The sequence below is a fragment of the Rhipicephalus microplus genome, chromosome X (assembly GCF_043290135.1).
Source record: "Rhipicephalus microplus isolate Deutch F79 chromosome X, USDA_Rmic, whole genome shotgun sequence".
Taxonomy (NCBI): Eukaryota; Metazoa; Arthropoda; class Arachnida; order Ixodida; family Ixodidae; genus Rhipicephalus; species Rhipicephalus microplus.
Window position 1 is genome coordinate 295283550 of NC_134710.1, and position 72089 is coordinate 295355638.

Here is a 72089-nt window from a genome sequence, read left to right on the forward strand (position 1 = left end):
TGGCTCGACCAACCGAAGTTAAGGCGTGGCCACTAATTTATCGTGTGTAAGCGCTATCTCCTCGCCTACTGTAGTACAAAAAAAAATGCTGGAGGTATTGGCATACCCTCAAGGGATGTAGATTGGATGTGAGCTGTCGTACATGTGCTGAACAAAATGAAGCCAATGAGTATTCAACCCAAAGCATGAGATGTTGTATATGTAGAGGAACTCATGCAGCTGATAAAACTTGCCCCATGAAGACATATGCGTTGACACTACTAAAGATCATCGAACAACAACGATGTTCCCGGCGTGAGGCCCGATATACTCTCTCTGAGTATATCGGTGGCATATCCACTCATGTGGATATGTCACCGTTTTCGACCGGGCAAATCAGATGCTTGAGTCGTCGTTGCCCTATCTAATAACATCAACGGTGGAAAGGGTGATGACGAAGCTGATGGATTCTCTATTCGTTAACCTAATGAACTTATTTGCACAAATAGTGAGTACTGAGTTGACTCAAATCTTGAAGGGCGGCAACCGATCCACGGTGCCCCATTCTTTACCTTCACCAGGTGAGGTCACTGAGATTCCATCGGAACCAGGGCCTTCGAAGCCAAAGCCAGGCACGTCGAACTCTGGCCGTAGAATAATTGTACCTCTTGTGAAGGACTTATATTGGAGCTTGGACTCCGATTCCCATGTCTCACAACCAGAACAAATGGACTCTGACTCAAGAATTATGAAAAGACGCGATTCTCCTGAAGCACAATGCTGCTAAGTTAGTCCCGAATCAATTAAGGAATAAGAAATACCAAAAGAAAATTCCACCAAAAAACATTTTTTAAAGGATATCATCTTGAAGAAAGCAGCGAGTGCTGCTGGTACCTCATCAAAATGGAGGATATAAAAGTACTACAGTAAAATCACCGCTCTATAATTCAGCGGGTACCGACTTACTTTATCTTTGCTATCATTATTCTCCTGATGTTGTTGCTTTACAAGAAACTTGGCTTGTAGAGAATGGTGTTTTAGGATTAAAAATTACCTTTCATTTTATTTAGACCGCCCAACTGTGGGTGGTGGTTTGGAAATATTTATCTCATCTAAAGTCGCCCATAGAGCTAAAATAAATATCAGTCAATGAATTCAGAAACTGAGCATTTAGCATTGGGCAATACTATTTCTGGGTTTCCCCTATTGTCACTTAATAATGCATATTTTCCCATGGGTGTTCTAAATTCTTCTGTTCTAGATACTGCAGTTTTCTATTACCAAAAATATAATATTGGGTGGCTTCAATTCTCAGCATATTTCGGGCGCATTAGAAATGATTTGAAGGGCAAACGTTTGTGGGATTTGGTGAACAAGAATAACTTTATATGCATAAACACAGGAACTTCTCATTTTATGTGTAATCAGCGCTATTCGGTGCTTGACCTAACTTTTTCTTCATAGTCTGCGATTCTTTTCATAGTCTGCGATTAACTCAGGAACAAGTAGCGACCATATGCCTATATTGTTCGAGGTGGTATGTCCAGTAACCTCTAGGAATAGATCATCGGTTACGTATGTCGCCTTCAGTACATTTGAGAAATTATTTCGAGGCGCTTTATCTAACCAAACTAATGGTACGGAACTAAACCCTTCAGAATAAGCGACGTTCTAAAAGAGTCGTTGAATAATTCCAAACTCACCATTGAAAGCTCTAAACCTTCTACCAATCTTTGGTGGAATGCAGACAGTTCGCGGGCTTGCAGACTAAGAAAAGCTGCACGAAAAAACTAATTTTCAACGAGTGTCCCAGGAACTAGAGTGTTTATAGGTATGCGGCGGCTAATTCGAGGAGAACCATTGCTAATGCGAAGGACAAATTTAACAACGAACGATCTGAGTTCATTTTAAAGCCAGTCCATAGAAAAACACTTTCCCACTTTCTGAGAAATAAGAAAGTTGTTCCGGTACTGAAAAACCTAGAATCTGTAGTATCACTACCAGTCTAACTGAAGGCCTTTCTCGAAGATATAGCTCAGGGCGTAAAAAGCCGCTTTATTACCATTCTCTCATACCAAGCCGAGTCCCCCTGTAGAGATGAGGATTTTGAAGGGGTGACATCTGCTGAACTAGCAAACGTAGTAAGAGCACTACCCATTCTTCTCCTGGTCCCGATGCCATGACGACGTCAGTGATAAAATCAGTATAAAATATACCCACTTGGCCGACTCGAAATTCTTAATCACTCACTTAAGAGCTCTTGGATTCCACCCGATTGGAGAACGGCAAAAGTGGTTCCGTTAATGAAAAAGCAAAGTACTGGGTGTACCTCAGAAAACATCAGGCCCATTGCACTTACATCGAATTTGTGAAACTCGTTGAAAGAATTTTATACAGACGTATAGATCGCTGAATATCAGAAAAAAATGACACTGAGCCCATGGCAAATTAGATTCAGACGTGGTAGCTCCATTTGGTGGGCGCACGTTGATCCCGAAAGTAGAATTCAGCTTGCTTGATATCAGAAACAATATTCTACTTTAGATATCTTGAAAGCTAATGATAGCTTGGAGCATGTGAAACTGTTAGACTTGCTCCAGAAATTAGGACTGCTTCAATACATTATGACCTGGATACATGCTTTCGGAACTGATGGAGAGTTTTACTGCTCAAAGTCTGGTGTCAATTCTTCCAAATATGGGCAAAGGAGGGGTCTACCGCTAGGGTCCGTGCTATCACTTTTATTATTTAATGTACTACTATGTACCGTTTCCATACAGCAAGATGTACAGGTCCTTGTGTATTGCGATAATATCGCATTTTTTGCTGCGTCGGTGGACATTCACAAACTTTACATGACTCTGCAGACATACATGCATAGTCTGGAAACGTGGCTAGAGGATATTAACTTATCCCTCAATATTAACAAAAACACCATCATAGTTTTTGCACAAAATGCCCCAGTGAAAATTTCCGTAATGTTTCGACAAGATGTCATACATCATGTAGAGACAGTTAGTTATTTGGGGTAACCTACAACGAAACACTTAACTGGAGTCCCCACATAGAAAACATGGCTGCTAAAGGAGCACGTGCCGTAAGGATGCTGTGCAGGCTCAGTAACTACCGTGCCGGTTTGCGTAGAGACGTGCTCGTCATCATATATTGCATGTACATTCGACCTATATTAGAATTCGGCTGTGTATTTTGTCTGGCGCTTCGGCTTCATCCCCTAATTCTGTTAGAATGCGAATTGTTACACTTGTACCTGGGGCTGCCTAAATATTTTGCAAATAATATCCTGTATAAAGAATCCCACCTGCCTTCTCTGATGAAAATATTTCACATTATAACAGTACGAACATTCCTAAAAATTTAGCAACACCTCAGAGGAGATCACAGTATGAGTTCGATAAACCAGAAGGCCTCACTTTTCAAACACCAACGGTCTAAATTACGGTGCCTTAATGTTATTCTTACACAGGAACTTTTGGACCCCTTCGAAGTTAACCTTTGGGAAGTACTTGTACTCAACACTGTATATACAATTAGGATTTAATTTGATGACATATATCCCAAGAACGCTAAAAGTTTACCATATCAGTATCTAAATAGCATTTTGGAAGATCATTTCGCCAATCTAGAAACATTCAATGTGATAGTGACTGACGCTTCCGTTTGTCAAGAGAAGGCAAGCGTAGGAATTTATCATCCTCTCTAGATTCGGCTTTCTCAGTTTGATAACCTGACATTACCCCTATTTACCCAGCTGAGCTACTGGCAATAGTCCTAGCATTGTGTAAATTGTCCCAATGTGTTCAGCGGTCGTGTTTCTAACAGACTGTTTCTCGGTCTGTGCTGCCCTAAGCGCACTAACATTTTCGCGTACCTTAGAAACATTCTACTCGCTCATTTCTAAACTTAAGTGACTCGTTCGACTAGTTCGGGTGCCAAGCCATATAGGTATAGCTCTCAATGAGTATGCAGATGCACTAGCTGTATCTTCCCTTGATAGCCCTGTTGTGCCTATTTTGCCTACGTCTGCATCGATATATCACAACGGCACGTTTTAAAAAATGTACAATGGCCAATACCTTCGAAAAATCTTCATTATTTTCATCAGGCTATCCACAGCTAAAGTTCCCTTGGAATAACAAGTGGTGTTCATTAAGAAAGGAGATAGTGTTTACAAGGCTGCGTTGTCAAGTACCTTCAATGGACCTTTACCTTCACAGGTTGGGTCTGGCACAATCGCCGTTGTGCCCTCACTGTAATGAGAGTGAATATTTGGAGCACTTCATCTTGTCATGCCGAAGATTCAAAAGTCAAAAGAAAAGACTACTAGAAGAACCATTACGAAAGCTGGGCTTAAACTTTTCACTTTCAGTGATTCTCTCACTTGGCGCAATCGCATTTGGTTTTAGCCACAGGAGTGTTTTACCGCTGTTACAAATTTTTTACGACAGTCTAAAAGAATAGAATGCTAAACGTGGCTAAATTCAGTTGTTTTAGGCATAGACTTTCTTTTTCATTTTTTGTGTGGTATTATGTCCTACTTTTCAAAGTTTTTTTGTTGTTTTGAAATCCTACAACTTTAAATCATTACCTATAAAAAAGAAGTGAATTATATATTCGATTTATGGCCTGTCCCCCTGGGTGGGTTGCGCCAAGTTGTTGAGGAGCCAACCAACCAACACGTACTTTGCAGCAATATCGCTGAACTTTTCATTACCACGTACACATAGTACTTGGCTGGTCGTCTTTCAATTTTTTTAATTCACTAGCGTACTTATAGAGTCTTTACTGCTGACGCGTTCTTGCAAATGTTTTATCGTCCGTCAGTCGCGAACCACGTCACTAACGTCCATAACTATCACAATCTCTAGCGTTCGTGAGACAGGGCCAAGCTCTCTTAATTAATAGATCTGAAAGCCTCACGTTTGCGTGTGACAGCCGAGAAGGAAGATGAAGGGAAAGCTAGTTGAAGTAAGGAAGAAATGGGGCTGAGTGGAGAGGCGTTATTGGCATGAATGAGTGCGAAGGAAAAAGAGATAAGGGCCCAGAGAGAGAAAGGTTGAGAAGAGGCATACCTAGCAGTGCACGAAGATGATGAGCGTGAGTTAGCCCTTATGGAGGCTGAGAAACTCCTCCTCGAAGAGCGACGTCGTGTCGCAGAAGCGCTGCGTCCGAACACGGGTTCTGCGGACGATAGTATGGGAGATGGCTAGAGTGTCTGTAGCCCACACAAAAGGATTCCGCCCTATAATGAGAATAGAGAGGAACTCAATGCGTACATCCAGAGATTCGAGAGAGTTTCCACGAGCCAAAGCTAGCCAACCGACAAGTGGGCCTTGTCACTGAGCTTTTGCCTAATGGTAGAAGCCTTGACTGTGGTCGTACGGATGTCCGCGAAAACTCTTCGGACAACGCAAAGCACAAAAAATGCTTCTCTAGCGGTACTGTTACACAGAAGAAAGATACCGCATGAAGTTGACAGATGCCCAGCCCAAGAATGCTGAAGCAGGTCGACAGTTCACGGGATGTCTCTGTGAATACTTCGACCATTGGCCAAAGCTGGCGAAGACTCCCAAAGCTCATTACGCACTGCAAGACAATGTGGTGTACGAACAGTTCCTCTGGCGGTGCGACGAGAGGATCAAGAAACGAGGATGTAATAACCTTGACACGTTGGCAACAACGGCAGATCAAGATTTAGAAGCCCAGTGAATCGCCAATCTCGCTAGAGAAAAAGATAAAAGGGGAAAACTAATGGCTGTCTCTAAAGCTGACACTGCAAGGGAAAACAATGAAGGCCGCTCTATTTTCTGTGCAACAGTTCGGGTCATCGAGCTTCAGATAGCTGGGCACCTAAATCTCGAGCACCAAAACTGATGGCGTGCCAGATTTGTCAAAACTGAGAACAGACACGATAGTTAACTCTCGAACTCTCAACAGCCTGGTCAAGCATCATGCTCTCTCTTGGAATGACAGGAAGCGCAGCATGCTAAACCAATGGAAGGTGGGTCGGACAAGCAAGAGCAGAACCAATTACCACATATTCGAGAGGACTCAGAGCAGCGCAACTTGTAACAACGGGTCGAAGCATATGTCAAAAGTAAAGGGATACCACAAGGAAAGCTGCTGACTGTATTACGGGATACGGGATGCAACCCCGTCGTGGTGAAACGGTCACTGGCTTCTGAGTGCAACTTAAGTGGTAACACCCATACAATACGTTTATTGGAGCAGTCTGCGCAAGACTTGCCCGAAGCAAAGGTGTACATTGATTCTTCACTTTTCAAGAGTCAGGTACTTGTTGTTTGTATAGAGAATCCGTTGTATGAAGTTGTGCTTGGTAATATTGCAGGTGTATTGTCAGATACACACTAAGGGCCGAATTGAGTAACGACAAAAACGCGCAGGGATTCACCATGATCCAGTTGGCCCTGTACAACAACCTGAAGATGCAACTTCATAGGATAGAGGACGACAAGATGATGCGACGGTAGCTGCAGGTAAAGAAAGGTAAATGGACAAAGAACTGCTTGTTCATTGGATCCAACCCATGGATATCAGCCGGAAAAAGCTGCAGGAATCACAGCACACAGATTCCATGTTAGATACATGCAGCGTCGCATTTAAGACCTGCAGCAACTTGTAGTACCCAAAGATCTCCGGAACACCGCGATGACGATGGCTCACGAAAGCCTTCTGTAGGGTAACCACGCAGGGGCAGAGGAGAAAGAACCGCACTAAAACCTATGGCCCAAAGTGGCGTTCATTGTGTTGCGTGTGCTAACCTAAAAAAAAGAAACAGACAGCCACCCGTTTGTAACACGAAGCCACAATGATATCTGTATAGATTTCACAGAAAGAGAGGCCTCATTTTCCCTTTCTTAACTCTTCCACCACCTTGCGGGATTCCGCATAACTTATTTGCCTTACGTCTGTTCTTGTGTTGTGAGTCTGGAGTGATAGTGACCGGCTGACACCGTGTGTATGTTCAATCTTTTTCTGTGAACTTTAACCTCCATCTTTGTGCAGTGTATGGCACGCCGAATGAGACCTGTAGTCTATAGTTAGCCTCCACACGTTTCTAACACCATCGCTCATCTGTGAAAAAGGATTGAATGATCAGCCAGTATTGGTGTCATGTACGAAGTGTTTAGGTACATATATCTACTACAAAACAAGACGGGTCCAGACAGTATATAGGTGGTGTTCGTAAGCTCTGACATAGTCTGTAAGCCAAACACATGGTTGTTGTTATTATTCCAATATCGTTGTCACATTTCTATCAATTCATCATTATTACTCGGTAATAAGCATTTAGCTATTTTTATCGTCATAACTCTGGCAAAACATTCTGTCGTCAGAAAGTCATCACACGGCATGGCATGTCTAGTCTTCACTCCACTACCGTCATTCTATAAACATCATACAGTCTGCGCCACAACAAAGTCCTTATTCAATATCGCAATGAAGAAACGAAAAAAAAACTCAGGAGAGGCCTTCACGTATACTCCATGCTTTCTGAAAATTGTAAATACAATCAACACCAATAAAAAGACAACTTTGAATTTATAGGAGTATTAAGTCAATTCCCAGGAACCAGGTAACTTTTCTCGCACAACCCTTGGCTTATTCTGAAAGACAATTGCCACTAACCGAACGATCGCGCGCTTTTAAAACAAGCCCTCGAACATCGTCTTCATCTTTCTAGGTGGTCAGAAGACCAGTGGTGAATGACTTTGACAAGGCATGCAACCCTCACCGGTGCGCAAATTCAGCGCGCGTTTCCTGCTTTCTGCATCAATTTGTTTTTTTTTTCTTTTTCATTTGCCTAACGTGTGACAGCTAACCAGAAGCTTTTCCGTTGAGTTTTCCGGGGTTCTTCCTTTCTTCTTGTACTTACGTTATGAACATATTTCTATTTCGAACATATACACATTATTCCCTTGTAGCCCGACTTACAGAAGGCTTTAGCAGATTATTGTGCGGGAGTTCTACATCCCCCTGCCGACGATGGGATTCCACAGGGTGCTGTAAAACGACCACTTGCCTCCCTCAACCCTGACCAGCGCTTGGCCTCACCTAAGCCTCACTTGTGCTTTCCTTCTCCCCCAGCTGCACTGCAATACAGGTTGCATCCCCCAAGACAATATTTTCCGAGACTCATGAACACAACTTTTTTTATCCCAGAAAGGTGATTCAAAGGATGTTGCAGAGCTGGTATACAAATTCTCTGGCTTTCTGGGACTCTGCCTCCCGTTGGTGTGCACTGGGAAAGCAATCAGGGCCATTGGAGCTGGAGGTAGGTACTGGTTTAGTGACATGAAAAACAGAATACACGCAGAATTTCGTAATAGTGTAATATGGTCCTTAGAGAGAATCAATTTCAAAATCGCGTTTTACACAATCGTTGCAGTTGAGTTGAATTTGAGTTGAATAAACTTTATTTGCCAAACGGTTGTTGCTGCGCCCGGGGCTAGGCTGCCAGCAATCCGTCATTTGAGCAACACCTTCCCACATCCTCGGTGACGGCCCTGGCCCGCGGCAACATATTGCTTACTAGTCACAACTGGCCTCTAAAAAAGAAAACAAAGAATAGTTAACTCAAACAAAATCACTCTGAACATTTTTAACCATGGATATAAATGGGTGCAGAACAGTAAGATCAAAGGACGAGAATCATTTCATACCGAGCCGGAAGGCATTCTTCCGGGTTCACCTGGCATTCATAACATTCACAAAAGTGTGGATACGAAGAGTAAAGGACTAACGCCTACAAACAAGATTACGGACTGACTGCACGTTGTACCCGCAGGCATATTCTGAAGTATAACACGACGACAAACTGAGGGGGATACATACGCATGCACGCGGTGACAGATGTCGAATTATGGATGTTTTTCATCGCTGAGTATGTTATCAACGCTGCTATGACGTAGTGTTTATTTGTGTGTTATTATGCTTACAGCTTCCATTACCAGTGGGTGTCTTAGCATCACTGTCCTCTGATGTTTCACGCGTGCTCGTGTCTCATCAGTTTCGGTCCAACTCTCCAAACCCATTGAGTACGGAAATGTGTTAGTCCCGGGTGCAAACCCCGGACCATGACGCATTTTCGGCAACTAAGCCAAATTTCTTTCTGACTGATTCGTTCCCATTTTCTTCTGTCTCCATGCTACAGAATGGTAGTTTTCTTTCCATTTTTTGACACTTCCACCACTTTGCGGGTTTCCGCAGCACTCATTTGAAACACTAGCTCATAAATCAGTTTAAAATATTTTTCCCGGTTGTGTTTCATTCGCAATAACACGTGTGTATGTTCATTCTCTTTCTGTGGACTTTAACCTCCATCTTTGTGCAGTGTATGGCAAAACGTATCGCAAAACGTATCGCAAAACGTATCGCAAAACAAATCGCAAAACGTATTCGCAAAACGTATCTCTCTTCCTTTTAGTTCTGTTTTACGTTTCGCAACTGGGCATGAAAGCGCCAGATGTGAAGTTGGGCACTGAGTTATCAGGATGCGTGACGCATAAAAAGCTCAGAACACATCAGCAGTCGCCTACATTGGTCGCGGCATCGTAAGTTTTGTATGCTTCACACTCCCTCAATATTTGCATAGTGCGGACTTCTTTTCTTACACGCTCATAGGTTATAATATGCCACAATACGATATACCTGCAAAATGACTCCAAATATACTTCTCAAAACGGAATTGTTTAACAACTGCTCACATTTTTACAGCAAGCTTTGTACGTGAGTTCGTGCTAGGGACTCGTGCATTGACGTTATAACAATCGCACACATATTACGAGAAACCGGTTGATTTAGCCAGGCTCGAGCTAAATCACACATGATGTTTACAGATGAATAGATGTACTGGTGATTATATGTAAAGAGAGTGTAGAGTCATTCGCTTTGTCAATCTCATAATATTTCCCCCGCGCGGAAGAAGCGGCCTCCTGGTCACCTGAGAGTATTAAGAAATGCATCACGTATAAGGCTTTAAACGAGATATATGCACTATCTCGGTCGCTTGGGAACGATCATCACGATTATTAGTGCTTAAAGTAGAAACGTGGTAATGGAGAGGAGATGTCGGTTCAACCAGCATGTGCGGCTTAATAAAACGACTGATGAATTTGTTGTATAAGCCGGGGATGCTCAGTGGAGTCCATGGAAGAACTTCGTTACCAAGAGAAAAAAAATTGGCCCCGCATCTACATGTTACGCCGCAAATGTTGTCAAAAGACGATAGTCTTGCGTCTGCAGAAAGTGAACAAAACGTTTATTTGATGTTCTGCGCAATAAAATTGGTGAATGGTATTCTGGAGGCGCTGCGCTTGAGTTCCTCAAGCGTGCAGAGGAGGTGAACGAGGGCATCAAGTCACGCCACACGTGAGACATGAGCGCTATCTGGCAGTTATACTGGAAAACGGGGCGCGCGCCGTGCACGCCCGTCTCTGAGGTGATAAGGTGTAGAACACACGGCGACGGGTAGGTGCCACCGCCGTGTCGTCTTAGGAAAGCGTTGGAAACACTTGCCGTTTTGTGCAAGCGTTTCATGGCCAGCGCCGCGTTATAAAGGCTACGATCCTCAAAATTACTTATGTATGCCTTTTATAGTAAAAAATACACTTACATAATATTGACGTGTTGTTATTGTGCCTCAGTTATGCGCACTAATTGCTTTTTATTGGACAATCGCACAAGTATCAACACCGAACCTTAAGCAATATTGGTGGGCGCTGCGGTTGTGGTCGGCCGTTTGGAGTATCGTTAGCTAACTTTGGTGCCGTTTAGGGTACCGTTAAGAGTGGACAAACAGACAAATGTACAGAAAGACAGACCAAAATGTTTGCTTCGAAGGTCCCCAAGAAAGACTACCGTCTTTAAAAGTCACAACACGGAGAGACGAGTCGTAGCGAGACCTTCAAGTTTCTTGAGAAAGGCCGGTGTTAACGCGGGCCAGGGGAGGGCAGTGTGGGAGACGATATTAAAATTGTTCAGAGAAAGGAGCTGTCGTGGGTGCAGGGGCCGAAATAGACGTCCAGAGTGAAGCATGGGTCTTCTTCGCATTTCACTCTCATCGAATTGCGCCACTGTGTTGAGGAACTGAACTGACACCATCGGGCGTGGGTTGAAGAGAAGCGTTTGAAACTAGTCATTCCGCAACAGAACAGGGTGAAATCTTCACTACAAAAGCACTCTTTCCGTCTGTGTTGATAAGTAGCTCTTTTTTTTTCACTGGCAGGCTGCTGCCAGTGTACATGTTGCTATTACTAGTGATCAATGCCAAGTTCCCAACCCTGGGAAGAGGGCCGACGTGGTCGATCGAAAGCAAGAAGTACTTGGCACAGTGTGACAGGAGCTGGCAGTGGAACATGCTCTTCATCAACAACTTCTTCCCTACAAAAGATTATGTAAGCTGTCGTCAATTGGACGAAGTATCGACATGTAGTAAACATTGTGCTTCATAAGTAATTAAAAAAGAAACTATGCAATTCCCGCAATTGCGTATGTTGAGGAGCAATATAGATGGGATGACTGGGAGGGCTCGCAAGTGCTCTCACTGGCAGAGCCAATGTCGATTGCCTTCTCTTGGAACTCAAACCTTTTGCTTAACAACAACTTCGTTGTCGTTCAGGGAGGCAAGTACAGCTTCAATTAATTTACCTATTAAATCTGTGTGGACGATAATATCGATATGTATTGAACAAAAATAACTTTGCACATTCGATTCGACTTTTTCTTTTCACTTTTTAGTGCATGCTGCACACGTTGGTCCTGGCCTTTGTCTTTATAGCTTTAATCTTAAGCATCGCCACGGGATTCCTCCTGATACGATGAACAGTGCATGTGACGATACCTCGTTAGTTGAATTATGCGTCGCATATGTTTGATGGGCATTTCTGCACGACAGAGCAGAAAACTATAACATATCCAGGGCTCACGCACTGTTGACTTATAGAGTAATGCATTCCGTACCTTCGTGACAAAATGGTCCGTATTACACCAAAGTACGTATGTACAAAAGCGTTCAACTACTTGTAAGAGCTTATCCAACCGGTCGTGGTGTTGAACGAAGGCTGCTGGTATAAAAAATCAGAGCTTCATAATGAAAGGTTTCCAGGATCCGGCACTAATGTTTAGGTTCTAAAAAGCTGTTTTTGTTTTTTTTTTACTACGTGTTTAGTAATATGGCTAACTGGGCAATAGTCAGGCACAGGCAGCTGCTGTGACGAGTACTGCAAACGCAAGTTAGCTTTTTCAAGTTTTTTTTTAAGCGCACCGGTTTATAAGTGTGTTTGGTTATTGCTTGGTGTTTAGGTAACATTGATAAAACTTTAGCGTGATAACGTTACGATGTTGTCATGGCCGGTTTTCCTAGACCTCTAAGGCTGTTCGTGCTGCCAAGAACAACCAGCCAACTAGCCCCATCGCAGCCTTACTTTTCTAGCGCGCGTCTAAATGTGATGGCTGACGCATTTAGTTATAGACAAAGGTTTCCATTTTAGTTGTGGAAAAGGGAGGCAACCTGTATGCCGCACACCTCACACGAACGAAATTGTCGAAAATCCTTCCTCATTATGCTCAAATTACACAAAAATTTTAATGTTTAAAACGTGTAGCGCAACACAGTAGCTTGCCCATTGTTTCCTCACTTTTCATGGCAGTCAGATCAGTTCCTCAAGCCACAGTTCAAAGAAGTACGGATAATTTCCTTTACGCGTAATGTGCGATGATCAGCTTAACCAAGATTCAATAAAAGGGGGCGATACACAAAACTAAAATTTCAAGAGGATTGGTAAATATAATTCCTCTCTGCGTAAGGGCAGCGTAAACGCCACTCTACCCATGGTGCCCCAGCTAACTGCAGCCAGAGCTTAAAAACAAACTCATACACGCTATGATGACGCGAACAAAAGAGTATGTAATACTACTGATTAAGCTATTATTCTTTTATTATTAGGGTACCCTTAAATAAATTGAGAAGCAATGAAACTGGACAGTAATTCTAGCCATGAAAGTTTAGACTGGTTTGCAAAACGACCAATTCGATGGTTTTTAACCTGTTTTACAATCTATCAAGTTTTACTGCTTTTCTGCTTCTGGCAGATGCCCTCAAAATACATTAAAAATACCACATGACATGCCCGCTTGCACGCCTAATTCAAGTGTTGCCTAATACCCGCCTGCAAACGACCTTAGCAGTCGGCTACGTTGGCTGCGACCACACCATGGCTGAGACCTGAAAGGAGACAGGAGAGCCATGATGGTGGTGGCTCTGCGACCACGAACCTGTTGCTTGCGGCAGCACAAGCGATAATCAACTGCGCCTGCTAAGCACTGTGATCAACGAGCGCGGAAGGAGCATATAGTTTGCGTAAAGAACACTTGGGAGCTCTGCCACTCTTGCTTACCGTGAAAATGGGTATATCACGTGTTTTTTTTTCGTATTGCACCTGCCGTAAATATAAAGCGTTAACACCTAATAATTAGACAGTCAGAAACAGTCTGATCGGACATTTTGCAACATGTTCTACGATTCTCTAATAAAAATACTTCGCTCAGTTTTGTTGGTCTAGAAGAGAGTTCAGAAGTTTTACCAAATCAGGAAGCTAATCAGAGCACAAGAAATAGAGTGACTACTATACCATGCAGTAGTCATCAACACAACGTTTGGTCACATTGTCATAAAGTGCGCCGGTATGTTTTTTTCTTTTTTTTGATGTCTGACAATACTGGGGCTCGCTGTACAGTCTCAACTACATAGACAAACACTAGCGCCGAACAAATGTTTGCTTAGCATTATAGAAGCTTCACCATGCTATCACTGTGCTAAAAGCGGCATATTTATGGCGAAATATTATTCCAGGTGTTCGTCGATCATTTGTCGTCCTTTTGCCGCAGATAAATCATCGCTACTCTGTGAGTTCGCCCGCAAAACATGTTCCACTATGAGCAACATGATCCCTTTCGCATTTATTATTAACATTACAACGGCAGTTTTTTTGTTCACTCAAGTGAGCCTTGTGTTTGAATTTTTCGGATACCCACAATTTTTTCTACATGCAATAGTGTCTCATCGATGAGTTAGACTCGCCCATAGTGCTCGACTGGGCTAACCAGGAATACTCGCTTTTGGTTGCAGATTGCCCAAGTTCGCCACGGCTGCCCTGGGAGTGTCCTTTTGCCTGCTCGGTGGCTACCTTTGTAAAGCGATCGGTGTATTATGGCGGCATAGTGGTAAGCAAGCAGTATACTGGCGCAACGTTGTAGTCAGATGCTCTATTCAAAAGAAATAGAAATAGTCGTTCACCTTTATGAAGTGGCATGAAACCTTCAAAAGAAAGCACACCTGCCTTGGTCGTATATATATATATATATATATATATATATATATATATATATATATGCCGGGAGCCGAGAGTGTTTAACTCATTTCAAGCGAAGCACTGCGCCATTGAGTTCGGTGATGGAGCTTCCTTTGATATATTGATTGGCTCCAAATCGGTCTGTTGTGGGGCATCATGCGTATGAAGAGAAAGTACTGCAGTTAGATCTCCATATCCTTTACTTCCAGTGCGAAGAAAATGAACGTTTCAATTTATATATTATTTATTCATTTATTTTCATTCATTTATTTTCCTTTTAACACGATTTCAGCTTTCGCCAAGCCTACCACAATGCGATTGAAATATACTTTTTACACGCGGAGCGACCGTTCTACCTTGGAATGATCTTCGGTTACCTTTTCACCATCAAGCCGAAGCTGAGCTTTAACAAGGTCAGCTCCTGGAAACAAAAAACGAAGCCTCTGAAAGCTTACCTTGTTTGTTTTTATTCGCTTGGTGTCTCGCTTTCAATTTTTATTCTTTCCGGCTTTTTCCTTTCTGTTTAGCTTTTTACGTAAGCATGCACGACTAGCAACATTTTATATTTGTTTTTAAAAGTGTACATATCTCCTTCAATTAAATTTTTATATTTGGAAAACGTCAGTTTGGTATTAATCAACTACCTTACTACCTAAATAAATAACCAACTAATGACTCTAGGTAACACCAGAACGGACAATTGGATGAGCTGCCGTGCTGGAACCTTAAACTAATATTAGCGTGACAAAAATGGGGATGAGGAAAAAAAAGAAAATCTACAGCGCTGTATATAGTTTGCAATTTCTATTCTCGTTCCGTTTTTGTCGCGCTATTATTCGTTTGAGATGGATGTAGGTAAGCCGACTTTAGTTCATAAAATAAGCTATTGTGAGCACAACGTTTTGCCTCAACTCTGACACTGAGGATATCATTCTGACATCAAAGATTTCACTGTGCGTTTCCTTATGAGCGCCTTCTGAATGAGAAATATCCGATCAAGTTGTCATGTATGCATCTTTAGTGCAACGCAACACTTGTTGCTTTTAAAAGATAGACACTGTGCTCATTTTCACCTCAAGGAGGGGGAAAATCACGAGAGTTAAAGACAATTCTCACCGTTTTTTTTTATTAGGCGCAAGGTCGCGTATTGCGCCTCCCAGGCATATTAAGAAAAAAAAAATGAAACTTGACAGGTACATGAAACTTTAAAGAAGCTGGTGTATTACATCTTTCTAGGGCAAAATGTTTCAAGTTGATGAAGGTACTTCCATGCAAGAACATTACCTGAACGAATAACAGACAGGATCGCGCAGCACGTTACATAGACAACAAGCGATGTCCAGCTTTAGTGGAAGCGTAGAGACGCATACCGGGATCTCATACAGGGTAACTAAAAAACGTAGTTCAAAGTAGGCTTCATATTTATCGTTTAATTTGAAATGTTAACATGGAAAAGTCTCTGCGCTATGTTTTTGTGCTCTGTTGAATTTCATGAATAAGCATTCCAGGTCATGAATGCATCATTCGTTATAGGTGGATAACTTACATTTAGTTTTATACCTTTTTTGTCATTCTTAATTACTAATTTACAGTTTCTTTTAGAGTGGCCTATGACAACTTGACTTGTCAAAGGAATTATTTGCAACACCTTCTGGTAGAAAGCTTCGGATTCATTTTTGATCCCTGATGCTTTAACCTGCACATAAACCCAACTACGTGAGTGTTTTCTTGTATTTGAAAATTATCAAAATGAACGTTGCTTTTTTAACTAAAAGGTTATTATTGCTTTCATAGAGCGTTTTCTCACTATACATCAAAACTGTTGAGGTTGAACGTCATTTAACGCTCCGGAAATTCTTACCACCTGGGGTTCTTTACGTGCACCCAAATCTGAAGAGCTTAAGATTTCTTTTGTTCAGGTTGTAATCGACTTGAATAACCATTACTTGCAAACTCGTTCGTTTCACAGGGGGCCGCGTTTGCCAGCTCAATACTGTCCTTGGGGACCATGGTGGCCTTCACCGAAACTCTGTGGTTCTGGAACATAGAAGGCCATTACAGGAGACCGGGAGGCACCGCGTACGCCATCTACGACGCCCTGCATCGAGTACTATTCTCAGTCGCCGTCGCCTACATCGCACTAGTCCTGTGTCTGGGGCAGCAGAGGTATATGGTCCACGCTATACGTATACGTAGTAAAAGGCTGCGCGTTTTTTTGTGCGCGTCAATATGTCGATCCTGCGTTTCGACGTCGGAGCGCGTATTCATCGAATACAACAGCACCCGATATTTCTTTACGGGGTCTTGAAGGTTAAAACAGCGCAACAGCGTTATAAATAAGAAACACCACGCTAGAGATGGCTACGCAGAATTTGGGAGACATTGGCACCGTCACAACGACTCTGAAGTGTCGTCATATAATTTCCTTCTATTTCATTCTTTCGAACCACTTCTTTCCTCCCAATTAATAAGGGGTAGCCAACTCAATATATCTTGTTTTGTTTTTTTTAGTTTTGCTATGGTAATGATAATGTCGAACCCACTAGCTTTATTTTCCACCTTACTAAGTTTTGCTTGTTGCTTGGCGCACCAATCAATATAACATTGAAGTCTCCAATATTCTGCCTCTTCAATGTTTTTTTTTTCACAGGAGCAATCATGATGTTTCTCTAATGGCCTGGCTGGCTTCCCATCAGCCGGCTTTGCTTTGTCATCCACATTTTTCATTCTTTCGTGATCTTCTATTTCAACGGAACAACGCGTCGTGTCATCTTCTACAAAGCTAATCTTGCGCTAAGGCCTTAACAACTGGTGAGCGTAAGTGCACTTCGAATCCGTAAATGATAGTTTAACCGCTCATACGGGATGACATGGAACTTATAGATGCGCAACTCGAAAGGTTTTTGGTGGAACAGCGTGCTTTGCTGACTGATAGTTGCATAACATGGTTTTATAGTTGAGGGCAGCAAAGCTTTTTTGTTTCAAATCTAAGAGCGTTTTTTCTACCGTCGGACTCAAGGTGGCTGCCAAGCAATAAAGAGGCCACATTCCACGTCCTTGTTTTGTGGTTTTATATTGGCTGGATTTGCCATGAGGATATATTTATTGCAGTTTGGTTTGTAATTGTAGTTACTTTTGTTAGCCGAATACTAGCTCCTTAACGGCATGTCATTGCGGAGCTTCTTCTATATGTTGGCATATTTGCTGCGCGCGCTAGCATGCTCAAGCGCTCGCACAACGGTGTTCCAGCGGAGTCGTTTTTACTTATTCATGGAGACATTGCGATGACACCGCGAATCACAAATGAGCCCCAGTGGTATAGTCATGGCCTATATAGGTTGGCGAACTGTTCATACAATTTGCGAAAGCTGCTTCTTATTGTAGTTTTCATTTAGTAAATCACTGAATGGATCAAATAATAAATTAAATATTTGTTCACAATAAAATAACATACACACGGTGGTGCATATGCAAAAGGAGGTCCCGTAGCAGATTCCTGAAAGGGGCCCCTCCTCTTGGAAAATAGCATGCTGATAAGTCCAAAAGAACTGGTAACAGAATAACACTGAGTGAAGAGTCATAACTATATAGAAACAAAACAAACTTACATGAGTAATACGTATTTTAACAATAAAACACCGACAATTAATTTGAAAAGTACACCTAAAAGTCAGGGGGTTCCTTAAAGATTATATAGCCGATGGAGATTCAAACGCATAAAGCCATTATCTTCTCGCTCTTCTCAGTCAATATATTGATACTTCCCGCCCTATTCCAAAGTATATCTGCTTCCGGCATCAGAGGCAGTGCAAGCTGTCCGCACTTCGCTTCGTTTTGCACTGCCTCAGCGATCGGGCCTCCTTACACCGAGTGACGATGTCGAGTGATGATGTCATCTTGTGTTCCGGCTGTATGTGACTTAACAGCGACTCATTATGACGTCAGAATGTTTGGTGACCCCCACATTATGTTTGGATAGTTCCTTGCACTGCTTGTGTTGACGCTACCGATGGTCAATTCTCTCGTATGATGAAGCAACGAAAGCTTTCACCTTAAAAAAAACATGAAAACTGAAAGACGTTTTCATGCTCCTAAATGAAAGGCGCACAACCAATCATGGCTCACGGTTTTGGCATCAACTTGACGTTATGTTCTTGCTGCCTTCCAGATGGAAGAACTCCTTTGGAACGTAATGGCGTGCATCATAGTGAGTGTACCGGTGCACCTTCTTCTCGAGGTGCCATTCGTCCGTCTCGGAGAGCAGTGCTGTCACGAAGAAGACGAAGATTCGGTGTGCGTCTCTGTGGACATCACTCTGCAAGAGAAGAACGTCGCCTCCTAGTACAGCCGATGATTGCGCGAGAGCTCGAACTTGGCGTGATTGTGCTGTGTGTGCGCCGGGCCACTGTTGCTTTCAGTTGGGAGTGAAATACCCAAGTGTTATCGTTTGGCACGTTCCTGTTTACCGCCAACGAGAAGATAAATCTCGTAGGTAGTGACTCGCACCAGTGATAATCGATAACAAACCAAGACAAGCGCTGTTTTCTTTTTTCTTTTGCTGCAGGCTCGAGTATACGCGGACCAACAAGCAGTATTCAGTTGTTTTCCTTTTATGTTTGCTCTATAAAAGATTTGGTTGGAAGTCGTTGTTGCTTACTTCTATGAAATATTGTAGGCATGTAAATAAATGTGGGTTCTTTAGGTACCCAGCAACACTTTTCTCACTTTTCTCATTAAAGGCATTCTTTGTTTCACCGGTTTAGTGCCCCAGGAAATTTTAGAATTCATCAAGTAGTAGCGCCGTTACTGGGATTCGTCACATGCCTTAAGTGCTTTCTCTCTCCTTTGGTATCAACTAGCGCACTGATATCTACGCAGTTTGGCGAGGGAGGAATCTTTCAAGGGGGACAAGACGCCAGCCAGTTTATCAGCGCATGTCATCACCTTGATCACTTTTTATTTCTTCAAACGCATGGGTCAAGTTACTATCAGTGGGATCGCGAGCAAGCGCGCGTGTACACGTTGCGCCATTCCACTGCGCCCGTGGTAACTATGCATCTTGCGATGCTCAATTCAGTCAGTTATCGTGAACATGGAATCTATGACCTGGTCATTTGGCTATATGGCATTCCTGCAGAAAGAAGAGGGAACGATTCCTAGCTGACTTGCACCTCATATAATTATTTGTTGAGTTCAACGTCCCAAAACCTCCATATCGTAATGGCAGACGCAATAATGAAGGGCTCCGAAAATTTGAACGCTCATCTTGTAGTGTGTGTGTGTGTGTGTGTGTGTGTGTGTGTGTGTGTGTGTGTGTGTGTGTGTGTGTGTGTGTGTGTGTGTGTGTGTGTGTGTGTGTGTGTGTGTGTGTGTGTGTGTGTGTGTGTGTGTGTGTGTGTGTGTGTGTGTGTGTGTGTGCGCACGCAACCGCGTTTTCTTCGTTTGTCGTGCATTTTTATGTCGCATAATGGGCTTCATTTTATTTTGAAGCGCTGTACTTTAAACTTGAGTGCTGTTGATTTCTTGTTATCTGTCTTCTTGTGTTTTACTTTGGGTGGCTTTTTGCATATTCGTTTATTCTCGTCTTCTTTTTTCGAAATGCTCGGTAATGAACCATAAATGGCAGCCTATTTTGAATAAATCAAAGAATAAAAACTCAAGTGTTTCCTTAAATGTCATCTCCTAGAACTCTGTAGACAAGAAAACACAGTAACTCTTCATTGCTTACATGAGAATTGACACTTCAGCGTACAGTAAATAAATAACGGCCAGCATAGAGTGGAAAAAAAACAGTGGAGAAAACACTTTAAAAAGATACTGATCCACCTCACTGAAATTCTGTCCAGACAAAGTAAGTACATTCGTAAAATACTCCGGAGGTACCACACAAAACCTCCGGATAGCAGGAGTTAAAAACCCGCAAAAAATGCTCCGGAGGTACCACGTAATCACTCCGGTGAGCCGGAAGAAAATGCCAGAGTAGTTGCTTGGAAGTGCTCGGTGTAATTTTTTTTACAGTGTACTAGCTTTTGAGAAGAGAACATTGAAATCACTTTGCCTACGGATCACTACCCAGTCATCGGCAGGCATCAACCTGTATTTGTGTTGCAAAACAAGCCATTTGTGCACTGAGCTGTAGGTGGGATTCCCATCGGCCATATCAAAGCAGAGGAGTTGTCCAAGGTTGAAATAAAATGTAGATACTAAGACTAGTATTCGACAGAAAACACACCATGTAGCCGAACACGATGTTTTATAGTCACCTCCAAAAACATTATCTAATGACATTTATACTTATCACAATGTTTATAATTATTCTAATCATCTTGACTATAATTTCCAGTCTCATCAAGCGAAGTGAAGTATGTGGGTGTGCGAGCATCGAAAAAAAAAAAGACGCCAGGCCGGCATGGAAGGCACCAAACAGTCACAGCGCAATATAAAAGAGCGGCCTTTCGGAGCCTTTGCTAAACACTCATGACGTCACTTTTGCAAGCACACTTGGTGGGAACCACTATGGCATCAATATTATTATTTTCTGGGTATAGTAGAACAGCATTCACTAAGCTGTTACTCGTTATTTTTCTGAGAAGCTTTGCATACGCTAAACATTTGTAAGGAATGTTGTGCCACTTGTTCATGAAGTGGCTGATGACAACAAGGAATTATGCCTGAAGTTAGTATGTTCCACAGGTAATTCGCAGCTTTCACCACCTAGAGAGGGCACTAGTGCAAGCGCAACATGGCTGTCGTTTGGGGATCGTGAAGCCGGTGCGCCGGTAGCCACCGCCGGTAGCCACCGCCGGTAGCCACCGCCGGTGTGCCCGTCACTTCGACCTGCGTAGTATTTTCGGTGGCAGGCACCATGTTGTCATGGCTTTGCTGAGAGAGCCACTTATTTTAGCATGCATTATATCCCACAAGGCGTCTTGACAAACGCGTATGTGGCGTATTATTAAGGGAAAAGAAGTTTTGAACGCCGGGCACATCGTCTGCTGCGGTGTAAAGGAATGCACGTACAGCTTTCTGAATGCAGCTCGTACTGCGGCTGGAAAGTATCGAGCGGCTCTGCTCTTGCAAAGGTGGTATACGAGGGACTATTGGTCAGCTGCCAGCTCACAATAAGTTCACCTGCTACGTCATGCCAAAAAAGGCTCATAAACAATGTGCTACACTCGCCGCCATGGCTACAGATGTCGATGACTGACACTCCCACGTTTAATCACAATATAAACCCTATAAAGTGGCTGAGGGGATTGCCATCATGGTAGCTCAGTTGGTAGAGCATCGAACGCGTTATTCGGAGGTCGTAGGTTTGGTCCTTGCCCACAGCAAGTTATCTTTTCACCACTTTTCTTTCTTCACATTTACATTACAATTCACTTTAATAACTTCCCCTATACTTTTCTTGGCATTATTGTCTGTTGGATCTAATTATTGTTGTGTGAAACACGGAAAAGCGAGCCCTTGAGTATTCACTTCTTTCCTAAATTCATTAACGAGGGCCTCATATTGGCATTGATTGATTGATCTGTGCGGTTTAAAGTTCCGAAACTACCATATGATTATGAGAGACGCTGTAGTGGAGGGCTTCAGAAATTTCGACCACCTGGGGTTCTTTAACGTGCACCCAAATCTGAGTACAGGAGCATGAAACGTTTCCGCCTGCATCGGAAACGCAGCCGCCATCGCTGGGATTCGATCCCGCAACGTACGGGTCAACAGCCGAGTACCTTAGCCACTAGACCACCGTGGCGGGGCGGCCTCATACTGGCAGACATGGTGCCGCTATAGGTTGTATGTGAGGGACTATTGGTCATCTGCCAGCTCGTAATACGTTCACGTGCTACGTGACGCCATACAGGCGCTTAAAGTGTGTGCCAAACTCACCGCCATGGCTACAGGTGGCACTGACTGACACTCCCACGTTTAAATTCCCATATAAACATAATAAAGTGTCTGGGGGGATAGCCGCCATGGTAGCTCAGTGGTGAAGTATCGAACGCCATATTCGAAGGTTGCAGGTTTGGTTCCTGCTCACGGAAAATTATCTTTTCACCCATTTTTCTTTCTTCACATTTACATTACAATTGGGTCTAATAACTTCCCCTATTCCTTGGCATTATTGTCAGTCAAATCTTATATATATATATATATATATATATATATATATATATATATTACTACAATTCCATTTATAAGCGTGATGGAAGATGTGCGCGTAGCACCGAGTTAAGGCAGAGAAAAGGTGAAACCTGGGGAGTACGAAGGCACAGCTTTTGGTCATTCTAACCGGTAGGCAAATTGTAATGTGGCTCTACTTCCGCAGATGCATGTACGATTACCCTCTTGAGGTCCATTATGTTGTTGTGCAAGCTCGCATGGGTGACCTTAAAGACTGCGTCTCGTCATTCCGCAATAATAGTGTATTTTTGAGAACTTCCACAATATTGTTACGGTGCATCATCCACAGGAGCAAGCGTGGCACTTAGCGAAGATGAAGAAGACGCCTGTGCGTGAGGCGCTTGCGCGAGAGGCGACTCAGACATCTTGTTCGGCTGCCGATTCTCGGTGGACACTATCCTGTAAGCCAAGACCTCGCCCCGTCACATTTGGTGGAAGTGCTGGGTAACCACCTCGCAACGGAACTTCGCAGCGGCCGACGTTTGAAGGGTCATTCCACAACGATGACGGAGAGTACGGCGACTGCATCTGCTCCTGGTGTTCCTGCGGCCGGAGATGATGCAGTAACTACATCTCCTTCTGCGACCACAACCTTCGTGCTCGAACCCCCGTGGGATCCTGGCACATTCAGCGATTCCGGCGATCCAGATGAAGTTGACGTTGAAGATTGGCTGGCAGAGTACGAACGTGTGAGTACTCGATACTGATGGGGCCCGACTCTTATGCTGGCAAACCTGTTATTCTACCTTAGGGGAACCGCTAAATCGTGGTATGAGAACCATGAAACAGAACTTGGGAGTTGGGCAGTGTGCAGGGAGAAAATGTTGGACCTGTTCGGAAAGCCGATTGGAAGAAAAATGGCCGCGAACAAAATGCTCGCATCTCGGGCGCAGACCTCGACCGAGTCTTACGTCTCCTATATAGAAGATGTGTTGTCGTTATGTCGCAAAGCCAATGCCTAGATGCCTGAGGCTGACCAGGTCGGGCATATTCTTAAGGGGATTGCGGATGACGCATTCAACCTCCTCATCTGCAAAAATTTTTCTACAGCGGACGCCATTATAAAAGAATGTCGGCACTTTGAGCAAGCGAAGAGCCGGTGGATTAACAGCGTGTTTACCCGCCTTCCGAATACGGCTGCAACATCATCTTGCGAAGACCGTGCAAGAACACAGCCACCACCTCTAGATTCATCGGATCAGGTGACCCGAAATGTACGGCGCGAACTTGAAGCCATTGCCTCTGCTCCGGCTCACACCGCTGCAAGTGACACGACGCCACTCACTGCTAACATGGTTCAAGCCATCGTCCGCCAAGAACTCGCCAGCATAGGTATTCCCTCGGTGTGCGCTTTGCCCAGCCCGCAGCGAGCTTTATGGCGTCCACCCTCGTGCTATCACGAGCAGCAGTTTACGGCCCGATCTCGCGACCCTGCTGCGTGGAGAACCGTCGACAATCAACACATTTGTTTTCATTGCCACCGTATCGGTCTTGTCGTCCGTTACTGCAATTACCGTTGGTCTTCGCCACCTCGGACTTCATCTCAACCTCACTACCGACAGGACAGCACCCGCTTCGCGTCTGCCGCGCAGCCTTCTCCGCAAAACATCTACAGAAGGTTCAACAGCCGATCTCCGTCACCGCATGGTCGTCAGTCGCGTTCGCCTCCAGGACGTCGCCAGTCGTCTCGCTCACCGCAGACTCGCAGGCCGTCGTCCCCATTCAACCCCGCTCCTGCATACCCGGAAAACTAAACGGTGCAGCGCCCGGAGGGGACGCTGCATTTTCGACTCCCTCCACAAATCCTCTCTTGACGCTTCCGACGAGACAAAATTTGTTAGACGTTGCCGTTGACGGTGTGGCTATTTCTGCCCTTAAAGATACTGGAGCGCACATTTCTGTAATGAGCGCGAACCTTCGCCGACGCCTACATAAAATGCTCACGCCTGCCGCTTCCCACAAACTTCGTGTCGCTGATGGGAGGACCCCTGATGTTCTAGGGATGTGCACGGCCCGTGTGTCCATTGCCGGTCATCCTACATTAGTTCAGTTTGCCGTCATTGAAATGTGTCCTCATGACCTAATACTTGGTTTGGACTTCCTGTCACGTCATTCTGCGCTCATTGATTGCGCCACTGGTGCTCTTCAGCTTGAACTGCCGCAGTTTGCCGATTTTCCAGCTTACTATTCTCCCCGTTTATGCTATCGTCACCACGTTCGCTTGCCTCCGCAAGCTGCTACATATGTCACTTTGTCGTGCTCACGTCATGTGCCCGATGGTGACTACCTCGTAGCTCCTATAGTCGACGTACTGATGGCCCGAGACGTCGCCCTTGCTCACACTGTTGTCGCCGTCGCTAATAATACAGTGGTTATACCACTACTCAACGTGAGTCTCTTGACTCAAGTTATTCCGCGAGACATGTCTTTGGCCACCCTATCTCCACTTGACAGCTGCAACGTTACTGGTTTGGACACCGATACTACATCCCCCTGTCTTGGCCGCAATTACACTCTGCCTGCAGATGAAATTAACAAGATGATTGCTCCCGACCTCACTGCAGTGCAAGCTGCCAGCCTCCGTAGTCTGCTAACATCATATAGAGACGTTTTTGACTTTGACCACCGCCCTCTCAGCCAAACAACTGCAGTGACTCACCGGATCAACACTGGTGATGCCCGTCCTATACGGTGGCGTCCATATCGCGTATCTCACAAGGAACGCAAAGTAATTCAAAATGAAGTGGAAAAAATGATTACTGAAGACGTAATAGAACCCTCATCCAGCCCCTGGGCCTCGCCAGTCGTGCTCGTTGAGAAAAAGGATGGCAGCTGGCGCTTTTGCGTGGACTATCGCCATTTAAACAAAGTGACCCACAAAGATGTCTACCCTTTGCCTCGGATTGATGACGCCCTCGATTGCCTCCATGGTGCCCAATACTTTTCGTCTATCGACCTTTGGTCCGGCTATTGGCAAATTACCGTCGACCCCAAGGATCGTGAAAAAACCGCTTTCGTTACGCCCAACGGCCTCTACTTGTTCAAAGTCATGCCGTTTGGACTGTGCAATGCGCCGGCAACTTTCGAGCGCATGACGGACTCCCTTCTCCGAGGATAAAAGTGGTCCATCTGCTTATGTTACTTAGACGATGTAATCGTCTTTTCACCTACCTTTGACAGCCATATAACACGTCTGTCAGCCGTTCTGGATGTTTTTCGAAGAGCTGCTCTCCAGCTCAATTCTGCAAAATGCCATTTCAGACGTCGCCAAATCACCATACTCGGCCACCTTGTCAGTGCCGATGGTGTTCAACCAGATCCCGAAAAGGTGCGAGCAGTACAACAATTTACTGAACCACGCTCAACCAAGGACGTCCGAAGTTTTATAGGGCTATGTTCCTATTTTCGTCGATTTGTCCGCAACTTCGCCGACATCGCTCGACCGCTTACTGATCTCTTAAAGAAGGACGTTCCCTTCGCATGGGGTATAGAGCAAGCGGACGCCTTTTTGGCTCTTATCCATCTGCTGACTACGCCACCAATACTGGCCCATTTCGACCCAGCATCACCTACAGAGCTTCGGACCGATGCCAGTGGCCATGGAATTGGAGCAGTCCTTGGCTAACGACAGCATGGGAAGGACCGCGTGATTGCTTACGCCAGTCGTCTTCTTTCACCTGCCGAACGGAAGTTCTCCATCACTGAGCGTAAATGACTAGCTTTAGTGTGGGCCGTGGCGAAATTCAGGCCTTACCTGTATGGCCGAACTTTTCCGTTGTTACGGACCATCACGCTCTTTGCTGGCTGTCATCGCTAAAGGACTGATCTGGACGTCTTGGTCACTGGGCGCTCCGTCGGCAAGAATACTCATTCGTGGTCCACTACAAGTCGAGACGCCTCCACACAGACGCAGACTGTTTGTCACGTTATCCGGTAGAAACGCCCGACTTGACAGACCTTGATTTAGACCCCTGCATTCTCTCCATCCACGCTTTGGGTGATATCTCCACCGAACAACGACGTGACCCGTCGTTACTCTCCATCATCGAGCGTCTGACCTCTGCTCCAACAGACCCTTCCATTCGCCTGTTCGAACTGCACGACAACATTCTGTACCGTCGCAGCTTCAACGCTGATGGCCCGGAATTACTACTCGTGCTTCCCCATCACCTGCGTACCAGCGTTCTCGAACAACTACATGACGTACCTACAGCCGGTCACCTAGGCATCTCTCGTACCTACGATCGTGTGCGACTAAAAAGTTTCATCAGCGCCAATCAGCTGATGGTCAGCCACTGGTCATCAGCGCCAATCAGCTGATGACCAGTGGTGGCCCATAGAGGTGGCGTGCCACGATTGGGCCACGTGTGATCATTACGTGGCAGCAGGCTTTGGGCTGGGGACGAGCCGGAGCAGCGGCAGACGGGAGACAGCGAGACAGCGGGCCGAGGCGTCGGACACAGGCGATCCAGGTTCCGGCCAGGGAACGCGGCCGTCCACGCTGCTGCCGTCCAACCACCAGCTGGGGCGGCATTGCCGGCACGAGTACTGCATCTCGGGGCGGGGCATGGCCAGCCCGTCCAGCGAAGAGCATGCGCCGAGACGCGATGCTCGACGCAACCGTGACCATTAGCCAGGCCACGTTCATCGCTGTGTCGAACGGCTGACCGTGGAGACGCCTCGCCGAGATCCGCGATGCCCTCGGCAAGGAAGAGAACAGCAGGCCAGGCCGCGCCCCGAGATGCAGTACTCGTGCCGGCAATGCCGCCCCAGCTGGTGGTTGGACGGCAGCAGCGTGGACGGCCGCGTTCCCTGGCCGGAACCTGGATCGCCTGTGTCCGACGCCTCGGCCCGCTGTCTCCCGTCTGCCGCTGCTCCGGCTCGTCCCCAGCCACAAAGCCTGCTGCCACGTAATGATCACACGTGGCCCAATCGTGGCACGCCACCTCTATGGGCCACCACTGGTCATCAGCTGATTGGCGCACAGTTGACTCGTAATCGCACGTGCCTTCTATTCTTCATTTCTTGTTGTCACCTTCGCGCCACCTGCCGTTCGTCTTCTTCAGTTCTGTTTTGCCGTTCCTCGGCGTCTTCAAGTCCATTTCTTACAGCGACATCGCTTTTTCTGGCCCGGACTGTATCGTTCTGTGGTTCGCTACGTCACTGCTTGCGACCGCTGCAAACGCCGCAAGCGCCCCTCTGTGCTACCGTCTGGCCTCCTACAGCCCATTGACATACCGACGGAACCATTCTTCCGTGTTGGCCTTGACCTGTTGGGCCCGTTTTCTACGTCCACCTCCAGAAATAAATGGGTTGCAGTCGCCACAGACTACGCCACACGCTTTGCCATCACTAAAGCACTGCCGACAAGCTGTTCCACTGACGTGGCTGACTTTCTCTTGTATGAAGTCATTCTTCATCACGGTGCTCCGCGGCAGCTGCTTACTGATCGAGGAAGGTACTTTCTTTCACGTGTTGTGGATGACATTCTCCGCGCCTGCTCCACTGAGCACAAGCTTACCACCGCTTATCGTCCACAGACAAATGGATTGACCGAGCGTCTGAACCGAACGCTGACGCAGATGCTGTCAATGTACGTTTCGCCAGATCACCGTGACTGGGACAAAGCACTCCCCTTTGTCACGTTCGCGTACAATTCTTCACGGCACGACACAGCTAGTTATTCGCCGTTTTATTTGCTATTTGGCCGACATCCAGCATTACCATTTTACACCCTCCTTCCTTCGGCTGCCCCCTTGTCTACTGAGTACGCCAGCGATGTCGTTTCTCGAGCCCATGCAGCCCGTCAGCTTGCCCCGTGATCGGCTGCACTTGTCGCGAGCGCACCAAAAAGACCGCTATGACAGTCGCCACCAAAGCGTGCGCTTCTCGCCGGGGTCTCTGGTACTTCTCTGGACACCAAACCGCCAAGTCGGCTTATCAGAGAAGCTACTATCGCACTACCATGGCCCCTACAAAGTGTTACGACAACTTAGTGACGTGAGCTACGAGATCGCACCCCTAAACAATGCCTCTTCGATTACCTCACTCCAGACAGACGTTGTACACGTTTCCAGACTGAAACCGTATCACCCTCCTCGTTCGTCGCCGCCGTACTAAGCGCTGTGACCGCGCTTCCGCCGCAGGGGAGTGATGTTACGGTGCATCATCCACAGGAGCAAGCGTGGCACTTAGCGAAGATGAAGAAGACGCCTGTGCGAGAGGCGCTTGCGCGAGAAGCAACTCAGACATCTTGTTTGGCTGCCGATTCTTGGTGGACGCTATCCTGTAAGCCAAGACCTCGTCCCGTCACAATATCAAACAGATACGTGGATAAAGAGGACAACCTTATTAATTACTTCCTCTTACTCCTTGTTTCTGCTTTTCCTTTCGCGTGATTTCGTAACCCTCAGCCACGCGGCATGTCTCTGGTGTGTCTTTTTCACTATTGTATCGCTAAAAACACCTCTGATCTCGGTGCTTCAAAGAAATATAACCTGCTGCCAAATTGATCAAAGATGATGGCCCCTGATTCTTCAATGCATGACGTTACCGAAAGATGACGGGCTTCATGTGTCGATTGGGCGAATGTGCAAATTTTCATGCAGGCGCATATGCGCACTTACGATCTCACGCGTGTCCGATAGTAAGACTTTGGTCGAGACACTGTTAACATAGAGTAACATAAAAATTGCAAGAGTGATCATTCGGGCCAAAAGCTGCGCAGCTACGCAGCTTCACCCCATCCCTCATATGGCAGCACAACACTCAGGAAACACGCGTAATAGTTAGTTACTGCAGTACCTTTTGAAGTGCATTATACGTCTATGTGTTTTTGCGACTGTGATAGCTGCCTGAGGCCTGAATCCGTCTTTGCCGTTTGGGATGGTACGGTGCGATATCGTCAGGCTGGAACACGCAGTGATTCGGCTGGGATAAAGAATGAATCGGATGCGAGAGAAGTGCACATGGCGTCGACGCGGCGGCAACGTTGTCACGCTCCGTGTTCATGAGCATTTGCGACAATGAAGAAGTACGGGCAGCAGCAGGGATATGCCATAAAAGATGTGCGATTACGCGCCCGACGTCCGTACTGGTCTTCAATTGTTTCGTCTGCCTCTGAGCTTAGCTGCTGCTATAGGTACAAATGCCATCAATACTTGGTTAATTGCGTACTGTATTTGTAATTGAAGTCTTGACCTAACATTTCTAGCATTGTGCTCTTCGACGCAGAGATCTTTTTTATGCTCTTCACTTCGCGTACTGTTTTTTGGATTACTTCACACGAAAGGAAACTGTTTGGAATGATTTGCAGGACGTTTGCGAGAAAATTCTTTTTTGGTTCAAGAAATTGTGGCGCCACTCGCGTTGTTATGTTTTCTTTGTGCCGCTACATGTATTCGATTTCAGTGCATGAGTAAGATTTTGTAAAAAGTGCAGCTATGCTCAGTATCTCTATCTGTGCCGTTCTCAACTCACTTAAAGCTCTTACGAGTGCTATAAGAAAGAAGTGGTGAATCTATATAAATGTTTGATAGCTAAAGCTAAGATTTAACGTTTGAGTAAACTCACGGAAGAAGGAATGAGTTGTTCCTTCCTCCATGGAGTGAAAACTTCTGCCTCGGCAACTGCTTGCATGACACCTAAAATTGTTTTGTTTTTGCTGCGGCAACTGCTTGTGACTGTTTTTCGCCAAAGAGTCATGTATAGTGTGTAGGAGGTAATCAGTGCGAAGGTGGAAAAAAACGTAGAGAAATTTTTTCATTTATTTTTTGGTTCATGCCGGAGTCAAATGCTGAGGCAACTACTGTCGTGTCGCGTTGTGCGCTGTATGTGTAGTTGTGTGCGTTTACTGCAGTTGTGCTCTTGTGCGGGTCTCCTTATGTATTGTTACCTATATGTTCATTTCTTTTCTGTAGCTCATAATCACGATATGGCAGCTGTATTTTTGTGTCTCGCAGCACAATGAACCTCTCTTTTTGCATGCGTTTATCAAACATGAACAAAGTGGGCCTGTGCTTACCAAAGATATCATTTGAAAATAAAAGTTATTGCTCCTCCAATGAATCTCCTACTTTAATTAAAATGTGTGCATAGGCACACATTGGCATCGTGTGCTTGTTGCTCTAGCTGTGCAGCTTACACGAAGCTCATTGATGTATGCAAACGACGCAACAAAAAATTAAAGTATGGCCTCACAGACGAGCACGCACGTATAAGTGGTCTCAGAGGCTGTATAGTATTCCTAGTTACTACAAAATAGCCTTCGAGACATCCTCTTCTGCGGTTTCCCATCTCTGAGACTGCAAAGGTTCATCACACCCGTTTGGTGTGCTGCGAACCCAAATCAGCCTATGTTACCCTATGCTAATAATGCTTTTCAAACAATGAAACGTAATTTTTAAAGCACCCATCGAAATCATTTACAATTCAAAGGCGTAATTGATGACAATTTTCAAATGCCCATCGCTACATTAAATTCTCTAGCTTGTGTGCTAATAACAAATGTTAGACGATTCAGAGTACAGGGTAGTCTACTGTGGGAGGGCCTTAGGCCTTTTCGTGGTTTACGCTAAGCAGGAAAGCGTAGAACGACAGCCTCAACAACGTCTATGAAGATGTAATAAGTGCAACGGATTACGGGTCGCTTTTGCCAGTGGGCTCTTCGTACAAGACCGCATTACATACTCTAAATACGCACCAAACAAACAACAAACGTAATCGCTTGGAATTTTATAGGCTTTGTCTTATTTAGGCAATACTGGTATGTTCGTAGAATAATAAATTGCTAATTTAAATAATTAATGGCGACATCACCAAGGCAGGCATTGCATCATATCTTTCTTCGTTTGAATTCAACGAGCACGCTCTTGTATTTTAAGCAAGAATTCTCGCACTTTTTCTGGAGATGGCACCACCTGGCGTGCGCGAGATGCGCACCAGCCTGTTGTCGTGTGGCGGTCGTGTCGGCCTCATACGCGAAGCAGACATCAATACTTATCTGGTCTTATATTAGCAAGCAATGGCGTTTGTATATGTGCGAGTATGTACACAATGAGATGTCATCTAGGTGGGTGGATTGTATCCTGCAAACATGAATAAGATTATGGCTAGCACAATATATAATCAATCTGCCATCCTGGTGGAATCTTCAAGCTTAAATGCAATCTATAGACGTCAGACTCGGCCCAGGCGGCGCTGCGAAAAACACCGCCACCAGTGCCCTCATCACCGCTCCGGCCGTAAATGGGTAGTACAAAGTGAGCTTTCTGCAAGCGAACGTGCATAGCTCCTCCTGTTTTGTTTGTCTTAAGGCGCGGTTTCTTGAAAATCAAAGACCTCGCAAGCCTCCGACAATTCAAACTCGCTTCAGAAAAGTAGGAAATGCATCAAAACGAACTGCGATTACAACGCAAAAAAAAATGTTTTAGTTATATCGGTGTGCTGCAATTTAGTGCAAGCGAGCATCACTTGACATCGAGTTCTAGGCAACCACTCCGACATGCGTTCTTTAACGCCTGAATGCCTTAAACTTTTGCATAAACTTTATGCCAAAACAATGAAGTATATACATATAAAATCGCGCTTATGATCAGTGGTTCAAAGCTCGCTTTATATGGCACGAATGGCCTTGACGATTTTGGTCTTTGTAGTTGCATTCTCCATCAATCTCTCGCTTCCCGTGGGTTTAACTGTCGATGGTTGCCTTCCATTTGTATATACTGCAAATGGGGATACATGCGTGTCCACTTTGTCAGAGAGCACCAAAAGGCAAAACCAAGGCCCCTCAGAGATAGCTCCGGCAATCGCGGAGACCAATGGCAAGAAAAACATGATTGTGGTCGTGATCATGTTGTGATTTACCTGTGTGACGTACGTGTTCGCATTTCCTTGTTAAAGTCAGAACTTGGAGCCTTCAAAGCCCTACGTGCGTAATGCTGTGTGGTGGCGACAACTTAAGATTATCGGTGATCGTGGCATCTGCGATGTTTATCGCGCGCGTCCCCTGTCTCGCTGTTTCACGGTGCGCACCACGGTCAGAGGCTTTGTTAAGCTCCGTAATCAAAGTTTCCGCGGTTCTCCACCAAGGCTACTCAGAACAATAGCAGGAGACCTACATTATCACACTTTATCATCGACCGGCTGGGAAGAACGCCAGTAATTCACTTAGCATACACGTTCACGACGGCCCGTATCCAGCGCTCTCGTTGTTCTCTTCGCGAAAGCTGCGGAAATCAGCAAAACTGAAGTTCTTTACGTCCGTGGCAATTCACAACGCAACAGCATCGTCGAATGCGATCTTTTTCCTAGAGAGTGAAGCTGTTGCGTCTGCTCTTGTTATCACCTTCGTTCTGGCGAATGAACCAGCAAGCACTTCATGGCGGTTCGGTGACGCGTCCGACTAACAGAGAGAAATTCGTACCTCTTTTTCTTAGTGTTCAGTGAGCAAATACACCTTATATTTAGCTCAATCGTTGCTTCGCAGGCTGTAGTTGCACCTGGTTACGCCGGAAACTGTGCAAGGGAGTGCGGCTTTGCACTACTCAAAACTCAAAACTACGTCGACAGGTCGCGCTGCGTGTCTGCAAAACTCCAGAGTCTGACGTTTATAGAGTACGAAGGTGCCAGGCAATTTTCGGTTAAGAAATTTTTTCATCAGGAGCATTTGCCTCAAGAACATGCATGGCTTTGCGCAAGACATGCGCAAAGTCATGTTGCGCCGTGGTGTGTGTGTGAATGTGTGTGTGTTGGGGGGAGTTGAAGACGGGGGGGGGGGGGGCCTGGAGTAGGTTCTGCGGGGTGTAAGTGCAGGTGGGGCTTGAGTGTGCACGAGGGCCCCTCTCACGTCTGCTAAGTACGTTTACTCAGTTATGGTCGCACTGTAGGCTTTGAACGACAATGGCAGCTGAAGGCCCCTGAGGTTGCATCTGAAGAACTGTTTACTGGGGGTTACACCAGTGGTGAACATTTCCCTCCTATACATTTTGTTCGTTCTTGAGATGGAGAGGGGGGGAGGTTTCATGTTATGTTGGCACGTTCGAATTGCAGGGAGCCGAAACGTTTCTTTCCGCATTTCTGTAAAACTCTTCCCCAGCTTGCAGTATATATATATATATATATATATATATATATATATATATATATATATATATATATATATATATATATATATATATATATATATATATATATATATATATATATATATATATATATATATATATATATATATATATATATATACCAGGTTCTTTGAACGTCATTCACGCTGGACCCGACGTATTGTAGGCAAAAAAGGGGCGACGAAACTTTCGTGGAAGCGTCTTTACTAAACGTTTTCAGCTGGTGGACCAGCCTTCGTCAGAGTAATGTGACAACAGTTCATACGTGGCTTTAAAAGCTCCTTTCAGTAACAGGTCAGCGCCATCTGCTCTGGTTAGCATTACAATGCGCATCATAAAATGTCAAGTACTTCAGAAAAAAAGAAAAAAAGACAAAAATACGAAAACCAGAAGGGTACATACATACTAAAGACACAGTTAAAGATTCCGTTACATGTAGAATGACGTGATACCATGCTTATACGTAGTTAAGAGATGTGTAATGACATTGCTTGGCAGCATAAGAACAATCTTAGTGATATGTCAACGTATAATGGAAGCCACTGTGAAATGATTGAAGATAATAAAAAATAAAAATAAAAAGGGCAGACATAGAAGGCATGATTTAGGTGGTACAATTTGAAACCAGTGCATCATCGCTCTTAATCTATGGAAAGACAGGTCAGTTTTCCTTTGTTTTCGTTGATTCCAGCTGAAACAGTGTTGAATTTATGAATGAGATATGATTCGCGCAGTTCACGATCATGGCTGGTGCGGAATCCCGATTCTAGTATCGTGACTTTGAGGTTACTAAATGAGTGGCCGGGCATGTTCACATGCTTTGATAATGGAAGGTTTGGTTGGGTTTTAGCATGCGATCTGTGATTGTTGAAACGTATTCTGAATGGGGTTTCAGTGTGGCCTATGTATTGCATATGGCAGGTGCCACACTCAAGTAAATACACTACATTGGATGAATCACAATTAAAGCTTCCCCTAATTGTGAAAATGAATTGGTTAGATGTGCTGGTGGCTGTTAATGACGGTTCTATGTGAGGACAAACTTTACAACGGGGTTTGTTGCAGCGGCTACAACCAGTACGGTTAGTAGTAGCAATTTTAGATGACGTCAGGATGTCACCTATGTTTTTTGAGCGCCTATACACTACTCGAGGGGGTTCAGGAAAGACCGCTTTTAGTCTGTCGCTTTGGGTGAGGATGTTGTAATGGTTACGCAGTATACCTTGAACTTTGGGGATGGACGCTGAGTGTGTTAGTACTAAATTGGCTGACTGAAGCCCGTTGCTTTTTATGCTACCTTTTAAACAGTCCATTCGATCGCGTCCTCTGGCTCGGTGTATCGCGTCGTCAATAATTTTTTCTGGATATTTTCGCTTAAGAAGCTTCTTTTTCAGATCATGGCAGCAAGAATTGAAATCTTGATCTTCAGAGCATATGCGCCTAAAGCGCTGTGCCTGGCTATATAGAATTCCAGTCTTCCAATGGCGCACGTGGCTACTTTCAAAATGAAGAAACTGCTGATTATCGGTTGGCTTTTTAAAAAGCTTCGTAATTAGGCGTCCATGGGAAATGGTAATCCTGACGTCGAGAAAGGCTACAGACAAGGGTGAGTAAGTATGAGAGAATGTTATAGCGGGATGTACCTGGTTGAATTTCGCTATAAAGTTTAGAAGTTCTGTTTCACCATGTGTCCAAATAAAAAATATGTCATCGATGTAGCGTTTGAAATGCTCAGGCTTTAGTGGCACACTCTTAAGAAACGAGTCTTCGAGCACTCCCATGAAGATGTTTGCGTATGTAGGGCCTATCTTTGTACCCATCGATGTTCCACTGATCTGTACGTAATGAGAGCCATTGAATTCGAAGTTATTCAACTCGAGAATGAGCTTCAGCAGTGTTTCGAGAGTTGACGTGTCAATTAGCTTGTCAGATTTCGAGTGGTCATATGAATCTAAAACAGCCTGTATACCGTCCTTGTGGGGTATGTTAGTGTAGAGGGAGGTGACGTCCATCGTCACCAGAAGCGAACCATCAGGCACTGTTAGGTGTGATATACCATTAAGAAAATCGTTGGTATCCTTAACAAGGGAAGCGAATGTGGGCGGAAGAAATTTTATCAAACTCTCAGTGTAACGAGATATGTTTTCTGTTACTGTTCGAATGCCCGAAACAATGGGACGGCCTGGATTTCCTGACTTGTGTATCTTTGGGAGCAGGTAAAGTCTTCCGGCAACAAGGTTAAGCGGAATGAGGCTGCGTGCTGTCTTATCGTCAACCCTTTTCTTTTTTACTAATGCCTTAATGGTGTCTTTTATGATGACAAGAAAGTCAGTGGTAGGATCAGCGGGAAGTTGTTTGTAAAAAGCAGTGTCAGATAACTGTCGTACGGCTTCTTTTATGTAACTTTCTTTGCCCATTATCACAATCGAGCCGCCCTTGTCTGCTGGTTTTATGATAATATCATCACGTGCATTTAAACTTTTAAGAGCGTCAAAACAAAGATAGGCCCTACATACGCAAACATCTTCATGGGAGTGCTCGAAGACTCGTTTCTTAAGAGTGTGCCACTAAAGCCTGAGCATTTCAAACGCTACATCGATGACATATTTTTTATTTGGACACATGGTGAAACAGAACTTCTAAACTTTATAGCGAAATTCAACCAGGTACATCCCGCTATAACATTCTCTCATACTTACTCACCCTTGTCTGTAGCCTTTCTCGACGTCAGGATTACCATTTCCCATGGACGCCTAATTACGAAGCTTTTTAAAAAGCCAACCGATAATCAGCAGTTTCTTCATTTTGAAAGTAGCCATGTGCGCCATTGGAAGACTGGAATTCTATATAGCCAGGCACAGCGCTTTAGGCGCATATGCTCTGAAGATCAAGATTTCAATTCTTGCTGCCATGATCTGAAAAAGAAGCTTCTTAAGCGAAAATATCCAGAAAAAATTATTGACGACGCGATACACCGAGCCAGAGGACGCGATCGAATGGACTGTTTAAAAGGTAGCATAAAAAGCAACGGGCTTCAGTCAGCCAATTTAGTACTAACACACTCAGCGTCCATCCCCAAAGTTCAAGGTATACTGCGTAACCATTACAACATCCTCACCCAAAGCGACAGACTAAAAGCGGTCTTTCCTGAACCCCCTCGAGTAGTGTATAGGCGCTCAAAAAACATAGGTGACATCCTGACGTCATCTAAAATTGCTACTACTAACCGTACTGGTTGTAGCCGCTGCAACAAACCCCGTTGTAAAGTTTGTCCTCACATAGAACCGTCATTAACAGCCACCAGCACATCTAACCAATTCATTTTCACAATTAGGGGAAGCTTTAATTGTGATTCATCCAATGTAGTGTATTTACTTGAGTGTGGCACCTGCCATATGCAATACATAGGCCACACTGAAACCCCATTCAGAATACGTTTCAACAATCACAGATCGCATGCTAAAACCCAACCAAACCTTCCATTATCAAAGCATGTGAACATGCCCGGCCACTCATTTAGTAACCTCAAAGTCACGATACTAGAATCGGGATTCCGCACCAGCCATGATCGTGAACTGCGCGAATCATATCTCATTCATAAATTCAACACTGTTTCAGCTGGAATCAACGAAAACAAAGGAAAACTGACCTGTCTTTCCATAGATTAAGAGCGATGATGCACTGGTTTCAAATTGTACCACCTAAATCATGCCTTCTATGTCTGCCCTTTTTATTTTTATTTTTTATTATCTTCAATCATTTCACAGTGGCTTCCATTATACGTTGACATATCACTAAGATTGTTCTTATGCTGCCAAGCAATGTCATTACACATCTCTTAACTACGTATAAGCATGGTATCACGTCATTCTACATGTAACGGAATCTTTAACTGTGTCTTTAGTATGTATGTACCCTTCTGGTTTTCGTATTTTTGTCTTTTTTTCTTTTTTTCTGAAGTACTTGACATTTTATGATGCGCATTGTAATGCTAACCAGAGCAGATGGCGCTGACCTGTTACTGAAAGGAGCTTTTAAAGCCACGTATGAACTGTTGTCACATTACTCTGACGAAGGCTGGTCCACCAGCTGAAAACGTTTAGTAAAGACGCTTCCACGAAAGTTTCGTCGCCCCTTTTTTGCCTATATATATATATATATATTGTCACAAGCCAAAAGCAACACAAGACCTACAGCCCGCAGTTCACCTGAACCAGAGCAACGAAAATGTTCTCTTTTTCTTCTCAGCCCAAAACAAGTATGAGCCACAGCGGCTCATTCATCAATTGTGGCATGCGTCATTACCTCCTCTCCCAAGAAGCATCGTCTAGATGCTGTACTACATGAATGCCAAAAAAAGAAAATGAGACGAAAAACACAATGCAAGCAAAATTAAAGGCGTAAGGCGGAATAACGTATAGTTGGTTGTGGAGTCAAGAGTCAAATGAGAAATAAGAAAAATGGGAAAGAATGTGAGGAAAAGACGAAACAAATAAAAAGAAAAACGTGAAGTTACCTATACAGTCAGTCACTCCACTGGTGATTCACAACGCGAAAAGTAATGTTCGAGCCGTGAAACGTGAATGACTTCAGTTTGTGGGGGGGGGGGGGGGTGGGGGGGCGACGGGAACGTCTCGAAGTGCGTTCTGAGAGAACCTCGTAAGTAACGCCGCTGAGACGTCGTACGAACTTTAAGGGCCGAAGTTGCGGCGAAGAAGCTTTTCTGAACGGCCACGCTGTAGGATAGGGGTCCACACCCAGACTTCATCACGAGGCTTGAAAATTACTTCACGGTGACGAAGATTGTAGCGGTGCGCGTCTGCAGTTTGGTGATATTCAATACGGTGACGAGCAAGTTGACGGACCTCTTTTGTGCACTGTGCGAATTCGGCGGCATCCGTGCGGTAAACTCCTAAGTTGTCGGGCAGGAGCATGGTGTCGAGCATCGTCGTAACCTCGCGACCGTGAACTAGACGAAAAGGTGTGAAACCGGTACTTTCTTGAACAGCAGTGTTATACGCAAAAGTTATGTAAGGAAAGATGGCGTCCCAATTTTTGTGATCGATGTCCACATACATTTACAGCATGTCTGCAATCGTTTTATTGAATCGTTAAGTCAGTTCGTTTGCTTGCAGGTGGTAAGTCGTTGTTATACGATGTTCCGTGCCACTTAATCGCAAAACTTCCTGCAGCACCTCTGCGGTGAAAGCTGTCCCACGATCAGTTATGACGACAGCTGGCGCACCGTGACGTAAGACGATGCGGTTAACAAAAAGTTGGTCAACGTCTGCTGCGGTGGCTTTTAGAAGTGCCTTTGTTTCGCAGTAGCGTGTTAAGTAGTCAGTAGTGACCACAATCCACCTGTTTTCAGACGAAGACTTGGGGAAGGACCCCAGCAAGTCCATGCCAATCTGATGAAAAAAGCGCCTTCAGTGGGCCTATTGGTTGCAGTAGTCCCGTTGGTCGTGAAGGTGGAATCTTACGTCACTGACAGTCGTGACATGTGCGAACTAAGTGCTTCACAGTCTTTGCGAGACGTGGCCAGTAGTAGGGGCGTTGAATTCGTTGCAGCGTGCGCGTATAGCCGAGGTGTCCAGACTATGGCTCATCAAGACACGCACGTAAAATCTCACCTCGAAGCGTGGTAGGCACAACAAGCAGATACATAGCTTGTGTAGGATGAAAGTTCTTTTTATAAAGCACTTCGTCGCGGAACCAAAATGAGGATAGCGAGCGTGCAAAGCTTCGAGGAGGATGTGGGAATTGCACCCTTCCAGGTTGTCAATGAGCGGGATGAGCTCCGAGTCATGACGCTGTTGCTCAGCCAAGCTGGTAGCTGATACGGCAGAAAGAAAAGTGTCGTCATCTTCAAGATCAGTGTTGAAATTTTGGACCAGTGCACTTGAAAGACAGTCGGCGTCAGTGTGTTTCCGCCCAGATTTGTGGACGATGATGACATCGAAATCTTGTCGCCGAAGGCTCCATTCTGCTAGACGACCTGAAGGATCTTTGAGATTCGCGAGCCAACAAAGATATGGTTGTCGCTAGCTACCCTGAATGGGCGGCCATTGAGGGTATGGGCGGAACTTTGTTGTGGCCCAGACAACGCGAGGCATTGCTTTTCGGTTGCAGAATAGTTTTTTCTCCGCTAGGGATAACGTTCTGCTCACATAGGCAATTACGCGCTTTACATCATTATGCCACTGAACTAATACCGCTCCTAGTCCAACGTTGCTGCCGTCAGTGCGTAATTCCATGTCGGCGCTTTCGTCAAAATGCAAATATATATGCGGGTATTGTGCGCGACTTCATTAGGAAACAGGTGGAGCCTGGAGAAGGTTTCGGAGGCTGTCGAACGCATGGCACTGATCGGGACCCCAAACAAACGAGACAATGTCTTTTGTAAGCTTGTTGGGGGGTTCAGCAATCTTCGAAAAGTTTTTGAGAAAGCGCCTGTAATACGCACAAAGCCGCAGAAAACGGCGTAGGTTGCGCTTCTTTGTAAACACGGGAAAGGCGGCAATGGCGCGGGTTTTCTCCGGATCTGGGAAGATCATCACCAAGGAACTTCAGTTATTCTTATACAAAATGGTATTTCTCGGGTTTTAGGGAAAGCCCCGCTGTTTTAATTGCCTGAAGAACTGCTTGAAGGCATTGGACGTGTTGTTCAAACGTGTGTGCAAAAACCACGACGTCATCAAGGTAAAGAAGATATGATCGCCATTTGATCCCCATGAGAACCGTATCCATCATTCTTTGGAAAGTAGCTGGCGCTGAGCATAGACCGAAAGTGAACACTTTAACCCTTTAACCCGCAGATAAGCAATATTGTAGACCCCAGCAAAAACACTCTTGCTCAAAATCGGAGAAATGGTTTCGCCAAGAAATGTCCCATGCACCTCCAAGCACGCTCCTCTAACATCATTCACTTTGTGGGTATGACGGTGATTTTTTATGATTCTATATACTGAGAAACTAGAAATAAGTTATCGTCTAACCACTTCTAGACTCGAAATACATTCTAAAGTTCTCCCACAATATGGTTATGCTCCGGTGCCATCTCTATTTTTTTTTTAATTTTACTGCCTGCATCGCCAACCTGTAAAATATCGATGTTATAATGGTCAGCGTTCTATACGAGGGAATGTTATGCTTTCCTCCCTCACCTTTACAGATTAAATTCAACTTTTTTGCCATTTGTCCGGTATTCGCCTCTCCTGTAAGCATTTTTCTGTGGCTTTCAACGGCGCCTCCGAAATGCTATATCAAACTTTATTAACGTGACCGATGGGTATCCCATCTGATCTCGGCGCAGTGCGCTTTAGAACTTTTACTGCGTCTTTTTTGCATTTGGAATCTGCGTTCTGCACCAGGCTGATGGAGTTTACTGACTATGCGCTTGTGCATGTGCTGTGTGATGTGCTTTCTGCCCCTTTTATCTGTTTACTCTCCTTTTTTCAAACTATTCCATCCTTTTCCAACGTGTAGAGTATCAACCGCTTATCCTAGACAGCTTGACCTCCCTACCTTTTCTTCTGTGCTCTTTGTTTTCTGTCTCAAGTATTACGCATTCTGCTGTTTTGCTCTCATTCATACTTACACTCACCGGGGAAGTTCCCTTGAAAAGTTTTTAAACGAATCAAATGTTACCTTTCAGATGGAACCCGGTGCTTCATATTCTTCCAATTGATATCATCGTCCATCTGCAATATGTTTTTGCATTGTACCAGACTTTTTAACAAACGACTTGACCCTATGATGCCGTTCTTCTAATGATGGCAGAACACATTCAAGTGGTGAACGCGTTCTCAGCAGGGCGAATCGCCGCGGTCCTTGAGAGACCTGTCATATTTCTAACCACAGGAAGGTCGGACATTTCAGAATTGCGCGGTTATTGTGCGCGACTACATTACAGCGCCGAAGTTAAAACGATATGATGCTCCAATCCTCGGTCCACTATAGCTCAACAGGCCTCGCTGCATTTCCATGTTTTGTCGACGACAGAAGTTTTGGGTTGGCTAACTGAGATTACCTAAAAGAGCTGTAGAGTTGAGAAAAATGTGCCTAAAAGTCGAATTTCTAAACATGTAGCTAATAAATCAACCCGGATGATATAATGGATGTATATGTATTGTTGAGTGAACGATCTGGGTTCTGAATACGCGCGTCGTTCATATATATTGCAATGGCGTTTCGTGAATCCTTGAACTCTTCTTTTTGTTCGTTAGAACGCTACATAATATTATCAAAACAAGTTTTTGTAGCTACTAACACACCAGTTCCTTTTTACGTTAGATCCAAGTGATTACTGGCATCGTCATTTTTTCTTTTTTTTTATTCAGCTGCAGTTGTCTTTCATTGTTCATTGTGAAGCAATGAGGCAGTTTCTTTAAACCTATTAGGCTATTGCACGTATTGCAATACAAAAAAGTACACTCCGTATGACCTTGGCACTCTTAGTTCTTGTATTGGCCGTTTAACTTTGGTCCTTGATTGTTCCTCTGTTTTATTTTTTTATTTTTTGCTGCATTCATTTAGCGCTATTTCTTCCGCTTATATATTTTCTTTCTTTCTGTTGTTTATTTATTTAAATTGCTCCCTGATTAACTGAGAGCTATTCATGGGTATTCTGAAAAATGCCCTAATAAATAATAAATTACCACAATCAGGTATGACTGAAAAAAATCATAGAAGTTCCGAGTGCATGTAAAAGCAAGGCCATACGAACTTGAAGTTCTACCAATGGTATCAAAAAGTATGATGAGGCTGCATTTGGACACTCACTTTGTTCTTGGTTGGCTTACAATATTTCAAGGTTTTTGTGTGTGTGTGTGGTGAGGGAGTTGCCTGATTTCAAGTGGGCTTCATTTCGTCATGTTGTGCACTATGCCTTGTTCAGGCACGTCAACACAAAGCCTACTTTATCTCTTTTTTACCTCGTCTCTATAGGCATGATATAAACATCACAAGCTTGTCATCGCGTTTAGTGAAAAGAAATGTAATACATAAGAAGCGAACGCCTTTATTGTGGTGTTACAGTCCCAGCGTGTATACAAACATTCTTGGTGATTTTTAGAGGGGTGTCCTATGGGGCTCGTTGTTAATCAATTTAGCCTCATCGCCGACTTGGCTTGCACTCCCTGTATGCCTTCTTAATGGCTTCCGCATCTTCGCCCTGAAAAGAAGATCACATAGCATCGAAAACACTGACGAACCTGATAAATGTCTTGTGAACTCAAAGTCGGTTTGAGTAATAGCTATGCTGTTTCGCCAAACTCCTCACCTCCGTGTAGTGTACCAAGCCTCGTACAACACGGCTCACCTCCCTGCCTTTCCTTTGCCTCTCTTTTCCTCTGTTTGTGTCACACTTACGCAATATTTGCGGAATACAAAAGCAACATCCTTGAAAAATGCGGTGGGGGCACTTTCTAGGTCGTTGTCACTGTTCATATAATTATCACTATTTAGACTTCATCAGCTACTGTCTTTTAGCTAACACGTAACCACCGAGTGAACAAGTCTTAGTCAAATGAGGGGAAGCCAAAATTGTCGCGCGATTGCTTAATTTAGCTTGCGTTCGTACACGAATTCATGAAATAGCAGCAATATTTTTATGGCATGAGGCAAGAATGAAGAGAAGTCTGTGCGCTTCAACAGCACACCGCAGAAAGCAAGTCAAGGTGTAACACAAGACAACAAGCACAAGTGCTAGAGCATGGTGTACTGTGTGAAGTCAGCTCACGTTACAGAACATCAGATGGTCGAAATTTTCGGAGCCCAAAACGGCATCCCAAGATAATAACCTGCTTTTTGGAACGCAGAATCCGTGATGTTATTAATACAAGACAAAACACAGCTGCTGCTTGCTTCATTTTATTATTTATTTATTTTTATTACTGGTGCCACGAAAAACCAAAAGCATTACAAATAGTCGTAATAACATGTCAAACTCGCACACACACACACAAACACACACACACGTGTGTGTGTGTGTGTGTGTGTGTGTGTGTGTGTGTGTGTGTGTGTGTGTGTGTGTGTGTGTGTGTGTGTGTGTGTGTGTGTGTGTGTGTGTGTGTGTGTGTGTGTGTGTGTGTGTGTGTGTGTGTGTGTGTGTGTGTGTGTGTGTGTGTGTGTGTGTGTGTGTGTGTGTGTGAAACTACGCCTTTGAACAAGGTGTTAGAAAAGCAGAACAAATGAACCTATAAATACTTACTGAGAACACCGTTTCCAGCAACTCGACCTATTGAGATCAAGGAGAAAAGACTCATTTATATTCGTGAGTTAGACGGAAACACCAAGATGTGCTTTAATTTAATACATGGCCACGTACCCCCTACAAAGAAAATCAACGTAAAATAGTTTTTAAAGGGTAGCCTGTAATCCTCCTGTAGACAATGCATACATTTAGCGTCGTCTTAAAACGCCCTGAACGAACACAGTTATTGTGGCATCAAACAACACACCAATAGCGTTTTTGTGAAAATGGCATAAAAGTTTAGTACAAAAAATGCATTTTGAAAATTTTGTTTGTTTAACTTTTGCATTAACAAGAATAAGCGACACAAGTTCTATGAAACTGCACATGAAAATAAAATTCTAGATTACAGAATGATTTATTTAGAAGGAGGACCCATGTCGAAACACATGTAGAATTTTATGGCACCTAAGTCACCTTACTTCAATAATTGATGACTTACGCTGTTCCGGAGGCCTGCAATAGCCACTGAGTGTGGTGTAAAAGAACAACGTGAAAAAAATGGACTAAAACACTTAAGAGGAGAACAGTACACAAATAGGCACTGACTACCAATGGTTTATATAGCAAAATGTGGCTGATCTCACTTTCTAGGAATTGTTATAACACAAAAATGAACCTTGTCTCTACAGAGGTAGTTGAGCGCTTATTACGCATTGTATCGCCACAAGGGTGAAGTAAGAATTGCTACAGCAAGACATTTTACAGCAACAAATGCTACAGCAACAAACAGCAGTGTGTTCCTTTCGTAAACGCGACTGCGTTTACGAAAGCGACTGCGTTGAAGCGACGAAAGCGACTGCGACTGCGTTGAGCGAAGTGGCCTTCGTGCTCTCCCGAACCACGAATCTGATAAGCGCGCGCCTCAGAGACCACGCTCCGTGGAGGCGGCGCTCAACAAAACGCTACAGGTGACGACCTCAAGAGCGCACCCATTGCAAGACCCTCATGCCATTTCGCTACTGACGACAGAGATTCGCTCGAAGTTACGAAGCTCTGGGGACCACCAAACAGTATATGGTGTATATAAATCGCTTGCCGTTAGCTTCCTTGACAACGAGTGTTTTGTGGCGTAGTGGTTATCGATTCGTGCTGTGGAATCAGTGGTCACAGGTGCGACGACGCGCGACAGATCCTTTTCTTCTGCTTTTTCCTAAATATGTGTAGCATATATTTTACGTCATAACAGTGACTTGAATATGGCAGTGAAATTGTGGTGGACCCCAGCAGAAAACACTTTCGTGTTAAAGCATCTAATTTAAAGGACGAGTCAAGAAAACAAACGTAGAGCTAAGGCATTACAGGGAAAGGGACAAGCGAATGTGAGGAGGACCCACGCCTACGAAAACCAACGACGGATCAACCATGGGCCACTCTTCAAACAATTCGAAGATAACTGTTTTATATCAGTCATAGAGAGGACTCTGACACATTACTATGATTCCTTTTGCATATGCGCCACCTAAACAAGTTCTTGCGTTCATTGATTTTTATGCCAAAATATCAAAAGGAATTTGCCACAAAAGAACGGTGCTTACCCACAGTTTTTGCAAAGCATCTCTATATGGAGGTCAGCAGGACCCTTCAGAGAATGACAATGTTCTCGAGGTCTAACTTTTAAATAGGGCCCTGTTTGGCCTACGTTTACATGACTCTATGAAAGCGTTATTGGGTATAAAATTTTGGATATAAAATACGCAATAAAGTAATGCCTAACACTTCATGTTCATGGCTGGACATGTTGGTTATTCGCCATATGGCGGTATACATTAGTGCACAAATGCAGCCAACTGCTGCTCTTTATTGTTGCCGTCCGTTTACTTATTCGATTATTTACTTACTTATACATTCATCTTCTGTTCATCTAAATTATACATAATTATTCTTTTTGAGTTATACATGATGGACCATAGCCATCTGATCCAGCTTACCTCGCTTCCACCGAGTTGTCGATGGGGAAAATCTCGACTAGATACCATAGAGAAATATACTTACATAAAGAGCGTACACTCCCGTAGGGCCCTGAGGCCCAGCTACTGCGCTGTTTTCAGTGCTACGAGTGGTTGGTCAGACCTGATAATGTCTTCGGCATAAATGAAATAATTTTTGTTCTTTCCGACGCTAGGATTTGAGCCCGTACCCTCATGCTCCGAAAGCGAGAGTCTTTACCACTAAAGCCCCTAAAACTTCGTAAAGTAGCGACGTACGTGGTTATTCACGTACCTCCTCTTTTTTCCCCCTCCTCTGGCACCGCGTAGGTATTGGCCAGATGCTGTCACATGAGACCGCTCGCAGCGTTTGTCTGTTAACAATCGCTCGCGACTTCCATCTTTGCTCCGGAGGCGCAGACTCCTTGGGGTGCAGCGCATCTGTTTTGACGGATACTAACTTGTTCTTCCGTGAGCGCTGTGCTCTGAAATACTTTTCATTCAAGAATGACGTCGCTGTTCGTAGCTGTGAGTGGTTGTTGCGCCTTCCGCTGCCATAACAAGTCTAGTGATGGCCGAAAGCTCTTTATGGTGCCGCCCGTTAAGCGCAACGAGTTGCGACAAAAGACATGGTTACGTAGAATCGGAAATGAGAATTTCAGGCCGATATTTTTGAATCAACTTTACGAAGTAAGTTTCGCGTCTCTCATTATGAGTATAGTTCGATGTTTGCTCAATTCAATGCCTGCTCTAATGCCGTACACATGTAGCAGTTAAATGTGCAGGACGTCGCAATCACTCACTCAGGTTTCATTCACGCTTCTTGGAGGGCTGTTTTTTTTTTTTTTGTCAACAATACATGCTTACGTGTTCTGCTTATCGTTATGTTCCGACTGGTTTGAGTTCGCAGTACTGATTTGTGCACCTAGAATTTAGGCGTAAAGACGCCTGACAGTGTGATTGCGGAACTTCAGAGATTTCGCGTTGCTGTTTTGATTAAACAAAACTGGAGTGCCACAACTCACATGAAGATCGGTACTCTCCGTTGGATTTTGTTGCGCGCTCGTATGTTTCAGAGCGCATTGCTCTCTGTGGCTCTTTTACGTTGACCGATCAGCCGAGGGACTCGCGATGCAAGAGCATTCAGCTATGCAAAGCGTGCATGCCTTCGAGTCATTGGGCGTTTCGTTTACGAACCTCAGAGATACGTGTCATTTTGCGTGATAGTTTCGCTGCTATTTCGTGTGAAGGTTTAATCCGCGAGTGGAGTTCTCGCGAAGTAATCGCGTATAGCGGCCCGCTAGTTCATTCATACGCTAGCTCATTCTTTCAGTGATATTGTTCGTATGTGTAATATGTCCACATGGTGCACTTCTGATATATGACTAGTGCGTCTAACCACTGAATTTGGTACCTCCTCCTGTCACATTCCAACCATGCAACTGAGTGTAAAATAGGCAATAAACTTGACTTGAAACAACCGCAGCTGTTCGAGTGTATCAAATGTGCGCCTTCTGGTATATTATGAAGTCCTCAGGTGCCTCAACAAACGCTAAAATTGGCCATCGGCGACATCGCCATCCCGCGTCAACAGCGTCAACGCCAGTTATTGCATTCACTACATGACAGTCACTGTGAATGCTCTCTGCACATATTGTGCACCCTCTATACGGCAAAGCTTGCACCACCAATGCGCTGAGTAAGGAAAGACAGCCACACTGTCCCATCGGGTGCTATCGGGCCAGCTAACAGAAAGGTAAGCCATAGCAGCCGCGCATGAACGTCTAACGATGTTCTATACTGTTTAAAACTTATACAGCCGTCCTAAACGATTTACCAAGAAAATAAACGGGGGTTCTCACTAACTATCACAAATTTACGTTTAAGAACACATATACTAAGGGGTGATGCGCACGAAGTTGACATCTCGTCACTGCGACGCCAAGTGACTAGATTAAGGCGTGATCACACGTGCGCGTACCGCGTGGCGCTAAACAAAGCTGTCGGGGGCCAACGTTAGGCTCGTTAAGATAAGGGTGAGTTAGACGGCTGGCGCGAACGCCCTAAGCGCGCTGCCTGCCGGGCGAGCACTCTCGTTGCGAAAAGACGCCTGCTACGCAGGAGCAGTGTAGGTGGCGCCACATTCGAAAGGAGAGTGCAAAGGAGAGGAGACCGCGGAGAAACGAGAGTGGAGGAGGAGAGTGTCGCAACTTTACAAAATTCTAGGGGCTTCATTTACCACTAGGCTTCAAACCCATGCTTCCACAAAGAGACTATGTGTATACAGCACAACTAAACCACATGAATACGCCTCTTTGTGAGAAACAAAGGCAGAAAGACAACACTTTCTACTCATACTTTACTGTTTTCTGTTGTAAGGCAATAAATGTACTCAGCGGGACACGATGTATAGCGGTTATGAAAAATTCCACTAATTAATAAAATATCTTCCTTGCGAGAAATTGATGCCAAAGTTGGGTATTTAGTGTCCTCCTGAGGAGGCTAGTGCATGTCTTTAGAAAGAGTAAAAGCGAGGATGGGTATGTTGTCTAGCGGTTGGTTAGACCCTTTCTTGCTGGACAGCGGAAAGGCTCCCATGGCCACTCTTTATATAGTGTATTTCTCTATGTAGAAAGCTTTACTGGAAGCTTTCTTTTTGTATCAGTAACATATCTGAAACACTGAATGGTGTGACCTAAATAATCCTATAATATTTCACGTCTGAGTAGTACACGAAAGCGGCAGTTATTTTTTTTTTTTGTAGAAGTGATTTTCGTATCGATATAGTAAAAACATGTCTGCACAAGAAAGGGGTGAATGTCAGCACTCACGAAGTCACTGTCAGTCTCGCACTGCTTCTTAACTAGCTCGGCCAGGTTGTCTCCTTTGCTGGTGATGACTGCCGCCGCCTTTCCTTTAAGCTGTAAGAAGAGTAAATATTTTACACGTTGCATTGATAGTTATGAAAGAGTGGTTCATAAACCAACGACATTGTATGCTCAGGCGGAGTCAATGATTTATTTATTTATTTATAAACTAATTATTTGATTGATTTATTGATTGATTGAATAATACCTCTGCCGGAAGATGCTCTCCCATGCACTTCAGCACTGCCTTGATTTCTTCATTGTTCTTTCCTGCAAAAGAAAAAATATGCACGCACTGTTTGGGCACGTTGCACAATTCATGGCTCTGTTCAGACCGAAGGTTAGCAAAACAAAATAGAACTCTCTAAGACTCATTCAAAAATAAATATTTTTTTTGCTTTGTACTCACTCGGACACAGACTAACCGAAATTATCCTGAGCCGTACTTTCTCTGACTCACTCTCACGAAACGTTTTTGCAACAGGACTCAATCAGACTCAGACTCACGAAAATATTACTCAGCCGGACTAACTCAGACACAGACTCACGGCTCGATCTGATTCATAGTGAGTCCGGGTGAGTCGACTCATGAGTGGGTTCGCCGACCTATGCTCCAGACACTCAAACAGCAATGGCGTGCAATCCAGTTTACTGGCCGTGCATTGTATTCGTTGCGAAAATATTTTATAGAGCTTCCGCCACCAATCCCATGGCAATCAGACGCAGAGTAAGGCTATCATGGAGTGATCTAAGCGGCAGAATGTTGCAAATCTCTGTGAATTGGTACTTGCCAGAAATTTAAAAACGAGAAAAATAACACGGAAAGAACTATCACGTGACCAGATTTGCCACGCGATATTTTTATGGGACTTGTTCGTGCGATTCAAATAAGCTATATCACTTTAGAGACGAAATACAGGCACGCTGTCGTTAGAAACGTGCCAGCAAAATTCATCCTTCGCGAGTCTAGGTTAACGTTACCGAACAAGTCTTATCGATTTCTGAAGTGAGACGTGACCCTGAGTCTGAGTAAAGAAGTCCTTCTCCCTGTCCCAGAAATACTTATCGACACACGCGCTTTAGGCGTTCTAAGCTTAACGCAAGGCATTGTGCAGGGCGTTCTTGTTTAAATTATTCGTTTTCGTGTAGCCTCAGATTTGCGACCATGTACCACAGGCGACTGTATGAAGAAATAATTCTATACGAAAACTAGCATCGGAGATCTCACGCGTATAAGCAAATAATTGAAAGCTAGCACAACTATATATTCAAAGAAACATCTGATGTTGCAAAAAATTCAATATTCCGAATTGTTCCCCAAATTATAAAATATTTGAGCCTTATAATGCGCTGACAACTCGTGGAATTTGGCTGTCAAGGCAGCTCAGTCATATATCTATGCTAGGTTGAATATTTAGAGAGAAATAATGCATAGTAAGACGGGTAAAGCCAGAGGTACTTTTAGCTGATTATCCTGCATGGATACAAAATGGTAATGTATGAGCTCGCCCTAATTAAGACTTACGCGAAACCGAGCAATCGTTCGGAAAACTTTGTAACACAACTTTTTTCTTATCGAGTGGGATTGTTTTGCTACCCGAAGACTATTCCGGTGGTATTCCCTCTTACTAACAGCACTCGCGAATACTGAGTTTCAATTCTGTCACAACGCACTGAGACTTCAGTACCTTTATTTCAACGTTACTAGAACCAGGTTCTAGTAAACGTTGTCTTTATTTCTACAGCTACTTTACGTTGCTACAGCACAACAACCATGGTTTTCGCACCGCGAGAAAAGAAAATTAAAGGCCTGGCAGATGCGTGTTTGTTTACAAAAACTTCAAATAAGAAATACAAGCCTGTTCACTTCAATTCTTGGATATGCAAGAAACTTATTGCTGCATTCAAATATTTTTGCATTCGTGTTGTCCTGCTACGTATTCCCGGGGTCATGAAAATCAAGCTCGTCAAAGGCACAGTGCCTATTATTACCAATATCCGCGATATTGGTAAAAATTACCAATATCCACGTGCCAAGCATTCGTTACTTCAAGTGAAACAACTCACAATTTGTTATGTTTTCAAAACAAAACACTCTATCGTCATCAATGAGCAAGAATGGTGACTTGTATATGCACTTTCTTGTGCTCAATATCTAGCAGAAGGAAGCACTGCTAAAGTTTGAGCTGTTGCAACTCTCGAAGTAACAATACACCTACAGTTGTTTATTTTTGGTTTGCACAAATGTCTCGAAAACCCTCAATTGTTTTCAAAATGTGGGAACTGCAATAATTACCCGAGTCTTTATAAAGGGCAGCTGAAAGCTGGTGAACGCAACTAGGAGGCGCATACTTGCTTCGTACGTGTGCACAGCCCAATGTCATCTACTAGAGTGCCTAAAGTAAGACTTCTTCCACAAATATAGTTGGAGATCTTTCTTACCTTAGGCAACCTGGATATAAAACTTCAGAATGACAGCGGCCCGTAAATATGACACGCGAAAAAAAGGTCTGACCAAGCCAAATAGCTCGGGAGTGCTTGCCATCAGGTTTTCATTATACGCGAGTTTTTTTTCTTCTAGAACATTGTGTCCAAAGTGAAAGACACTGTCAAATACTCCTGGAGGTAAATATATTTCTGGTATGTACGGTAAAATAACAAAGACAGATATGTTTGCTCACCGCACAGTTCCCTACCACCGGCCGCCTCGGCAAGGAAGGCTCCAGCCAGGATGAGTCCGCAGACAAGCAGCACCTTCATAGCGAGTGATCTGAAGAGCCCCTAAATAAACAAAGCGCGGAAATGCCCGTAGATCTAGCCGAACAGCTGGGACACCCGGCGAGCCCGTTTATATATGCAAGCCCTCTCGTGCACGTGTCCTTGTGTGGACTTGAAACGCGGAGTCAACCCTGAAGCCTGTGACCCGTTCTTTCCTTTCCGCGTCTTTTCGCGCCCACGTGGCACTACCGCAATTTTCGTAACTGAACGCAAATGTTACGTAATAAAAAACTTAAAAAGAAGAAATAAATCTGGAAATGGAGAGGGGCTGCTCGACTGGGTTGGATACGAGGAGATCCAGGGTCGTGTAACAGGAAGCTTCCACGCAGCGATGATACGCATCGCGCCCTTTGATCGGACACTGCCTATGCCGTTTTTGTTTTTTCTTTTTTTTTTTGTTTGCAGTTCATCTCACTGTAATCGCGCACTATTTCCCCAAGAGCACAAGCAAGCGTGACGAGAACATTACGCATCACGTCGAGGGTCTTTCCACGTGCATTGCGTTCGTTGATCATGACCGGCATTAGTAAGTTCCTTCCACCGGCATTGTATTGGCCTTGCTCATGGCATATCATGTGCGATTGAAGTCTCTTAAATCCATTATGGCACCATAGACAATATTTCGCTTCCTGCGGCTCATGTCTAGTAAGCTCTTGTCGTAATACTGACACGTAATTTCCCTAGCACAGCTCTTTTGGAATCACTTGTAGGTCTTCAAAAAAAACGTCGAAATGGGAATTTTCCTGAAGAACTAGTTTCTTTGTTAGATACTGCAGAATGAATCTAACAGATAAATAAAAAAGGGAAGTATAAAGGCATTATTTATTATTTTTATTACTGTGTTGTGATAGTTGTGACATAAAATCTAAGCAAAAAAACCACAGCTTATCCACGGAGTGAATGATGATGAGTGGTACGAAGCGCTGGAGGGTTTCATCGCTATACCGTGAACCATCCGCGAATATCAAACACTACATCATCAAAGACGTTACAAACACTGTATATATTTATACAAGAAATTTTGTTATTCGTAAGTGTAGCTATACGACGCTTCCGTTCTCCCTTTTTTTTTTATAACGGCTTAATGGAAGGTGAAGTGGTGAGTCGGCGTGTGGGCGTAGCGAGATGTTTGCAAGGCCGTAGTAGTGGGCAGTTTCCAAAAGTGGAACTATAGGCGATCACGTACAAACAACGGATAGACACAGTGAGACCATCTATGGTTATTTAATGCGCACCTGGATACAAGTACACGACCATCACACATTTCATGTTGGCTACTTTTCAACAGTATTTGCTCTGTGGTGGGTGAAGTGATGGATCGGTGACGGGGCGTAGTGGGATGTTTGCAAGTATTAAGTAGTGGGCAGTTGACAAAAGTGGAACTGTAGGCGGTCACGTTCATACGTGCATACATACATACATACATACATACATACATACATACATACATACATACATACATACATACATACATACATACATACATACATACATACATACATACATACATACATACATACATACATACATACATACATACATACATACATACATACATACATACATACATACATACATACATACATACATGGGATGGACAAAGCCACGCCTGCAGGAGCTTCGCCCCTAAAAAGATGCAGGAAGACGAGCTTTTTAAATCTGTAGGATCCGAACCAACAACCTTCTTCGTCATTACTTCACTTAATTGTTTAATAGGTTCATTTGATTGGTTCATCAAGCAGCGTGAACGGTAATATATGAAACTATAATAAATATATAAATGAGTAATGTAGTATCATTTGATGTAACACATGTAGACGGAGCTGCTGCCGGCCAGGTCTGCCACGCAAACCCTTCCTGTGGCGGCATCATCATCCCCGTAACCACTTGATTTATGTGCCCACACACTCATGGTGAGCTCTTGTGTCATCCGCGAACGCATGGTTTAATTCTTCAAAATGCTCTCGCTATGAGCTCTTTAAACATGGGGTACATTTCAGTGAAACCTTTAAATACAGGCACGCGCTTGTTTGAAGGCCAACTCCGGTGATTTTTCTTGGTCAATTAATCTCAATGAAATTCCCTGCGTATGTTCCTTTGCGCATTTTATGTTGAATTCCAATGGCGGAGTCGGAGCAAGTTTTTCTGCTCCTTTCAGAGCAAGTGTGTTCCAATGACAGAGTGAGAGCAAGAGTCAAATGTTTCAATGAGAGAGCCGGAGGGGATCCAGAGCGGGAGTTTCTCCGTGGAGCAGGAAAAACTGCTCCACCGAAATCGGTGGAGTGGACCGGAAGTCAGCGTGACTCATTTCCTTTAACACGTTTGCCTGCTTGGGGGCGCGGCTGGCGCGCCGTGAGTTGTGTTGATAATGGCGGACGGCATGGACGGCTCGGCTACCTCGGCAAAGCGTGCGGCAATGCTTCTGCTACTCGATAGCGACAGCTCTGAGTCGGAAAGCTCAAGTACCGACACGAGTGATTCGTCGGACAGTGACAGCGACGCTAAAGCTTGCGCTTACGAGCAGGAATTCAACAAGTTGTTCCGCATTCCCGTGAAGAGTCCCAAAGTCGTCGGTTTCATCGAGGACGTCGTTCGGCAGTACTCGGACCACGAGGTAAAGAAATAGAAAAAAAGAAGGAAAGCATTATGCTCAAGGTTTAACACGTTGTGGTGTTTTTGTTTGTTTCTTTTCTTGAGCAGTTCCGGAGGCGCTTTAGGCTTGCTCGACCTGTGGCCGAAAAGTTGGTCGCGGAGTTTGCTGTCTCGTCAATGTGCCCTTCGAGCACACACGGAGGAGTTCAAGCGAAATCCACGGAAACGCACTTCTTGACATTTCTCTGGTTAGTTACATTTCCCCACTTTCACACCCCTTTTTTTTCTTTGTACGATGCCTGCACAAGAACGCATTTGACTATGAGCCCGTTGCTTACAGTGCAGTGGGATCTGAAGCTGTTTTTTTTCTTCCGGGTACCTGCAGTCCCCCTGCGCAGGTACGCGGCCAACAAAACCCGCATGCGAGACGTGGCAAGCCGTTTCGACATGTCAGAAAGCACCATGTACAGAGTTCTTCAGAGAGTAGCGCAGTTTCTGATGACGCTGGGACCATCGGTGATCAAGTTTCCCGCAGACTTGGAGAACCTCACTAGCAGTTTTGAGAAGGTTTGTTTTGATTTTATTTATCGTGAGGACCAATAATATTGGCCGGCCAAGCTATATTGATCATATCACAAACACGAGTGCACATTTTATTGTGGGTTATTTCAAGCTCAATTTTACGCTGAGGTGGGACTTTAAGAAAAATGTGATAGGTCGTGATGGTAATACCGAGCTTCATCCAGTTGTGTTCGAAACATTCAACTTATGTCTCTCCTGCAGTCGCAGTCGATTCCTTGCATGCGGATGATGCTGCATGCTTTGTCATTTCTGTTCAGATGTACGATACAATATGGACGAGGTTTGGTTTTAAATTTAAGAATTAAATTGCAATTACGTACTTCATTTCCCTTTAGGAAAAAACATACGCAGGCTTTATTTTGTTTTCTCTCCCATTTTACCATAGTAAAAAGAGAGGTGGATAGCAAGAAAACGTGTAGTATATGGTGTGGACAGCAATGTATGTTATCTTAACTAGTTGTCAAAGTTGAATTTGGTTTGCATTTCGCATCTTTAACATAAAATACATTGTGCTGAGTCATGAAGCGTATGCTGTGATTGTGAGTTAATGGGCTTGAGCACCAGTATTTCCTGTTAAAACTCCTCGCAAATGCTCATTTCTTGCTCAGGCATGTATGATATCACTCATTATAAGAGTACAACTTGCTTGCAGGTGTCTGGAATGCCTGCTGTTATTTGCTGTACAGATGGATCGTATGTCAAGATACAGTGCCCAGCCAACAAGGTTGCCTCCACATACTGCAACAGGCACCATTACCTTTCACTAACGCTGCAAGCCGTCTGTGACCACATGAGGCGCTTCCTCGATGCGTTCACTGGAACCTCCAGCAAAATGCACGATTCTCATGTGTTTAGCTTATCGCCTCTTTCAAAAAACATAACTTCAGTATGTCAGGGCCGTTATCATATATTAAGGGACGCAGCATATCCGCTGCGGGAGTACCTGTTGACACCATACAGGGAATACGGTGCAATGAATAAGCAACAAAAAGGCTTCAATTTTAAGTTTTCAGGCACACGAGTACTCATTGAAAATGCATTCAGCACACTCAAGAAGCGCTTCAGGCAGCTCATGTACCTGGAGTTACACACTATCCACTGGATCAATCAGTTTATCATAAGCTGCTGTATCCTTCAAAACTTGTGCATCGATTACGATGATGAAGAGCCAGATCATGATAATGATGATGATGGAGCACCCAATGCTATTCAGTGGGAGAACTGCACTGATAACCACAGTGATAAAAACTGATGAGGAGCGAGCTTTCCACAAGCTTGGCGAAATTAAGCGTGCAAAGGTCTTGACTAAGCTCCTGCGAAGTGATTGTGGGAAATAACACCATATTTCTCTGTTTTGTCTGAACTAGCCCTTTAGTTCCCCACAGTGGTTGGGAGGCTGTGTGTGTGCACTAATGCGCAGCCCCCTTTATATACACAAGCACATGCATTGCACTGCACATTTTATTTCAACATGCTAATAGTACTTTAGGCCACTGGAATCATTCATTGTCTAAGCCAAGAAAGCGGCTTAAAAGCTTCGTTTTTTCTTCATGCTGTTTTGCTTTTTCTTGCCGAATGCGCTCCTTCTGTTCTTGTCTCTCTTTATGACGCTTCCTTCTTTCATTCTCGCGTTCAGTTCGTTTTTTTTTTTCTTTTTCTTCCTGAATTTTGCTCATTTCATCAAAGAAGTGATTCATTTCAAGCATTCTAAAAGCCGAGAGTTTCGGATTTTGGGCTCAGGTTCCTTCGTTGTGCTGGTCAACTCCTGGCTAGTTGAACCTTGGCTTGTCAACTCCTGGCTCCTCGATGCTTGGCTTGTCGACGATTGGCTCGTTGACACTTGGCTGGGCGGTCTTTTAATTGAGACTATTCCAGAGCTGTCCCTAAGCTCTTCTGGCTCAAGGCTGTCATCTAGCTAACGTATTTTGGCTATGTCGTCTTCAAAGGAAACGTCGCAAGGAGAATTCCCCAATTTGTTGTTATGTGCTGCAGCGCTTCTTTTTCGTCGCTTGACTGTTTTGTAGCGGCTGCAGCACTGGTCCCCTGTTTTAGGAACCCTGACAGCCTCTGTGATGTTGGCCACTATTTTGTCAAACATTGCCTTTTTATTTTTAAATTTCTTCATTGGCCCTATTTGGGAAAAATACTGCTGGTAGTAGTCGAGCAACAGCTTTGTTTCTCCCGCCGTCCACTCACAGCCTGTACCTGAAAAGAAAAAGTGCTTGAGACATTTGTACAGACGTATCATAATCATATAGTGGTTTTGAGACGTTAAACCCCACATATCAATCAATTTGTACAGACGTTACCAGTTGCACGTCACCCGACACAGATGTTAAAGAGTTGTCGTATTCTGCTGTGTTGGTATTAATGTAGAGCTTATAGGCATATATAAGCACCAACCTGTTTTAGTTTGTCTTGATATTGATTTTTCTACTTTGATTTCTGTCGTTACAGTGCTTGGTGTTCTTTGCACTGATCTAACTGTATATATCATGTATAATTCATTACTTGAATGCATTTGTATCCTCTCCTGCTAGGGCCGCTAAATTGGCCTGCAGTATTCTCTAAATAAATAAATAAATGGACTCACTGCGTTGCTCGCTCTTTTGGCTGTGTTCCGGCACTGTGAATGGAAAAACGAAATGCATTGTTATTCATACAGCTGGCATACATGAAGCGACATAACGACCAATGATTTGTGTTCTGTGACACAAATTGCTGTACATTGAAGCACCATGTGAATTTTATGCAACTATGTATGCAATTAAGCTAAGCCATATCAGGCTTCCTAACACAGCTTCACAAAACAGTAACTCTATGTTTGCTATGATATTTCATCACGACACAAAATTTTGAATAACAATTTCACGTAAGCATACATGGTGGCATGCAAGTTCTTCAACAGTAGCTCAACACATTGTGCACATTCTTGATTGAATTACACACTCTCATCATGATGCACAGAGTTTCTGATCAGCTGACTGTTAATCAAAATGAAGCACGATCTTTCAGGCCTGAAACAGGTAGTGACACTCCAGGAAAAGCAACGTAATTTCTGTGGACTGAGACCGATTCCTAATTTGGATGTGCTCAATGTCCTGACCTTGGTAACATTGCCAACCCATTAGATAGCAGTACATGCACTCACGCTGCTACCTCTGCAGCTAAAAATTCCTGGGAGTCAAATTCTCGGGTGCGTAACACTGGCTTATAGTTGCTTCGAGACATATAAAGGCAGACAACGGCTTCTGCGCCGCTTCCACTGAAAGGCGAGTGCACTATAACTTGCCACATAGTAGTGCAGTACTGAAACGCTCGCGCGGCGTTGTGCTTGTACGGTAAAAGCGTTACTTTGGAGGTATCTCGCCGCAAATGCGTACCTGCCAACCTAGGGACTTTTGAAATCGGGAGACTCGCCGCGGGAGTGGAGTAGGGGGCAGAACAAAATTGTTTTGGACGAACGGTCAAATTGCCTTTATAGCAAACACGCTTGTCACCAACGTGGTTCGTTTCTATTCGTGTGGCTACATTCTAAAGTGAAAGGAAGTCGCTTCTTACTAATGACGCCGTTCCGTGCAAGAACAGCGGCGTCGCGCGCACGTTTACTTTTGGCTGTATATTTACAGCGGTATTTGTGCAATCAATGCAGCGAAGGTTTTCGTTCGCCACGGAGACAGGCAAACGAACAGCGGTATGACGCATGCGATGCGTTTCAGTGACACGATCGCATCAGCAGTAGAGCAACGTTGCAACATGAACATAGCGCGTGCAGACGATCGCTCCACGCAACACGTGTGTTGCATTCAACTTACAATTACAGCACAGTGTTGAAATTGGGGAGACACTTACCATGTTGCTCCGCATACTGTGTGGTCACCATCGCAGACATCGTGGACAATAGCTGTTGCACGCTTGGCGTGATATCCATTTCACACAGGTGGATAGCGCTGAACAAGCAAACGAACGATGCGGCGGTGCTGGTAAACCACGTGGGAAACAGACAGCGGAAGAGACCACGCGCAAGGTATCCTAGGTAACGCGGCAGCTTCCGCCTTGCTCCAGCAGGGTGGGTTGTGTTCCGATTGCGGATTAGGAGGATTTGCTCTACGCCAGAGTCGAGTGCTCGCTCGCGAAGTCGGTCGGCTTCACCGACTCCGCCATTGGAATTCAACATTAGTCTTTTATGCCAAATCACAGGTTTGAGTGATGCACTGATCGTTCGCAAATAAATTTTAAAGATTGCCTCGAAAAGCTCACCTCAATTGCCAGAATTATTCACAACACTTTCTGTTTGATGTCATGTTTGGCATGTCAACGGAAGTGACGCAGTCGATGGCATCACTACTTTGGCCGCTACAGTGTTTATTGTGCTTTCCACAAGGTGATGGCGGCGGTGTTTGGCGTGAGTATAGCACGGGAATGCTTTCTTCTTTCCTCTTTGGTGTTTGGTTGGTGCTTCGCTGAACTGGATTTCACAGTTTTCATACTCCGCGCTGGCGAAACCAGTATAGGGCCTTCGGCTCTATCAAATAGTGCGTCATACGCAGACAGGGCGCTCGGTTGAGTTTCAGTTTCGGTATTGCACATTTTAGCTTATTAAAAATTATTTTCAAACTTCCTGAGCATTTCAGCTATGGGGCTCGTGACAAGAGTACCTCAGGAACATAGAAACACCATAACCTTGACATGGTCAAATAATCGCCGGAGTTGGCCTTTAAGTCCCAGTAGTTTCAAAATTCAGTGAAATTTTTTTGTCTAAATTTTTAATAGGCAGTTCAATTAGAACTGGTGCGAGCAATAGGAGATGAGGTTAAATACAGGCAAAACCGTCTTTTTGTGAGTAACCAACAAAAAAATATTTTGTCATTTACATACAAATTCGGTACCCAGACACTAGCTGAGGTTGTTGAGTATAAGTCTAACCTTGGTGTCACTCTAACCAGCGACCTCAGCTGGAATAAGCGCATCTCTAATATTTGCGCGTCGTCTTCGCGTAAACTTGGTCTTTTGAGACACAAACTTAAGCATGCTCCTTCTACTGTAAAAAAACTAACTTATTTGACTCTTATACGCCCCTAATTGAAATATGCCTCAATCGTCTGGGACCCATACACAAAAAGAAACATTGAGGCTCTCGAACTAATACAACGCAAAGCGGTCCGTTTCATTTACTCCAAGTACCGAAGAACTCATTCCCCCACAAACCTCATGAAAGAAAACAGTATACCCACACTTGAAAAACGTCGTAAAATTCACAGGCTCAAATTTCTTTTTGTTTTAAATAACAACAAGCTGTCAGTAAACCGTGATTTATATCTGAAACCACTTAGGACAAGACAAACGCGGTATCGGCAAACTCATTCATTAACACCGTATTTTGCAAGAACAAACATTTTCAAATACTCGTTCTTTCCTCGAACCATAAACGATTGGAACTGCCTACCTCAATTGTTAACCGGCTCTGTAGAGGCACTTGAGCATATTTAACCATGACCTATGTTTTTGTATCTTTTCTATATGTTGTGTCTTTTCATTGTTCTTGCTGTTTTACACCTGTGTGCAATGTTATGATCTTGCCCCTTCTGCTGGGCCTTTAAATGGGCCTGAAGTATTTTGTAAATAAAATATAATAATTAGAGCAAAGGACCATTTAAAAGAGCCCAAAATGGACACGAACCTATCATCGGTTAATGGGGCATAATTCAAATGTACCTCTACGCACGTTCTATAACAACTCAGAGGGGTATGTGGCGTGACCATCCCTCCCCCTCCCTTTCATTAGAAAATATAAGGGCAATTTCTGGTATTTGTATTTCTGAACTTTTTTTTTGTTGAAACCTACATAAAAATCATTCCAGCAAAAATGTATTATACTGAAATACCCATTTTACGATTACAACAAATGCCATGATTCATGTGCTCAATAAAAGTGTGAATTACTCATCAAAAATTTATTATCTACTATTACTACCTAACTAGACTATAACCACTTCTAATTTATAGTATCTATGCCCCCAAAATAGTAAACCGTTCCGCTTTGACTTTCAATGAACACACTGAAGTCCGCTACAGTGGTGTAGTGGTGATAGTGCTCGAATGCTAACCCAAAGGTTGTGGGTTTGATACCAGCCACGGCGGTTGCATTTCGATAAAAGCGAAGTAATAAAGGCCCACGTATGATGCGATGTCACTGCACGTCAACTAACGCCAGATGGCCGATGTTTCCGCAGGTATTTCACTACGGCATCCATCATAATATAATGATAGGGCACTTTCGTTGAAGAGGCCAAGAGGAAAAAGATGTGACTGTGTTCTGTACCAGGCCATTCTTCTTCGCACAACTAAGCTAAAGTGGGTGAATCATAACGTCAACATTATCTGCTGTGGCACCAAAAACATCAACAGGCACTTGAACTGTCATCTGGGCCGGCAAAACTATGGCATCAACGACTGCGATAGTCTGTTGGCATTGCGTGGGCTCTTCACAAAAATCAGGCAGTAAAAATTCACCAGCTGCGCAATCCACACTGGCTCCACATTCTTTCAGAAAGTCTATCCCCAGGATAACGTCACGATTAGAATTCCAAATAAGTGCAAAATCTGCGTTAAACCATTCAGCACCGAAAGTAACAGTTGCAGTACACACTCCCACTGGGCGCAACGGTTCTCCACTCACTGCACGAAACGTTGTCTTGCTTCGCCAAGAGAAGATCACTTGACGGGTCCTAAAATTGGTGCTCATGACGGAAACATTTGCTCCCGTGTAGACTTACGCTGACGTGGGGACACCATCTATAAGAACACTGACCTTATTTTGTGGCATGGAAACTGGTGGAGGCATATCTGTACGCAGTGAAAAATTTCCGCCGACCTCACCTCCATCGGCTGCGGCGTCTAGTTTCCCGGCGGAAGAGCAGAAGTGAGACGCCGACGACGTGGTGATGGTGACCGGTGCCGGCAGGAAGAGGCTGGTGGCGTCACACTCCGCACAGAAGCCGGCGAATCCATGCGGAAGGTCTGTTGTAAGTCGGTTCGATAGTAGCCGTTCGGTTGCCAGCGATAGTCTCTCCGAGTACGTGCGCACCGTGAAAATGCCGGGGGTCGTTCATACGGCGGCAGGGGTGACCGGCACCGCTCTGAGAAGGATCGGGCTATATGTCCAAGAACGCCTCAGTAAACTCACGGCTGAAGATGGTCAGCGAGATAATCATATTCGGGGCTGACATTTGCACCGAGTCGTTTCGCGGACCAGACATATAGGCATGACGACGTGGCTGTACCCGCGTCCTTTACTCGACGAAGCCCGCAGCGCTGATGGACGCAGGCGGGGGCCGCATGGCGAAAAGATCCGTGGCCATGTGCTATCTACGGCGCAGCAGCGTCCCGCCGATTAAGTTCTTCACGCACTATTTGTCGTATTGTTGATGCCAGATCACTGGGTGAAGGGACCACGTCGATGCTCGTGAGCGTTGTGACGTTGGGGAGTCTACCAAACTTGGCCGAAATGCGCCGAGCTTTAAGGGCCTCAAATGTTCGGCAATGTCAGATGATGTCATTCGCCAAGTGCAAGTCATTCTTTCCGATAAGGTAGTGATAAATATCCTCCGCAATACCCTTAAGGAGATTCCCGACCTTATCCTCATCAGTCATTAGTTGGTCCATACTCTTGCAAAGCTTGAGAACTTTTTCAATATACATCGTACACGTCTCCCCAGGGACTTGAGCACGTTAGCTCAGGGTCTCCGCGGTATCCTCAAGGAAAAGTGGTACGTAGTTGCGCTGGTTGGTAGTGTCCCAGTGGTTATGCAGACTCACCCGCCGATAGTGCTCGAGCCATTCATCGACGTTCACTCCTGGTTTCCCAGAGAACAGGTGCGGTTCTCTGTAATGGTGTCTATAGGTGTTAGGCGCAGCTGGTTGAATTTCGCCGTCAGGGTTCATGATGACTGGTAGCGGTGGAAGTCCTGCGAGTCTGCGGCTCCAGCGAAGCTCCAGGGATGTGTCTTCCGCCGTAGTTGTCCGGTGCTCCAAGGTGTTACCCAGCCCTCTCCACCAATTAGGTTACAGTGAGAGATGTTTATTGTACAGGCGGGATGACGGATGGTTCAAGAATGGAAGCCTGGTACAGAACACAGTCACTTCTTTTCCCTCTTCTCCACTTCAACGAAAGTCTCGTAGTAATAGCATGCTTTTGAGACTTATAATTTCACATATTATTAATGAATGTTCTATGGACGGTCAGCTCTAACACGGTTATACTAAGCGCCATATTTCCGGCATTTTTAAGGAACATATTTTCATTGCCATCATGACGTTTGAACGTTTTCTTAGTAAATTATATATGAAATTTAAAGCCTGAAATGCCTCATCGAATGAGAAAATTGACTGTCGGCCTCGGCGTCCAGAGGTGGGCGGCGTCAACACGAGTGTAGGGAAAAACAATCATCGTGAGCTAACGCCCTAGTATGACGTAATCATTACGTGACAAATTGCAAGAATGCATGCCTTCATCATGACGCTCTTTAGGGTTATATCGTATAATGACGCCATCACGTGACATCGTCTCTTCGTCAAAGGTGCGCCGATCACAGAGATAATACAAAGCCAGGTGAGGTGCAGAAGGCCTGAAATGCCTCTTATCTTAGAAGCAGTGCACAACCACGCTGGCTCAGAATGCCCTCGGAGGGTGTGTGAGAGGATGAACACATATATTTGTCTTAGTTGAGTGCATAAGAGAGCCTGTGAGCATTTTTCAGCGCTACACTCTTGCGCTTTCTGAGAACGACAAGCTTCTGTGAACGCATCCGACTTGTTATGCAGTTCCCCACGCTGCAGTGATCGCACTGCCTTTTTCGCTTTTAGGTTCGAAGCTCCATATAGTCTAACCTTGTCACTAGTCACGCGTACCTAATCAAGAGAAGAAGAGACGAGAAAGAGAAATGAGTGATCATTTATCGTCTCATTTCTTTGATGGCATTACTCTGCCACTATTCTCCGAAGTGCCGCTACTCTCCAATTGGTTGCGGCGCTCGCTTTGCCTCAGTGCGCGAACGAGTGAGTCTCCTGGATAGTCACCATACGTGGCCGATCGTTGGTGAGGAATGGACGGAGCAGATAGGCGGGCGCGTTGAAAACGCCTGCGCTCAGCTTTCTTGGCTCCTGTCTCGTCAGCGTTACCCGCGTGCCATCTTTATAGTGCATGAACGATTGCCTCTCTCAGTCTCCTGGATAGTCGTCGTACGTAGTGGACCGTTGGTGAGGCATGGATAAAGCAGAGCAATGAGCGCGTTGAAGACGTTTGCGCTCGGCTTCCTTGGCTAGCGTCTCATCGGTGTAACCTGCGCGCCGACTGCATTCTCGAACGTGACCAGATGCATGAACGCATGCATGAATGGACGGACAGACGGACGGATAGACGGATGGACGGATGCTTTGCTCCACTCATCATCATTCGTTCTCTGGATATCCTGTGATTTTTTCCACTTCTCTTCTCTTTTCTCCCATACACGTCTTTTTAATCCCCTTCCCTAATCCCCCAGTGTAGGGTAGCCAGCGAAAGTCTTTCTGGTTCACCTCGACACCTTCTTCTTTATGTTTCCTTCTTTATTATTTTGATTGAATTGTGAAATTTGTGAAAGTTGCCTCCAAGCATATATGTAGGTTTTCTAGCCAATGCTTTTCATCGTTGCTATTCTAAGTACGCAGTTATTATAGATCAATTTCATATATCCACCATAAATGGCGTTAGCTTTTATACAATAGTTTGTCATTAGTCGAACCACCTCACTGGCTTTGTTTTAAAAATTGTTTATAATCAATTAACAGTTTATTGCAATCTAAGGGACTAGTGATCACGTTGCACTGTACTTAGTGGCTTCAATGAAAATTTTGTAGAATTAATAGCCTATAGGAGGCTGCTTATATTAAAGTTACTGAATGACACTTCCAAGGAGACATCTGCATGTTGTCATCGGCACAATGTGGTTAGTAACTTTCACTTTTTTGTGTGGAGAAAAGATTACTTCGGTTAGAGAGAACGCCCATTAGAAATATTAGTATGGTCAACAGCTCAGAGTCATAGCATAATCATGCCTTTGTAGCAGGCAGTGGCGTAACGCATTGCAAATTTGCAGTAGTATCACGCCTGCCAAAAAAGGAGATAAATTTTGTATCCAGGTGCCTTTTTTCTTCAGGAAAAAATGTTCTTGTTGCCGTAAAACTTGCTCGCAGTGCTCATGCATCTTGTCCGCCACCTCAGATTGCTATGCCAAGCAGCTCTATTGGTTTTTAAAACTAATTCACAGCGTTTAAAACACGACAGTTTACAATTAATACAATTCGACTGATGCTCTAGTAGTACTAACGTAATTCAATACTTTGTTTTTAAAAAGTTACTACATTACTGGTTGGCAGTTTATAGATGAAAGATCTATATAGTTAGTTATCTATTAACAGTGCTAGCATTCAATTCATATACTTGATAAAGTCGTTTGAAGGCTATGATAGCCATTTTTCATATTTTCAAAAAAGTCCGATAAAATTGAAACATTTATATATTTCAAACAGGCTTTTGTTGTAAGGCACTCAATTATCTGAGTTGTGAGTATGTCTACTTCATGTGCGTCGGGGTTCGTTTCTTGTATGCGTCACAATAATGCATGCCACTGTTATGAAACAGCAACTCGAAAAACCGCAACACTAAGCAAAAGAAAAGAGAATGAGTTTTTTTTGCCGCTAACATGGTCAACAACTTCAATCACCAGAAATTTTTCGATCGGCCCAAACCATTGCTAAATTGAATATTCCACGAACTAGCAACGTATATGGTGAACGAATGTTACAGTTCGCTGGTAATATGATCTGGAATACTATACCTTTTGAAATAAAAGTGTGTTCAAATTTTACCAAGACACTAGGAAAACACTATTTAGAAGAACGTTCTGATTTATTAATGAGCGGTCATGTTTAGCGTCACGGCTACCAGAATTTTAGTATGTAAGTAGAAATCTTTATTTTTCTTATTCTTTTTCCTGAGTAATAGCAGTTTTCTTTTTTTTCCTTGTGTGGTTGTTTTATGCATTGTACCGCTTCTTTCCATATTTTTATTAGATATTATAAAACTTCTTTTGTTATGTTTTTCCTAAGTGCCTTTATAAAATGTATATTTTCGGACCCAAACTAGCCAATAGCTATCGGTCAACACAGTGTGTTCAAACTTTATGAAACCTGTGGGAGCAATCAAATTCTAATACTAATTCAAAAATGCCGTCGCCTCATGCAGCACCCCTTAAAATTACTTGGAGTTATAGGAGATTATTGTATGCTCTGAAGTCTGTCATACTTATGAAGCAGGCTAAAAGAATTTTATTCTTTTTTTTGTTTAAAATACGATTACGAACTTTGTACTTTTAAACAGTGTCCGTGACAACATCACCAGACAATGATTTGCTTCCGGAAACCTCTTTCTTGTTTGGGTAAGAGCTTTTGTGACGGCTAATAGATCGCTCCAAATATAAGCGCTAAAACAACTTCTACAAAGACCCGATGAGCGCATGGTTTTGAATACGTTTAATCCCGACAACAGGCATATTGCCTATAGCCTATATTTCGCGAATGTACTCAACTGTGCGCCATGAGAAGCCATTCGAGACCTTGCGCTCGAGCATATTGCGCCGAGGTTCTACTGGCAATGCCACGATTAGGATGAAAGGTGTTATTACGCCGTACGCACACTCATCAATTTTCATCGCATCAAAGCAAGGTACACAGATCAATGCCTGTGGTAACTAAGAATTTTAACAGGGCTGGACGTGTCTTTCCTTCTCTCTTTCTCTCTTTGCTCTGTCTCTGTTTTTCTATGCCTTTAAGCAACTAATAATCTCTTGCATGTAAAGCACATATATGACTCATTTGTGAAGGTACTCAATCGTAGAAGCTCCTTCGTTACTATTGGTATAAACACTGCAAAGGAAGACTCTCTGACCGCCTCTGACACCGAGCAACTTGCTTCAAGCGGTATTCTTCCTTTTCCTTTTTTTACACCACAATCAGCACCGTAAACGAAAGGCCAGCTTAGGCTTACCTGATTGCAGTAGGACGATATACTATAAATAACAATGTTGATTGCTTGAACGAGAGAATGAGGCAACGCAACTGCCTAAAAGCTAACCGCAGATGGTTAAGATAACTGACCTATTAATAGGAACTGCAGAGATTTGCTAGAGCCGGTAAAGAATCGAAGCATAGGCAAATAGTTATGCGATCTATGGGAAATAGATCCCACCATCGCAAGAACGAGTGTGCTTTCAATGATACAAGACAGGTAGTGTTATTGAAGCCCATGCATAGACGATACGGTTGCCAGGTCTATAGGAAGCCGCTGCTTGCTAGTGAGAGACTATAGACGCACGAACGAATTGACCGGTTTTTCGTTTGTTCATTCTTTTATTTGTTCGTTTCTCGCCTGTCTGCAGTGAAATGTTCCACCGTTTGCACTATAAACGTTTTTTTTTTTTTTGGGGGGGGGGCAATCGATTTGACATTATAGCATTGCTCTTGTAGATATGTGAATTCAACCTTGCGTTAGTCTCTTTGTTGCGAAACTAGCTATGTGGTCTTGCAAAGAACCGGTAAGCCAAAATGAAGCCATTGCAGCTGCTTAACTGGCTGAAACATTCGAACAGTGACTAATATGGTTGTTAACGAGGATGAAACGCTAAAAGGACTATGTCACTTTTTTTTAGCATCTCCCCCTTGTTAAGGATACAACACTAACTGGCCCAAACTATTACTACGATTTTTCTTAAAATAAGATATTCCGCCTTGAACAAGCGTAACGTACTAGAGAATGCCGCAAATTAACACCTGAGATTTATGTACGGAGGAGCACCCTTCGGGGACTATCTTGCTCAAAGTTATTAATTTCCCATGCAGTTTCAAAGTGTAGCGAATGCGTAAAACGCACTGCCAAAAAAGTATTTGCTTTTGTTAGCTAAAGAGATATATGAGTATAAATTGCGCCCAATCATAAGGAAATATGGTGTAGGTATTCGGTAGACCATGTAGTTGTAGTTCACATAGGTACCTCGAAGGGACTACTTATTTCTTTTTTTCTTACCGTAGGTATACATATAGGTATCGATGCTTGAGTGGAAACACAGGGTGGCATCACAGAAGGAACCATCAGTGAGCAATTATGCATGTGGTGGTTAAAGGTGCAGAGCCAGTAAAAGTAGCTTGATTGTGGCTCTCTGTAGTGCAATTTAGGTGCAGCAGAAGCAGCAAACTGCGACAGCCAGTGCGCACGTCGTTGAAGGCATGTAAGTGCAGGTCAGTACTTATGCTTTATCACAAGAACAACCATAGTAACTGTTGTGCTTTAATATTTGATAAATAGGGCACTGAGAACACAAGTCCTCTTTACATCTTTTCATTTTTATTTCATGTATTTATTGGCACTATGTGCTACTAAACTCCTTGTTTGACGGTCCGTTTGCTTTAGAAGTATCCTTCAGTTCTTCACTGGCTTGCATGCAGCATAGGCACTCCGGACGGATAACGCTACATTCTCCTGGAGAACAAAGAAACAAGGTGAAGTAAGGTAACCAGGTGTAACTCCACGCATGTCAGCGAACTGCCCGTCAATATTACTCGTTTTCACAGTTTTCTAGTGCAGCCTAAGTCATATAAAACACTCATCAATGCCATCTTCATAATAGATTTTTAGTATTTATCCTTTTCCTGCCGTACTGACCATGATTTATATTGCATATTTACCTAGTAGCGTTCATACCGTTATTGCAAAGTTTCATGGTGACGGTTATGCAATTTGTTCCCTTATTTGGACACTCCTGTATGCAAAATTATGGCAGTTTTGTGACCAATGAAAGGGGTATACTATATATTATATATCACAGTTATTACAATTATCGTTATTGCTATTACCATTAAATGCAGCAGAAGTAGTACTATTACTGCTAGAACTGAAAGAATGGTAAAAGATGTAAATTCGTGAATAAACCACTTTGGTATGAAACATGTACTCACTGAGAACACTGATGTCAGCAGAGTACCCTGAGAGAGAGAGAGAGACAGAGAAACAGAGAAAGAAACATCATGAGGCTTTCGCCTGATCTTTTTAAAGATGCCGCTTACTTTCGCATTCACTACGTTCAAAGTGCATGAGTAATGAGGGTCGTGTAAATGATAATTATTTGAACCTATCCTCCTTTGAGAGCTAAGACTCAATTTTTGAGCATGGCAATGCACATTATTATTATTATTATTATTATTATTATTATTATTATTATTATTATTATTATTATTATTATTATTATTATTATTATTATTATTATTATTATTATTATTATTATTATTATTATTATTATTATTATTATTATTATTATTTACGAGACACTGTAATCATATTGGCCTAATGAAACGATGTGAATAAAAAACGTGTTCCCAAGAATCCTAAATCGTCTACCTAGAGTTCAAGTACTTTCCGGAGTTCAATCGAGCTTTACTTGATTGCGTTAAAACTTGTTTGTTGTGCGAAACAATGTAAAATGCAGGTCCTTAATAAAAAAAACAGCGTTTACGCGAGACCGGTGCCATCGGTCGGTGGCGATCGTATAGTGGTTATTACCTTTGGTTCTGTTTCGAAGAAATTCAAGGACCGTAAATATATTTTTCTCGTCTTTATCAAAACAATTCACGCCAACTCATCAGTGGATAGAAAGCTGTGAACACTCTCTAGACCTAAACGTAGGAGCCACAAGCTCATCATATCAACCCCAGTCGACAAGGTTCGAACATGATACTCTGTAAGAACGATTAATATGATTTGGCACTCAAAAATGTTTTTCTTCCCCGAATTCAGAAAATAAGTACTCACGAAGTCCACTCTTGCCTCACACTGCTTCTTAAGGATCTCGTGCACCTTGTCTGTATTACCACCGATTACCTGCCTTACGGTTTCCTGGAACTGCACAGATGGTGATATCTTAACAAAGTGTACAAAACTAACAATAGTTACCGAAGTCATCTCAACATTCTTCTCGAAACAAAAATGAAAGCAAAGAATGTTGATTCATTTATACTTGCGTATATTTAGCATTTCGTCCATTCACTGAAAACACTCGATGGTTGAATGAAGGAAAGAAGTGTAAATGTAAGGCTCTTTTATTTTCTTATACACATATAATGAGAGCTAATAGACAATGATACCAAGGAAAAAGTTAGTGTTATTAGAAATAAATGTAGTGCAAATCTGAAGAAAAAAAGTAGATTCAAAGATAACTTGCCCCCAGCACAGACAGAATCTGTCACCTTCGAATAACGCGTTCGATGCCCTGCCACGGAGTTATGATGGCAGTCATCCTTCTTTCCACTTTATACTGTATGTATGTATATTTAATTGTGAGAGCGTCGGTCAGCGCCACCAGTTACCGTTAAGAAGAGTGGAGAAGATTTTTTTTTTTTTTTTGCCTTGGGTCATGCAGCGCTTGATCTTAATACGGGCTGGCAGCTGAGCAATGATCCCTCGAATATTACCTGAAGGCATCTTTCTTCCTTCATACTTTCATTACTATTGCTTCTAATAACATCTCCTATGCTTTTCTTCGCATAATTGTCTGTTACTTCTTACTAATATTTTGTCTAAAAACAAACAAAGAAACGATCCCTAAAATTCAGGCATCATCAATCATAGCGACGATCTTGTTCTGGCAAGCTTGAGTATGCGAGAGATCATTGGTCATCTGCCAGCTCGTAATACGATCACGTGCTACGTGACGCCAACAGGTGAAAAAGAGTGCTCCACACTGGCTGTAATAGCAACAGGTGGCGCTGACTGATACTGCCTAGTTTAAATGCACTTTAATAATCAATAAAGTGGACGAGGGGATCACTGCCATCATGGCTACGGGGTAGAGCAAGGAACGCGTTATTTGAAGGTCGCAAGTTTGGTGCCAGCCTGTAGCAAGTTACAGTTTTGTTGATTTTTTCTATGTTTACTTCACAATTACTTCTAATAACGTCCCCTATACTTTCCCTGGTATCATCGCCAGTTAGCTCTCTTTAATATTGATGGTTGGATGAATGACCCGTACCTCAGGGTGGACGTGGTCTCCCATGCATTTCAACAATTTCTTGAATTCTTGATTGGTTAAAGCTACGAAGAAAGGTGAGAAAAATTATGAAAATACAGACTGTATTATTATATGTGTGATGTTCCAGTGCACACAAGAAAGTTGTTCGTTGCGCCATGTTGCCCACATCAAGTGTATACAGGGTAGCACTAAACTCACTTTACAGTGGGTGATCTATCCTCGCTGCAAGAGCAGCAGCATTATTATATAAAAGTATAAGTACTTGGTGGAACCCATTTAGCAGTGTAAGGTCAGAAAATGAGGCATTGCGCTACGCAAAGTGGCACAATGCTTGATTACTGGAAACACAGTAAGCAGCACAGAACCCGTGAAGCTCAGCATTCAGTTCAGCCATAATGAATATGGCACAGCCACCAGACACACAGGATGAAAACTAGTGCCATTTCCCATCCAGTGAAAAGCAAAACCATGCTCTTCAGGCTAGTGATCACGCTGGATTTAAGAGCCTATATGTATACCTTTCAGGAAGTGCAAGTTGCATTTTTGAGGGATATAAAATGAGCCCACCAAGGCTGAGGGCCACCCTCATACTTGACTTATATAGGTGTCTGGCAGTAACACGCTGAAGGCACAAGAAGTGACTGCGAAAAGTATTTGCCATTTTTTACATTTTTTTAATTTAACATGAACAAAATATCACTGCAATAGTATCCACAAGTTATAATTTCAGTGCTACTAAGCTCGTCTGTGTCACATAAATTGTCACTCAACTTGTCCACATACAAGGTTTCGAAAAACTTAAATTTTATTCGACTTTATCTCACTTGTAAAGATGGGACATCAATTAGATATGCCAAAACCATGGGTAACACTGTGATGCGTAGCTTTAAATTCTACATTGCAGTTTTATGACACCAAATAAGTCTGCTACAGAGGCTTACGGTACTGTATACTTTTGCTTACAGAACCTGACTGGCTCGTGAAGGCCCTCTTTCGGCCTAGCGATGAAAAATTACGCCGCGCCGTTTGCGACCTCCCCAGTCGCGCTAGACGGTATTAATAACAATTGACAGGTTCTAGAAAACAATGGTCGGTGTATGGTAACCATACAACAGTGAAAGGTCACTTAAAGTTTAAAATAAGAAGTACGAGTCTCAACTGCTTGCAGAAAGAAAGAGAATAGCTGGACATGTCTATTTTCATTTTCATCATCGTGCAAGAAATAACTCAAGCTTATTAACCACTGCAAAAATACATTAGTTCATCTCATATGTAACATATTGGTCACACTTACTT

The 72089-nt window shown here is 43.8% G+C and overlaps 2 protein-coding genes across 2 annotated transcripts in view; both read right to left on the reverse strand.

Moving 5' to 3' along the window:
• Positions 1-42678: 42678 nt before the first annotated feature.
• LOC142776184 (uncharacterized) lies at positions 42679-51564 on the reverse strand. Its single transcript, XM_075879391.1, has 5 exons — positions 51408-51564; positions 48935-48996; positions 48691-48780; positions 43890-43916; positions 42679-42851 (listed from the first exon to the last, which is right to left on the reverse strand). Exons 1-5 carry the CDS (start codon positions 51484-51486, stop codon positions 42792-42794), a joined length of 318 nt encoding a protein of 105 aa, XP_075735506.1. The 5' UTR covers positions 51487-51564; the 3' UTR covers positions 42679-42791.
• A 16530-nt stretch (positions 51565-68094) lies between these two features.
• The window catches only part of LOC142777189 (uncharacterized), a 4554-nt gene continuing 559 nt past the window's right edge, over positions 68095-72089 (reverse strand). Inside the window, exons 2-5 of the mRNA XM_075881503.1 lie at positions 70794-70855; positions 69578-69667; positions 68728-68754; positions 68095-68251 (exon numbers count right to left, since the gene is read on the reverse strand). Coding sequence (XP_075737618.1) covers positions 68192-68251; positions 68728-68754; positions 69578-69667; positions 70794-70855 — 239 coding nt within the window. The 3' untranslated portion in view covers positions 68095-68191. The remainder of the gene's footprint in view (positions 68252-68727; positions 68755-69577; positions 69668-70793; positions 70856-72089) is intronic.

What these genes read in the sequence shown, in the direction of transcription:
- LOC142776184 (XM_075879391.1), bottom strand. Translation starts at nt 51,486, where the DNA reads ATGAAGGTGCTGCTTGTCTGCGGACTCATCCTGGCTGGAGCCTTCCTT. An exon ending in GCGAGACTGACAGTGACTTC is followed by an intron (nt 43,917 to 48,690) that starts GTGAGTGCTGAC and finishes TGATCTCAATAG; the next exon opens with GTCGAGTTGCTGGAAACGGT. An exon ending in TGCTGGAAACGGTGTTCTCA is followed by an intron (nt 42,852 to 43,889) that starts GTAAGTATTTAT and finishes TCTTCTTTTCAG; the next exon opens with GGCGAAGATGCGGAAGCCAT.